This window comes from Vicia villosa, unplaced genomic scaffold, assembly GCF_029867415.1.
Source record: "Vicia villosa cultivar HV-30 ecotype Madison, WI unplaced genomic scaffold, Vvil1.0 ctg.000041F_1_1_1, whole genome shotgun sequence".
Classification (NCBI taxonomy): domain Eukaryota; kingdom Viridiplantae; phylum Streptophyta; class Magnoliopsida; order Fabales; family Fabaceae; genus Vicia; species Vicia villosa.
In genome coordinates this window covers 861,980-927,777 of record NW_026704972.1, presented here as the reverse complement: position 1 = coordinate 927,777, position 65,798 = coordinate 861,980, and the positions used below count along the sequence as shown (strand labels likewise).

At 30.5% G+C, this 65,798-nt stretch overlaps 3 protein-coding genes, 1 long non-coding RNA gene and 1 other non-coding gene across 6 annotated transcripts; 2 read left to right on the top strand and 3 right to left on the bottom strand.

The window, feature by feature from the left end:
* Positions 1-5,267: 5,267 nt before the first annotated feature.
* TRNAA-CGC (transfer RNA alanine (anticodon CGC)) lies at positions 5,268-5,340 on the bottom strand. The gene has a single exon. It is a non-coding gene; the product is annotated as a tRNA-Ala (tRNA).
* A 2,591-nt stretch (positions 5,341-7,931) lies between these two features.
* LOC131622717 (pentatricopeptide repeat-containing protein At3g18970-like) lies at positions 7,932-9,870 on the bottom strand. Its single transcript, XM_058893752.1, has one exon. It carries the CDS (start codon positions 9,664-9,666, stop codon positions 8,230-8,232), a length of 1,437 nt encoding a protein of 478 aa, XP_058749735.1. The 5' UTR covers positions 9,667-9,870; the 3' UTR covers positions 7,932-8,229.
* Positions 9,871-20,375: 10,505 nt separating this feature from the next.
* LOC131622706 (zinc finger protein ZAT9-like) lies at positions 20,376-24,011 on the top strand. The gene is made up of 3 exons (XM_058893745.1): positions 20,376-21,167; positions 23,640-23,723; positions 23,886-24,011. The coding sequence occupies exons 1-3, from the start codon at positions 20,376-20,378 to the stop codon at positions 24,009-24,011; spliced, it is 1,002 nt and encodes a 333-aa protein (XP_058749728.1).
* A 60-nt stretch (positions 24,012-24,071) lies between these two features.
* On the top strand, positions 24,072-25,100 carry LOC131622705 (uncharacterized). The gene has a single exon (XM_058893743.1). It carries the CDS (start codon positions 24,072-24,074, stop codon positions 25,098-25,100), a length of 1,029 nt encoding a protein of 342 aa, XP_058749726.1.
* Positions 25,101-34,054: 8,954 nt separating this feature from the next.
* On the bottom strand, positions 34,055-36,084 carry LOC131622716 (uncharacterized). 2 transcript variants are annotated; one of them, XR_009289984.1, is made up of 6 exons: positions 35,721-36,084; positions 35,571-35,615; positions 35,151-35,215; positions 34,908-34,981; positions 34,668-34,765; positions 34,055-34,377 (listed from the first exon to the last, which is right to left on the bottom strand). It is a non-coding gene; the product is annotated as an uncharacterized LOC131622716 (long non-coding RNA). The 2 variants fall into 2 exon arrangements; XR_009289983.1 differs by having other exon boundaries at positions 35,151-35,615.
* Positions 36,085-65,798: the final 29,714 nt, after the last annotated feature.

Here is a 65,798-nt window from a genome sequence, read left to right as displayed (position 1 = left end):
CAAACTGGTCAAACTTGAAATTCGCGAACTGGTCAAACCGGACATTCTTGCTCTTTTCGGCTTTCTGATTTTTGGCAATCTCAAAATATGTTTTCTTTCTATTCATCAAAAAAGGTTTTAAGGCATACTTCAACAATCTCAACCTTGACTTCAAACCGTGTTGATGTCAATTTAACCATCAACAACCCTGCTGCTTTGTACCATGTTGAAACTCTAATCAATAATCTTGATCAAATTCAAGCAACCCTTGAATCTTGATCTTGCCAATTGTCTCCACTTGTTTCCAATTACCCTTTTCTGCCTAGGTAATTTAACAAGCCCACATGTATGAGTCTTCAACCATCGTTGACTCCATCTGCTTTCGAATGCTTCTTTGAAGGTCATTCTTTCTGAATTTTTCTACCCTTCAACCACATTCAAAGTATAACACCCAAGGCTAGCATAATCGTTCTTTTGAGATGCTACAACCCCCCTTCTTACCTTATCATGAGTCAAATAATAATCAGAGATCTTTGTAACGGTTCCCTCACTACTGCTAGCATCCATAGTAGGAAACTCCACCTCAAACTGAGTTTTCTCCATTATAGTTTTTAACAAATTTATCCCTTGGCTTTCACTATTCTTCCTCTGAAGAAATTCTCTACCAAACAAGTAAGCTTCTTTGACATCAACCCTTCCTCAAAAAATCAATAACAACTCAGCGGTTACATGCATTTTTATCCCTTATTTTATGCAAAATTCATTATACACTTCTGCAACAGCTTCAAGGAATTCATAAAGCCTTGAACTCAATCTTATAGCTCTTCCTTATCATAAAAGCCTCCACTAGTTAATGATGAATGAATAACAACATTTAAACCTTCTAAAATATATAGACCACATATTTTAGACCCATTAACAATAATCAATTCATCACGCCAAATCTTCAATACTCCGCGTTCAACTCTAGTGCAATAGCCTAGAATATCAAACATACTTATATATAACAAATTTTGCTCGAGTTTTGGAACATACTCACATTATGAAGAAGAAACTCTTGATCATCTAACATTTTAAATATGACCGTACCAATACCATGAACTTTGCAACCCTTATTATCACCTAGGTGAACTACTCCACCTCGCCCCAACTTCAAAGTTCAAAGTATTTTATTCTTGGACACATGTGATAAGAGAAACTTAAGTCAATAACCCAACTATCTTCAGTTTCTAAACTCGATACTACTAGTGCACCAACATCCTCATAACCATCCTTATCCAAGGCAACTGCAACTTAAACACAATCTTCATTGACCTTTCTCTCAGGACAATCCTTCTTAAAGTGACCAGTTTTTTGACAATTAAAATTTTTTACCTTTGATTTGTCAAACCCTATTAATTTGGACATCCCTTTACGCTCACTTCCTCCTCTTGACACATTTAAGCCTTCACCACTATCTTCAATCCTCAAATCTCCTGCCATTGAAAATTCTTTGGATTTTACCGCCGTTTGGACTTCATCCAAAGTGATAGTACCTTCCTTACCATAAAGGAGGACATCTATAAAGTGCTCAAAGGATCAGGGTAAAGAACTCGACAAGAGTAAAGCCTTGTCCTCATCATCAATTTTCACTTTAATATTTTTAAGATCATCAATAATCTTGTGAAGTTTTGTAACCTGTTGAACTATGGATTGTTCTCTACCATTCAGAATGAATAAAGTTGTTGTTTCAGACACTACCTGTGAGTCAAAGACTAGGTCATATACAATGATTCAAGTTTTACCCACATAGCAACTGCAGTTTTCTCTCTGACGACTTCTCTAAGAACTTTATCCTCGAGGTACAAGATAATGGCACTCTCGGCCTTCTCCATCATCTCGGTCTTTGCTACTTTAGGTAGGTGTGTAGGAATCGATTACTCGCCCTTCAAAGCATCAATACAATTATCTTGAATTATAATTGCTTGCATCTTAATTTTCCACAACCCAAAATGGTTGTTTCCAGAAAATTTCTCGATCCCTCATTTATCCATGGTGCTCACTTGTAAACAATACCCCTTGGCCCACGGTGGGTGCCACTTGTTGTGGATTACGAAAAGGTTCAATTCAATCAATAATTTATTATGTGAGGCAAAGAACAGTAGCAACCGAAATAAATGGCCTTCGACAATAATAACCAATAAGCAGAAAATATAACAGAATAAAGCGAAAAGAGATGAAAAGTTTGTTTACCCAGTTCGATCAAAAGATCTACTCTAGGAGATATAGCAGCTCTCCAATTCACTATACTAAAAAAGTTGTTACAAGAGATTACATATGAGTTACAGAAAATATCCTTCGCCCTTAAAGTTCTCAAGAACAACGCAAATTGCTCCCAAGAACAAATTCCTATTTTCTACCCAAGTGTTTTACAACCTCTCCAACTCTCAATATATGATTCACTCAAACCCAAAATTTATAAGTAATTGGCAACCACTTAGATAACTCCAAAGATTTCCCAAAACCCTTGTCTTTATAAGTTTTCCAAGAATACCATAAACCCTAAGATTGTTTAACCCTAAACCGTTTTCTCCCTTTTACTCTAAAGCTCTAAATTGTCACACTTTCAAAATACGTATATATATATATATATAAAAGCTAAAATCCAAGCCCAAAAAACACAACTCGTTAATTGTTATAATAAAATATTATAAATATTTTATATTAATTTAGACTATTTCTAAATTAATATGTATCTAATATTCTAACATTAAATACCGGATCCGCAAACTGAACTGGTTAAACCCGAAATCCGCAAATTGTTCAAATCAGACATTCTTGCACATTTTCGACTTTCTGATATTGACAATCTCAAAATATGTTTTCTATCTATTCATCAACAAAGATTTTAAGACATACTTCAACACTTACACTTACGCATAGTAGCTTACGGGTAGAATGTTCAACCGTTCAAAGTTGGTGCTAAGTTTAAGTAATCTATGACTACACATATAATATTAGGTAAAAAATAAATTTCTCTATTTGAGGGAAAATCGAGACGCTATTCAAATTGATCCTCAAAATAATACTTTTCTTCTGAATTGGTTCTAAAATATTATAATTCACGTTTTTTTCTACAACTAAATCATTTAAAAATGGATGTATAATTTAATTTTTAATCATGGATGATATAGGCTGTTTAATGAAACTAATTTGAACTCGGTAAATGGAGAGAAATTATTGATTAGTGTGTAGAGAAGCTATAGAAGGATAAATTGAAATGATAATGATGATGATATTCGTTGCTTTTGCGGTGAAAATATAAATTTTAGAACAACAAATATAAGTATCAATATAAGAAGTTTTACTCTCTAAGTTAATAATGGTTACTTCTCCATCTATAAGGTGACTGACAAAAGAAATTATTCTGGACTGGACTGGCGCCTGACCCAACTGGACTAAGGCCCAAATATTTCTCAGCCCATGGGACATTCCTCCTCGTCGTTAGCTGCCCGTCAGACGGGCGTAAGCACGTGGCCTTCCACTAGCTTTGGCATCGGGCATGACTTGTCCTGAGCCAGGTCACCTACGCGAGTACCTCTCCATTTCTTCTGCCGAGGACTCCCTCCTCGTAGGGTTCCTTCACCTCCAATCCTTAGAATAAAACAGAGTCCACGCTCTCCCTGAAAGACCGCGTCTCCCCTTAAACTTCAGAGCGGTTGACCCAGGATGGAGACCATGTGCTGGTCTCCACTACACACGTAGGATCATGGCAGACTCCGAATTAGGTCTGGGTATCCAGTCCAATTGCGAGACCTTGGCCTAGCGTTGGGGGCTATAAATACCCTCTTTCACTAGAGGGTCAAGTAACATTAATTCATTCTCTCCTTACCTTGTACTTGCACTCTGATTGCTCCCTCTTCTCACTTTGGCATCAGAGTACCTTGCAGGTACACCCCCTAGTTCACTGAAAATCCAGACTGTTGCAGGCCACGAAGATCCATATGATCCGGTAGATCAGAAACTATCTTTAAGAACTAAATAATCCTTTCAAAAAAAATTGTTGATATCAAACTATTGCTAAAAAATTGCATTAAGTCTTTAATATTAATACAATCACATTACGACTATACAGTCCTCTTTTTTAAATTATTGAATATTTTGATAATGTGTATTCAAATTTTACTTTAATAAATTTAATGATTGACCTCAAGTGTTTAATGAATTTTTGTTAAAGACAAATTGTTTATGGCATTAGGAATATGGATTATATCTTCATGAATAACGAGACTTGATCACTCTTTCTTAAACCTGAAAAAAAAATCAAAAAATAAGGACGTCACATACTCATCTAAAATTTTAAAGTATTAGATACATGAATCACATCTTTTATAAATCAAACATTCTATCTATTCATAGACGATGTGAAACTTAACCAATTACACTATGCACATACTGATTTTAATCTTTCTTTATATCTCCCACACACAATATTTTTTTTTTTAAATGATAAATTTGTTATTTCTAATATTTATGTACAATATCATATATGTTTTCTATACAGAAAAATATTTGACAAAAGTTAGTATTATACTATAGATATTAATTATTTTATATATTAGAATTTACTAAAATGTTTGATTAAAATTTAATTATTGAGTTTTTCTTTATATTAGAATTTTATATATTCTTGAATGAATAAATATATTATATATCAACTGATTATGGTTACATTTTTTATAAAATATAAGTAGATATTTGACTAAAGATAGTATTTTTGTTGTATAATGTTTTTTATTTCTAGATTTGACTATAATATAAATTAATTTTTTGTAAGATAAAATATATATATATTTGACAAAATGTTGTATTTCTAGAATAATAATAATAATAAATATTAATTATTTCTAATATTCTTTATATATGACTAAAGATAATTCTTTTGTAATAAAATATTTTTGTAGAATATATATATATATATATATATATATATATATATATATATATATATATATATATATATATATATATATATATATATATATATGTATATATATATATATATATATATATATATATATATATATATAAAATACAAATATATTTTTGAAAAAAGATAGTATTTTTAATATATGATTATTATTCCTAATCTTTCTTTATATATTATAATTTACTAAAACAATTAATTAAAATTCAATCAATGAGTTTTTCTTTATATATTTTTGTAATTAAGCTATTTTTGAATTTTTAAAATCAAACTATCAATTAGAAATACTAAAATAATAGATAAAATCTCAAAATTACTCAATTGGAGGTGCGGGGAATCGAACCCCGTGCCTCTCGCATGCGAAGCGAGCGCTCTACCATATGAGCTACACCCCCCTTTGATGGTAAATGTCTGATTTTATTTAATTTAACTTTTATATGCATTAAAGAAGTTAAAATAAATAAAACAAAAATTAGGAAAACATGAATGAAACTCATGAAATTAAAAAATATCTCTTTTACATTAAACAATTTATATATCTAGTGATGGTAATTACCAATTAAGCTTCCTTCTATATAGATATCACCTCTATAAAAGACTTTCAACCTGTAGTAGAATGATTATTCAAATACTTACACAGATGTTGTTTTCTCTTTTTTATTAGTATCCATGATGAGCAACATTTGAATTTAAACTATTAACAATAACAATTGAATATGTCATATCATAATCTTAAATATAATTCTTCTTTTTCATATTGAATCATTCTACAAACCAACAATACATGTATTAGGAAATTTATAATCATGTTGGTCTCTCCTTGTTTCTTATAACATGTACTAAAACATTTGCAATTAGTATCGGTGGCACAAAAAATCTTCTAGCAAAAATATTAGATAATATCATTTTCTCGTGATTATTAATATCACTACGATTTTATTTATAATGTCTTTAACTTCTAGACTAAGTTGATAAAGGATTCTTTTAAGTCAACTTGAGCGGTATAAAGAGTGACTATAACATGTTTTTTAGAAGTCGGAGATACAAATTTTAATCTAAACATAAACACAAATTAAGAGGTGTTCTTCCTATAATCAATATCTCTTTCATAGCACGAATCTGACAATCCTTGCTGATTTATTTGTATATATATTGATGTATGCATTTAACAAACATGCATGAAAGATGGATTTGAACACATATATGCCTCAGTAAAGGAAACAGATAAAGCCAATTAGGAGGTGACTGCCACTAGTTGTTCAAAATGAAATAAAAAACAAGTGAGCAATAAATGGAATTATCCTCCAAAGTTACTTGATGAGCAACATGTATGAGAGGTTCTTCACACCAAGCATCCCTCCAAAACTTATTTGAGCTTTCATTTCCAAGCAACCAACGAGTCTGAACAAATGGTGGATTTACTTGTGCCAAAAACATGTCATTGTGCTTCAGAGTACTATGTAAAAACTTGAGTGAGAGTAAAATGTTTGCAACCTTGCCTTTACATAAGATGAAAATATCATCATCATATAGAATGTGGGATGACACCTACATAATCCTAGTTCATGTCATCATCTCAGGGTTTACATCATAAACTAACTTTGATATGCTTCTACTTAAAACATCCTCAGCTATAAGTAGGTGCACTCTCTAATGTTTCTACCATGAATGAAAATCTCTTTACTCATTAGAAATAAGAATATGCATGATTTGAGTAAAGCCTATCAGCTAGAATTTTGGATTAATTAGGTTCAGTGAATACATTGTCTCCATCTTTGAGCCAGTTTGAGTTTCATAGATTGTTCACAGTTGTAGTAGCATCTCTAACCAAGCTATGCACATTTTGAAACACTTCAAAGTTTTAATCTTTTAGCTTTTATTTCAAAAGGTAGATGTTTTTATTTAGAAGATACATGAGACAAAATACTACTTGAGTGTTCCAATTTGAAGCTATGAAATCCCTGCAACTCTCATGAATGGTCCACATTTTGATGGATTTAAACTAAGACATAAATTAATGACTGAAAAAGGGATTCAAATAGAATGGGAAAATGGTCTGAATGAAGTTTGATAAGGCTTGAAGCTGTAACTGAGACACGAGAAATAAACCAGCTCTGAGTGCAAATGCACCTGTTCGACCCTCTACGCTCATGAGCCCCTAGATGGATTTAAAGTATCATATATATCACCAAGGAATGAGACGAGTGGCTTTTAAAGAATTAAGATTATCACACATAAGTGACAAGTAGAATCATATATTACATCTAGACCTATCAATTGATAACCCATGTCAGTTTGGTATGAGACAACCTGAACACTGGTAAAACTTATCTGAGGAATCAAAATCATAATGCAGATGCACCATAAGTTAAGTTAGGGACCACACTAACTCTAGTGTTCATGGCAAACAACTTTAAACCTAAGGATTTACAAAATATTGCAAGAAAGATACCAAAGTTCATCCAAGGTTTCGCCAGGAAACAGAAATATGGCTTATGCAGAATCAACACATTTTTTAGGGCTAATCTGGTAGGGGCATTGGCAAGACCCCTAGCATTCCAGAATAAACACTTGATGAGAAACTTCTTAATTGCAATGCACTAATTCAATTCAACCACTACTTCTCTTGTACTATCTCTAAGAAAGTGGTATCTAACATCTATGTGTTTGCATCTTTCACGCGTAGTTGGATTTTTCGACAATTTGATTACAGAGTTGTTGTCAAAGAATATTATAGTCTTCTTCTTTTGATCAAATGCTAAAGAAAGTAATATATGGTCAGAAAATTAAAATAACTAGCAGGTGTGTTTGGGGTTCTTAGCATAAAACGCACAAATATTGCACCTGACACGAGTACCATTCAAAACAAGGATATGTTTATTTAAGAATTATAGGACACATCACAAATATAGCAAAGCACATACTATAAGTATGAAAACACAACTTGAGTCTGAAAAAGACTATTAATATTTTAAAAGTTGAACACAGGTCATTGCAAACAAAACAAAACAAAACAAAAATACAATTGCTTATCTAATTATTGTGGTAGTCTCGTATCTTTATAGCTGTAAAATTTCAAAAAATGAAGTATATAAAATGCAACTGGGATCATTTTGAAATGTCTATGAGTCTATCTTTGCTCAGAGCAGCAACACTGCCCGCTTAAGAAGTGTATGGCACGGTCCAACAACAAATTGCGAATAGCGGAATATAATCGTTTATTCAAAATTATTGTCTTGCTAACATACTTTTCTTCCATAAAATAATCCAATATCAATTGTTAATTACAATGAATCATTGCTCAAAGTTTGAACTGAGCTAAGACCGGATTTATTAAAGACACCCTTAGTCTTCATTTTCTTCCTTACAACTTCAACATCATTCCATCTTTCTGCTGAAGCATAGACATTTGACAAAGCAACATAATCTTCACTCTTATGAGCAAACTCCTCATAACTCTTCTCTTTAAACTTTAGAAGAAACCTCCCCACCTTCTCTCCCATTACAACATCCCCATGAATCTTACAAGCACTGAGCAAGCTCCTCCAAATCACAGTGTCCGGACTAATCGGCATTGCCACAATAAAATCATAAGCCTCGTTCAAGTTTCCATTCCTTCCAAGAAGATCAACAACACAGCCATAATGTTGTATCTGAGGCACCACACCAAATTTCCGTTCCATATCACGAAACAACCGAAGCCCTTCTTCAACGAGCCCTGCGTGACAACAAGCCGACAACAAACTCGCAAAAGTCGTTTCATTCGGCTTCACGCCATCATCTCCCATCTTATACAAAATCCCCAACGCCTCTTCCCCTCTCCCATGAATAGCTAGCCCGGTAGTCATCGCAGTCCAAGTCAAAACGTTCCTCAATTTCATCTGCCAGAAAACATACAAAGCACTCTCAAGACACCCGCATTTTGAATACATATCAACAAGTCCCGTCCCTATAAACACATCATCTTCAACCTTACACAACATTTTCACCGCAAACCCGTGTAAGCAAACACCAATTTCCATCATACCTAACTGAGAAGCCGCAGAAAGCAAACAAACCACGGTAGTATCATTCGGTCTAACATCACTCAACATTTCCTTAAACAAACACAGCCCATCCACAGCATTTTTCTGATTTCCATCTTTTACCGAACAATAACCAGCAATCATAGCATTCCACGTGACGACAGTTCTCTCAGACATTTCATCAAACACCTTACGTGCTGACTTAACATCTCTATTGTTAGCATAAAAATGAATTAAAGTAGTTGGAACTAAAACATTGGAAGTTTCAAAACCTTGTTTTATAATTAAGGAGTGTAGTTCTGTTCCTAATATTAACGTTGTATATGAAGGGGAACGAGCACAAGCTCCAAATATGAAATTGAAAGTGCGGTGATCGAAATGAAACAGTTGTTTAGAGAAGTTGGTTTTGAAAAAGTGAATAGAGTGGTTAAGGGGGGTGCATTTAATGAGAGTGTTGAAGAGGAACAAATGTGGGGTATGTAAGTAGTAAAAGATGGAATTGAGGAAGTTAGGGTTTGTAGAAGTGGAAGAGTAAAGGTTGATTAATTGGGACAAGAGTTTGGGGGAATTGAGGTTGCTGGTGATTAGTTGGGCGTGGATTTGTTTAATGTTGTTGTTGTTGTTTTTTATTGAGGTTTGTTTGGGTAAAGAATTTAAGAGTGAAATACATTTGAGTCTTGGAAGGGTTATTGGCATGAGATGGATTGGAAAAGCTCTTGACAGAATGTGTTTTTGTGAGTGTTAAGGTTGTTTCTGTTTTCACTTGGCTTGTTTGAAAATTGATTCTTACGTTTGAATACACAAAGGTTTGTTTTTTATCATTGTTTAGAAAAGGCTACACTGATAGACTACACGCAGGGGTTACCTTCACCCACTTTTTTCATTGACCTCCGAGTACATTAATTTAGAGAATTTTTTTTAGACCCCTATGGAGAGAACTTCCAGCTAAAAACCCAAAACTATATCTATTTTGGAAATAATTTTTTTTCAAAATTTTTTCAGATTTCGAAAATACACTTTCGAAAATATCACATGGCGGTGTTTTCGAAAATGCATTTCCGAAAACACCCATTTTTAAGAGTTTTGGAAGTACACTTCAAAAATTCATGCTTTCTAAATTGTTGAGACAACACCCAGAGCAACAACTTGCATTTCTATTCTCAATTAAATCTACTTCCTTCTTGACCAATAGAGCTTCAAAAAACCATGCTCCAACAGAGATCCCGCTAATAAAGCACATAAATCCAACTAATTGTAATCTATTCTCTGGAAGTTGGGTGTTTGATAACTCTTCAAATCCTCTTCTCTATGACTCTTCAACTTGCCCCTTCTTAGAACCTCAATTTGATTGTAAAAAGTTTGGAAGACTAGACACTGATTATCTTAAATATTCTTGGAAGCCAGATTCATGGCTTTGGCTAATATGCATAAGGATTTTCCTTATGTACCATGCATAAGCCTATATAAGCCATTGGATCATGTTTTTAATCCAGTATTGAGTATTGAGTATTGAGTGGTGAGTATTGAGTATTGAGTAATAACAATTGATGTCTAGAATTTGATCCAATAATCCAAGGGTCCATAATAATCTATGCACGGTGCATAGATTTTTATCTATGCACGGTAACTGCACCCCAGATTCATGTTCCTTACCAAGGTAGAGGTGTTATAGTGTTTATATTTATTTATGTTTAAGTATCTATGTAAGAGTTAATGTTGTTTTTGTGTGGTGTAGGTTCAATGGAGAAGATTTCTTGAACAAGTGCAGGGTAAGAAGATAATGTTTATGGGTGATTCATTGAGTCAAGAACTGCCCTTCCCTTTCAGTTTGGTCAAGAACTGCTAAAACGAAACAACAACAACAACCAAACCACCTAAATCTATTTGAAAGTATTTTTTCGAAAATGCATTTCCGAAACACTAAAAATGAGTTATTTTGGAAATGTATCTCCGAAAACATCCCCCATTTGATGTTTTCAGAGATGCATTTCCGAATTCTAGAAAAATCTGGAAAAAAATTACTTCGGAAATACATTTTTGAAGTAGGAGTATTTTTGGGTTTTCGCCGCGGGTGACCAAGAAGATATGAAGGTCTATAAAGAAATTCTCTTAATTTATGGAAAAAATAGAGTAATAAATAGGAGTATAGGACGTGGTTGAATAGAAAACAAAGTTATTAATTTTGCAAACTGGTTTATAATTTAGGGTATAGGAAGTATTACTTATTGTTAGTTACTTAGTTCCTTAGTAGGAATTTATTTATCAACAAACATGGGTGCACATTTGAGTTTGTCTTTCCTAGTTAAGGTGAAGGTCGGCCTCAATATCTTTTGAAATTTTGTTTGACCACAAATAAGATCCGAAAAGGATAATGAATAGAGAAATAAAATACAAAGTAAATAACATTGATACTCGTAACTTAGTTCGGTGCAACATTAACTATGCCTAGAGGGTTACAACTCAAATGAAAAATAATTCATTAATTTAAGTAGGAAAAAATATAACCAATCATTTGGGTTCCAGTGGTAAAGGAACTCCTGCAAAGTTCTCACTTTCACTCAAATATTCTCATAAGTGTTTGCAAGAAAATAATCTTCAACATGATTTGGATTAAAATACTTTTTCCAAATGCAATCTTTGCATACTTTTGGATGAACAAAAACATAAATGAATCTTGTAATAAATGCTAGAGCGATCACAAATACATAGAGTAGTGTGCACCCGAGTTAAATAGAGACATGATGTCTCACAACAAGTCAACACATGTTGCATAATAAGTTGCCTACAAAAATTAGTCAATCACTTGTAATAACAAACTCATCATTTTGCTATCTTTTAAGAAAAAGTATTAATGCAAGGATTGACACACCTTCTTCTAGATTAGATCACACAATGGATGCTAAGCACACAGTGAATACTAATTAATATTGACATCATTCAACCAAGTAACAAAAGTATCTATCTTACTAATCTTACCGGTTGATCAGAATCTTAAGTGGACCAGAGACTTCGCGTACAATGCTGGAATCAAGGAGAGGGGGGAGGTGTACCTGCAAGGCACTCAGATGATAAAGTCAATAAGAGCACAGAGATACATTAGAATGTTTAAGATTGGATTTGAATACCTGATCCTCTCAAGTGAGAGGGTATTTATAATGTCCCCACCGCATGGCCATTGGTCCCTATTTTGGGTTGGGCATCCGTGACCCAATTCCAAAATAGGTGACTGCCTGAATTTTCTCCGTGAAAGCAGGGTCAGGCAGGTCATGCTCGACGTCCTGGATGGGCTGTGCATAATGCAAAGTTCTATCTTTTCATGAATCATTGCCATTCTAAACTATTTCAAACCTTCATAGAAATGTCTCAAACTTTTGCATCAATTCATAGAGGGTTCTTAGGATATATTTAAGGCAAAATACATCAAAATTTCAAATGGTCTCTGTAACACCCTGGATTTCCGCTTACCCCGCGGGGCTTCCGGCCTACCAAGCATGTCACCAGCTTAATCAATAATCCCCCCTAGGTCCGCTTATCGGCTGCCCAGGAAATATTGTTTTTGCCTCCCGCAGGAATCGAACCACGTACCTAGGGGTTAAGTACGTATTCATAGCAATTCCTGCTACCACTTGAGCTACTAGCTCAATTGGTAGCAGGAATTGCTATGAATACGTACTTAACCCCTAGGTACGTGGTTCGATTCCCGCGGGAGGCAAAAACAATATTTCCTGGGCAGCCGATAAGCGGACCTAGGGGGGATTATTGATTAAGCTGGTGACATGCTTGGTAGGCCGGAAGCCCCGCGGGGTAAGCGGAAATCCAGGGTGTTACATTAAAAGGCGCCTTTTTAATGTAACACCCCGATATCCGCTGCACGCATCAACCGTGTCGGCCAACCGAGCATGTTACCGGCTTAATCAATAATCCCCCCTAGGTCCGCTTATCGGCTGCCCAGGAAATATTGTTTTTGCCTCCCGCAGGAATCGAACCATGTACCTAGGGGTTAAGTACATATTCATAGCAATTCCTGCTACCACTTGAGCTAATGTAACACCCTGGATTTCCGCTTACCCCGCAGGGCTTCCGGCCTACCAAGCATGTCACCAGCTTAATCAATAATCCCCCCTAGGTCCGCTTATCGGCTGCCCAGGAAATATTATTTTTGCCTCCCGCAGGAATCGAACCATGTACCTAGGGGTTAAGTACATATTCATAGCAATTCCTGCTACCAATTGACCTGTAACACCCTGGATTTCCGCTTACCCCGCAGGGCTTCTGGACTACCAAGCATGTCACCAGCTTAATCAATAATCCCCCCTAGGTCCGCTTATCGGCTGCCCAGGAAATATTGTTTTTGCCTCCCGCAGGAATCGAACCACGTACCTAGGGGTTAAGTACGTATTCATAGCAATTCCTGCTACCAATTGACCACTAGCTCAATTGGTAGCAGGAATTGCTATGAATACGTACTTAACCCCTAGGTACGTGGTTCGATTCCTGCGGGAGGCAAAAACAATATTTCCTGGGCAGCCGATAAGCGGACCTAGGGGGGATTATTGATTAAGCTGGTGACATGCTTGGTAGTCCGGAAGCCCTGCGGGGTAAGCGGAAATCCAGGGTGTTACAGTCTCTTTCATTCAAAATTCACATACAATTCAAACAATTTTCAAAGTGGTCATACATCATAAAATAATGAAACTTTGTGCATAAACTTTCATATCATTGAAAAGTTTAAATCAAATTTCTGAGCACTTAAGGTCATATATTATTGAATTGTACATTTGAAAGAGAAGTTCAATTGTCTATTGAAATTGATTCAAGGACAACCTCATATATTTAAATTTGTTCAAGTATTGTAATTGATCACAAAGTGTTCGGTGACTTAATTTGTAAAGAAAATGTGTGTACTTTCTAAAAGTGTTCTTAAATAGAAAGTGGTATATTTTCTATTTGTGTTGGAAAAAGTTCTTGATTAAGGGAGATTTAAAGTCCACCATATTGATGGTGTTTGTGAAAAGTTCTTTTGAATTTAGTTGATTCAAAGTCTACCATAGGTTTTGTTTTTATGTTAGAAGTGTTAGTTTTCCATGGTTTTTGTATTTGGCATAATTTTGCCAAAACATGGTTCTTATCTGATGTTGAACAAGATGTTGTAACATCTTGTCCTACTGTCATAACAGGTTCAACTATTATGTGTTTTGATAGATGTTCTGTCAGATGTTGTGACATCCTACACCAGAACATCCTGATAGTCACACAGTTTTTTTATCCTCGAAAGATTTGATTGAAAAATGTGAGAATATGGAATATTCAGATATTTATTATAGGTGCAGGCTATCAAGGATTGTTTAGGACAAATATAAATTAGTCTATGTTTTTAGAAAAAAAATCTTTGAGATTTCTTTTAGAAAACTAAGATTTAATTTGATTTGATTTGTTCCTAATTTGTAAAAAGATCTTGCAGTTGTTTTCAGAAAGGAGAAGAATGAATTTTTTTAAAGTCCAAGCCCATACTGCAAGAGTCTATAAAAAGGAACTTGGGAAACCTAGTTTTGCAAGCATTCATAGAAAAGAAACCGTTGATGCAATAAGGGTTGTTGTTTTAGGAGTCTCTCAAGTTTTCATGTGTTCTTTTATTTTGTGTCACTCATGTATCTTTTGATACATTGAGGTGGACGCGTGTTCTCACTCTTGAAGCTTTTAAATAAGAGAGTTGAGTATTGTTCTTGATCAAATTTTTTAAGCAAGATCAAGTATTGTTCTTAGTTAGGGTGCTTAACTAAGTATTTTTATTAGAAAGTGTAAATTTTCTATTTGGGTTCCCTTGATCACAGAGTGTGTGACTATTTATTATTGCGGTGATTAGAGGTGGGATGTCGACTTCCCAAGTCTAGATGTCGACTTCTAAGCAGAAATAACACTAGGTAGTGATTAGTCGAGAAGTTGTAAACTGGGACTGTTTAGACTTTGAACTAATACTGCTAATAGTGGATTTTCTTCCTGACTTGGTAGCCCTCAAAGTAGGTGTTGTTGCACTGAACTGGGTTAACAATGATTCATTGTTTTATTTATCATTCTGCAATTTATTTTTAAGTTCCGATAAGTTTGCTGTAGGTCAGCAGATGCTATAACATATGTCTTGATATTGTGTGCTGTTAAGACATCTATTGTAAGGGCCAAAATTTCAAGAAGATTGTAAGAGAGGTCTTGGTGGGAGGCTTTCGCAAATATCTAACATAGTGACAAATCTTTCAAGGTGTGAATGGACTAGATGTACCCTTAAGTTGTAAAGGGGAACTAAGATAACTCTCTTATGTCTTTTACTTTCTTGTACTTTATTTTTTTCTTCACTTTTAGTTCTAAGTTCATCATCATAGTTTAAAAAAAAAATAAAAAGAAAAGAACATATGCAAAATAATAAGAAAAATTCATAAAACCTAATTCACCCCCACTTAACTTGCACTTTGTAGTTACAATTTGGATCAGAGCAGGTTAATGTAACTTGCTCCTCGATCCAGGAATATATTGTAACACCCTCTAAACTCCACGACAAAAATATTGCATAATCAGAGTAATTTAGCATGCATATCAAAATAGAGCGTCACATGTATTGAAAAACTTAAACAAAATAAACACAAAAGCATTTGGTCATGTTCATAACACGCATTTAAATTCATGTTCCATATGCACATTACAGCGGAATAATTAATCTTTTCAAAACGATACCAATATTAAAGTATCATAATATAAAGTCATGCATAAAAGCATAGGCAACAAAAGCTTGGTACAATACAATTGAGTCATACTTCTTTCATAAAAAATTAAATAAATGTTCTCATGAGCACACATTGTTTGTGAAATAAAAAGACATAAATAAATTCTTATATTTAACCTTTATGTTGATGATCTAATCTGCACTTGAAATGATTAAAGAATATTTGAGACATTCAAGAGCTCAATGCAAAAAAGATTTGTCATGATTTATTTAGGCAATATGAGGTACTTTCTTGGATTAGAAGCCATACAACTTAACTATGGGATATTCATGATTTAGCAAAAATATTATATGGAAATTTTGTTAGTATCAACATGGACTAATGTAACATAGTTTGTCGTCCCATAGCTCATAAAAGTAAACTAATTAGAGATGAAAGAGATATAGTTATTGATTCAACAAAGCATAAGAAAATGATGGGATTTTATTACGCTTAATCTTACCTTATAAGTTTGTCTAATTATAAGATACATGGAACCATTAATTGAGATTCACATGGCTATAGTAAAAAGGAACACATAAGTAAATCAGAGGGACAATGGGCTTTGGCATATTATACAAAAGGAACACATAAGAAAATCCGTAAGAATTGTCAAATTCATGCTATGAAAGAGATATTGATGATAGGAAGAACACCTCTTATTTTGTGTTCATGTTTAGATTAAAATTTGTATCCCGGTCATCTAAAAAGCATGTTATATCCACTCTTTACACCATAAAAGTTGAATATGTTACAATTACTTCATGTGCTTACCATGACATTTGGCTTAGACAAATTCTTGACCAACATGGTCTAGAAGTTAAATACATTATAAATAAAGTCATATTAATATTAATAATCATGATAAAATGATATTATCAAATATTTTTGCTAGAAGAGTTATTGTAACGCGATACAAGTTGCAAAATTTTTAGTATATGTTATAAATTTGGTTGAGAAACAAAGAGCCGAACATCATGATTATAAAATTATTAATACATTCATTATTGGTTTGTAGAATGGTACAATGACAAATAATGATTATATTTAATATCATCATATTGGAGTGATATGACATATTCGTTACTATTATTAATGATAGTTTAAATTTCATGTTGTTCACAACAAGGATACTAATGATAAAGAGAAAACAACGTCAATTAAGTATTTAGACAATCATTCTATTAAAAATGAAATTCTTTTATAGAGGTGAACGTCTATCACATGGTAGAGCGCTCGCTTCGCATGCGAGAGGCACGTGGTTCTATTCTCTGCACCTCCAATTAATTTTTATAAGAGTTTTAATTTTATTATATTTTAATACTTCTAATTGATATTTAGTTTGATTTTAACCAAAGTCTAAGTTCAAATGTCAAAATAGTCATTAGTGTAGTTTTAATTAATAATGAAATTTTATTTTTCAAATTTTAAAATGTTTAAATTTTTAATATAGTAAATATTATTTATTAAATTTAACAAATGACAATAATAATTGCCATGTGATGTCTTAATTTTGTTTATAAAATACAATACATATTTTAAATTTAAAATAAAATATCTATCATAACTTTTTGAAAATAATATAATCTCTTTGTCAAAATTTACTTAGTCTTTATTGGAAAGGTTCATTGAATATATCAATTTGATAAACTAATATGTCATATATATATATATATATATATATATATATATATATATATATATATATATATATATATATATATATATATATATATATATGTTTTTTTTATCAAATTACTTAATGTTATAACAAATATTACAAATAAGAAATATTATAATGTAAAAGTACAATCTTTGGTTAAATATATATTTATATTTTATAAAAAAAGTATTTTTGCCTACTTAGTTGATATATACTATGTATATCCAATTTTAAAGGAATTTCCCAAAAATTCAAAAATAGCTTAATTACAAAAATATATAAAGTAAAACTCATTGATTAAATTTTAATTAATTTTTTTAGTAAATTATAATATATAAAGAAAGTTTACAAATAATTATCTTTATATAAAAATATAATCTTTTTTCAAAAATGTATTTTATTATATATTTAATTATATATATATATATATATATATATTTATTTATTTATTCTACATAAATATTAGAAATATTTTATTATATATTTAATTATATATATATTTTTATTCTACATAAATATTTTAAATATTTTATTATAAACGCATTATTCTAAGTCATATATAAATAAATTTTAAAAATAATTAATATTTATTATTATTATTATTATTATTATTATTATTATTATAGGAATACATACTTTTGTCAAATATATAAGCAAAATTATCATTTATTATTAATATTTATCATCTTATAAAAAATAATTTATTTTATTAGCAAATTTATAAATAAAAAACTCTATTTAATAAAAACAATTATTTAATAAAAATACTATCTATAGTCAAATATCTATTTATATTTTTTTTAAAAGTTTTCTTTGCCTTAATCAGTTGATATATACTATATTTATTCATCCAAGAATGTATATACAATTTTTATGGACTTTTCTTTGAAAATACAAAGTTTAATAGCTATTAAAATATATAAAGAAAAATTGAATAATTGGAATTTTTATAAACATTTTAATATATAAATATAATAAATAATTATATTATAAAAATAATAACTTTTATCAAATAGGTAGTATTTTTCTTTATAGAAAACATATATGATATTCTACATAAATATTAGAAATAACAAATTTATCATTTATATAAAAATTGTGTATGGGTGATATAAAGAAAGATTAAAGTGCAAACAAGTCATTCGAATAAAATCCACCAAAGAATTTTTAAAGTCTTGTATTGAGATACAAACGAGGGCACATGGTAATTCAAATTAGGTGTGCAAAGAGTTAAAAAATAATATAAAAACCTATTATTGATGCAATATAAGTTTCAAAGTAACATGCAAAATCATTTTCAAATACTTTGCAATTGAGACATAATTGGGGACACAAGTTACAACATACACTATGTCTAAATCTATATTATTGACACTCTGTTTAAACAGTAAAACTTTTTATTCTATATAATTACAACCTCGACTATAATATTGAATTCAAGTGTGAATTGTTAAGTTCCACACAATCTATAAAAAGATAGAATGTTTGATTTATAAAATATGTGATCTATAAATCTAATGTCTTCAAATTTTGGATGAAGATATGACGTCCCTTTCGAATGATTCCAAACCCTATTATAGGATGTGAGAATTCACACTTGTGAAAAATAATTTTGCTTTTAGGAATGAGTGATAAGTCTCATTATTTATAAAAGATATGATCCATATACCTAAAGTCATAAACAATTTATCTTTAATTAAATTTTATTAAACACTTGAGGTCAATCATTAAATTTATTAAAGTCAAATTTGAATACATATTATCAAAATATTCAATAATTTAAAAAAGAGGACTATAGTCATATTATAATTGTATTAATATTAATGACTTAATGCAATGTTTTTAGCAACAGTTTGATCATCAACAATCATTTCGAAAGGATTACTTGGTTCTTGAAGATAATTTCTTTTGTCAACCATCATATAGATTGAGTAGTATCCATTGTTAACTTAGATAATAGAACTTGTTTCATTGACACACATTTATTGCTCTAAACTTTATATTTTCACCGAAAAATCAATGAACATCATCATCATCATCATCATCATTGTCATCTCTCTGTTACCTTTATCCTTCTCCAGATACTCTACACACTGATCAATAACTCAATTTGTCGAGTTCAAATCAATTTCATTGAACGACCTATCATCCATGATTAAAATTTGAATTTTACATCAATTTTTAAATGGTACAGTGTTAGAAGAAATGTAAATTATAATATCTTAGAACCAATTTAGAAGCAAAGTGTTATTTTGAGGATCAATTTGACTAACGTTCCAGTTTTCTCTTAAAGTAGAGTATTTTATTTTTCACCTCACATTATGTATGTAGTTGTAGATTACTTAAACTTATCACAACCTTGAACCTTCTACCCCTAAGCTACTATGTATCAAGTATGCATGGTATTTGGGTAGGGATGTAGTGGGTTTTATTTTTATTTTTTAAGTATTACAATCAAACATAATCTCGTGATCAAATCATCCACTTCACAATAAACATGAGTTGAGTCAATATGAAGGAGATAATCTAAAATATATGGTGATAATAAAAAATATTTTACAATGTAATAATATTAAACTTTTACACTATCACTTGATATATCTATTATAAACAAAAATTTAATATACAATTAATAAAAAATAATAATAACTAAAACATAAATTATTTTGATTATTTCAAGTTAAAAACTACATGAATTTTTTTTTCATATAACTATCGTCAATTGGTAAATTTTAAATTATTTTATAGTGAAGGAAATATTCAAATGCTAAAGTAATAATATGATACCATTTTTTATTTTTTGTGCAACTTTATTTTTTTCCCTAATTGTTAGGAAGGTACATTGTTTAGTCTAAGGGCCTACATCCAACCGCACTGATAAGCTAGATGCATAGAATTAATTTGTTCTATTTAAAGGTCCAAACTCTTATGAGGACTTCTCAAAATAAAGAGGGAGCAAAGGGATAAGGAGTGTATAATTTTCTCCAACTATGGAGAATAATGGTCGAGTATGCACCATTTGTAATAGGTTCTTTTCTAATGGGAAGGCTTTGGGAGGCCACATAAAATCCCACTATTCCAAATTACCAATCCCTCCAAAACCTCCATTAAGTAGGCAAGTACCTGAATATTCAGTAGAGTCAACCCAACCTCCAAATCACTTTATCACCACATCTTCCTTATCAACTACAAATACAAGAAATAACTCCATACACAATCTTAGATCTTTGAAAAGAAACTGCTATTATAACCTAGAAAACTTTGGTAGGAAAATTGTGTTCGAGTTTTATCCAAAAAAACCAACTGGAAAAAGATCGAAACGCAGTCGTAGACAATTCAATGTGATTGAAGAAAAAGAAAAGAATACCCAAATTAGCGTGGCTGGAGAAAAAGAAGAGAATGCACAATTTAATGTCGCTGAAGAAAATGAAGAGAGCATACAATTTCAATTAGTGTATGATGATCATGATATGGAAGCTGCTAAAACACTGGTTATTATTTCTGCGAAAGAATGGCAACATATCGAGGAGAAATACTATCAAAAGAAGGCAAAAGTTTGTGAAAGTGATCCCGTTGGATTTAAGTGTGATATTTGTCATGAAGTGTTTCAATCTCATCAAGATTTTGTTGGACATGATAAAATGCATAAGGAAAGTAATAATCTATATGAAGAAGTCAGCGTAAGTGGAAACGAAGATGATATTGTATATGCAGAAGTGCATAAGTGTATGTATTGCTTCGAAATCTTTGAATGTGATGAATTACTTGAGAAACACAGGAAGGTACACTTATCTTATTCTTCTTATTCTAAGCCATAGAAACATGGTTTTAAATTGCGGTCGTGGTCGTTGGTTTAGGTTTTAATGTCATTGCATTTTCTTTGTTTGAATAATGTTAAACCTTTGGGTTTATTTTATTTTGATTATTATGTAAAAGTCTTGCTGGTAATTTTTACCTATTTTCTCTGTTACTTATTGTTTTTGCCTACAATAAATTTCTATTGAAATGGACATCTCTATTTTAGATCTTAATTTTCTGCAATAAAAATTATCACGTAGTTACAAGCAGTAATCAATCTTTTTCATTGATTTGATATCAAATGGTACAAATTACACTCTCATTAATTAAATGTTAAATAGCCTCGATTATTAACCAAAGATCAAACGAGCGAAAATTATAACTTTTTGACGTTGTTACAATAGACAAAATAAATTCCTCAATTCCTAAAAAATTGTTATTATTATATACAATGAATTAAATTTAATGATTAGTAAATTAGTGTCGCGACGTAAAAAATATTCGAGCATAACGAGCGCTCGAAATACAACAGAGTCGCCACTGGAGTTTATTTATTCTAAAAGAAAAGGAAAAATATCGATAAAACCCTTAAAAGAATGACAATATGTTAGAGGCAACCAAGTTATGGTCCGGAGTCGGTTATGCGAGGAGGAAGGTATTAGCACCCATCACATATGTTGTACTCAACGAGAAGCAATTAGTTAGTATTGCAAAAGAATGTTAGCGTACACTTGTTGTAGCTTATTCTAATTATTGCGAGTTATTTACAAAAGGAAACTCAAGACTACATAGTTCCGGTAGAAAAATACATATATGTTGATTGATTTTAATTGTAAAAAATGAGTTTAGTCGCACTTGGGTAGCAAAAAGACTCGATGGTTGAAAAACGCTCGCGCTTGGGCAAAGAAAGACTTGTTGATAAAAAAATCGCGCTTGGGCGATAAATGAATTTGATTTGTCGAGATTGATTTTAAGTGGATGACGAGTATTTGAATAACAAGCTAAGTACGGCTAGCATTCAAAATACACGAGAAAAAGACAGGATAAATACGTCCAAACCAATCCTTTTTCATCCAAATTGATTATGAAATTTGTGAGACGAATTAAGTCAAAAATATTTAATGGAAGACAAGCATTTGAACAATTAACTAAGTATGAGTAGCATCCAAAATACTCAGGGAAAAGAGAGGATAAATCCATCCAAACCATTCCTTTTTTATCTAATAAAGACCAAACTAAATTCGATTAGTTAACATGTTTTGAACGGAAAACAAGTATTTTAATGGGAAGCTAGATATGACTATCATTGAACACTCGGGAAACAGAGAGGATAAATATGTTCAAACCATTCATTTTTCAACCGGTTTTTATTATGAAAATATTTTGAAATATTTTCATTGAGTTTGAAAAATGACTTGATGTTGATCAAGCGTTTTGTTCGCATTTGTTTTGAAAATTTGATTGTTAAACGATCTTATTTTGATGATGAAAATGGTTTTGAAGTTTGATGAAGGTTAATTAAATATTTTTTAATTATTTTTGGAATGATTTGAGGTTGATTAAAAAATTTTGATTATTGATCTTGATGTGGAAGATAAGCTTGACGACAATGTAAAAGTATCGAAAAGTAACGCAATGCACAAAATGAATTAACGTGAAAGCATGAATATGTAGGAGAGTTAATGCACAACGAACATGCATTCATCGCAATCGAATCGAAAAGCAAACAATACATAACATGCATATGTTGAGTTGGCATAATATGATGACACTAATTGAGTTCACGTAACACGAGGAGTTAACGCGCAAAATCACTTAACGCGCAAATTGAGTTAATGTGACGCAAAGACGCGAATTGAGTTCACGTAACGCGAAGAGTTAATGTGCGGGAACTATAACGCAAGGACACGAATCATAATGCAAATTCATGAATTATAACACAAAGTCACAGATTATAACGCAAAGTCACTGATTGTAACGCAAGGAATAATGTAACTCAACAAAAATAAAGTAAACAAAATGAGAGTTAACGTGTCACAACAAATCGTGCGAGACGTCTTGTAGGTAGTGAAAAATCAACATATGGAGTTTTGATGACAAAAATGCGTATTGATAGTTTGCTGCAAACACTAAATAGATCATCTTAGAAAGACTCAAGACCAAAGTAATTTTACAATCAGACAATATTTAGCAAAAGCCTTGAAGCTTCCCTGATGCAAAGTGTGAAAGCTCTCCGAGTCATGTCTGTCAGTCATGTTTGAGTGAACTGAGTATTGTAAAGATAAATGTGGTAGCTTAAGAGTACTAAGGAAACTCACACACAAACACACACACACACACAAGCACTAAAAAACCTTTTCTATCAAAATAAAATGTTTCTAAAATATCCCAATTATGAGATTGGGGTGCTTAATAGCCATATTTATGACTATGCTCCCCTATTGGTTAAGCTGCAGGGCATTCATGTAATGAGGAAAATAGTTGCTCAACCTAGATTTAGGTTTTTAAACAATGTGGTGGAACAAGCAGATTATGCAAAGGTGATACAAAATAGCGGGAATAAAGTGGTACATGGTACTCCTACGTATAGGTTGTGGAGAAAATTGGAGAGCCTTCAACAACACCTTAGATCTTTAAATATAAGGGTTACTAACGAGGTTAAAAAGGTCCAAGAATATAGGAATTAACTTGATCAAGCTCAGGAGAAGCTTAGCAGGAACTTGTTTAATACTGAGTTGATGCAAGAAGTGGAGAGGATAACGGGTAAATTTATACAGGCTACTGAAGAAGAGGAAAAACTTCTCAGACAAAGATCTAAAGTTGATTAGATAAAGCTGGGTGATGCTAACAATGAATATTTCCATGTGATTGTTAGAGGAAAAAACAAGATGAATGGCATACATAGGCTTATTGATAATAATGGTAAAAGTATTACGAATCTTAAGCACTTGGAACAGGAAGTGCTGAAGTTTTATAAAGGCTTAATTGGTACTGCTACTCCTCATTTGAGACATGTTGACATAGAGGTGTTGAGAAAAGGAAAGCATATCAAAGAGAGTATTAAACATGACTTGATCAGGACCATAACTGAGAAAGAAGTGAGGGAGGCTATTAACAGCATTGGTGACAACAAGGGTTCAGGCCTTGATGGTTATAATACAAAGTTTTTCAAAAGTGCTTGGAATATCATCAAAGGAGATCTTATGGAAGCCCTTCAAGATTTCTTTGTTAGAAACCAAATGTTTGCTGCTATAGAATGTGCTCTTGTAACTCTTATTCCAAAAACATCTGATGCCAAGAGTATAAAGGAGCTTTGGCCTATAGCCTGTTGTATTATGGTCTACAAGATTATTTCAAATACTTTGGCCAAAAGGCTTAGTAAAGTCATTAATGAAGTTGTTGAAAGTAGCCAATATGCTTTCCTCCCAAGAAGAGTTATCCACGATAATATTTTCATGGCGCACGAATTATTGAAAGGGTATAGCCGCAAGCACGTGTCGCCTAGATGTGCCATTCAAATGGATATTCAAAAGGCGTACGACACGGTGGAAGTTCCAGCTTTGAATTGTATCTTATGGGAATTAAACTTCCCTAAAAAAATTTTTGATTGGATTATGATATGTGTCTCGACTGTTTCCTTTAGGTATTTGATCAATGGCCAGATTACTGAATATATCAATGCACGTTGTGGACTCAGACAGAGGTATCTTGTCTCTCCACTTCTGTTTATGATTGTGATGGATTATCTCCACAAGTGTCTGCAAAAACTAAATCACCAGCCCAACTTCAACTACCACCCTCGGTGTGAGAAACTGAAGAAAATTAAGATTAGCTTTGTGGATGATATGATTGTATTCTACAGAGGAGATTATGGATCTGTTAAGTTGCTTATGAAGGAGTTTCATGGTTTCTCTTAGGCGAGTGGTTTGGTGGCCCACCCTGCAAAGTGTAAGTTGTTCTTTGGGGGAGTCCAATTCAAAGAGAGGCAGATGATCATGAGAGAAACTGGTTCTTCCAAAGGAGATATCCCATTCAAATATTTGGGTATTCCTTTGTCTAGCAAGAAAATCACCATTAAAAAATGTAGGCCACTGATATAGCACACTAGTAACTAAGATCAAGCATTGGACCTCGAGACTTTTGATTTATGTTGGCCGATGCCAATTGATTAGAAGTGTACTCTTCGCAGTCACAACATATTGGATGCAAATTCTCCAATTACCTCAAAAAGTCATAAAAAAACATTGAAGATACTTGTATGAGTTATTTGTGGAGTGGTAAGGAGGAAATTGGTAGGAAGGCTCCCATTTCCTGGGAGAAAATATGTAGTCCTAAATCGGCTGGGGCTTGAACATTGTCTCTACAGGTTTGGAATAAAGCTACAATTAGCAATTTGCTATGGATCATCCAGAATAAATCTGACAAGCTATGAATTTGATGGCTAGATACCTATTACTTTAAAGGTGGAAATGTGTTACAGTGGAAAATTCCCAACTTTTGCGCGTGGATTTTGAAGAAGATCATCAAGAGTAGAGAGTTTGTTTGCTCGGCGAATAATTGGGATGAGGCGGCTAACAAAGGTAAGTATAAGACGAGTCTGATGTATAAGGCTTTACGTAGGGAATGTGTGCAGGTGGATTGGGACAAAATCCTTCTCAATAATCATCCTAAGCCTTAGCCAAATTCACACTATGGATGGGTTTATGGAAAAACCTTCCCCCAATGGACAGGTTGGCTAAATTTGGTGTCAATGTTGATCTCAAATGCTATTTTTGTGACTGTATGGAAACTATGGAACACTCATTTTTTTAGTGTGATATCACTAACAGTATATGGCAAAAGGTAATGTTGTGGTTGAACTTGATTAGAAAGCCCACGGGCTGGACCTCAGAGATGGAATGGCTCATTAAAGAATCTAAGAGGAAAGGCTTGAAGCGACAAGTGTTCAAACTAGTATTGGCGGAAACCATGTACGAGCTTTGGAGGGGGAGAATGATTTGATTTTCTCCTAGAAAGAGTTAGATAATAAAATCATAGATAGTATTATCCATAATATTAAAATTAAATGTAGCTTGTATAGAAAGTTAAGTGTACATATGACACAATATACCTAACTTAGTTTGTTTTGCGTCCTAGATCCTTGTGATCGGATTGTACTTTAATGTTTTTGGTGAGTAAGATTTAATGCTTTAATTAAAAAAACATTAAAAAGTGCCTTGAAATTATGCTAGATGACTTAGGAGTTGTGGAAATGACTAGAGGGAAATTTTGTATTATCTAATTGATTTGAACTTTGATCTAATTGATTAGATCTTCTCAAATTTATGCCCTAAGTCATTCAAACATCGCCTTAAAGATATGTAACGGCTCTATATCACAATCTTCCTTGTTGGGCATCTAAGCGGTGATATTTAGAGCATCTAATCGATTAGGCTAATTGATTACATAATCAATTTGGCATATGGACATTTTTATTTTTGGGTGATCCCAACTACTATATAAAGAGAGGTTTCCTTCACTTGAAATCACGCGACTTTCCAACGGTTTTTTATTTCTTTGGAGTTTATTATTTTTCTCTCCTAATTTTTCTATTTCACTGTTAGTTATCTAAGGGCTATTGAGTGAATCTCTATTTACGAGGAGAATATTTTTGAAAGGGGTCATGTTGGTCGTTTATAGTTGTCATACCCCAAAATTTACCCTCGTACATTTGCAAACGTCATTTTATTTCGAATAATTGACGTAGCTCAGGTGGTAATGATTTGAGGTTAAAAGGTACATGAGTGAGAGGTCCTGGGCTTGAATCTCACTTCTAACATTTCTCCTTTTTTATTTGTTTTCTAATTTTAATTCTAACTTTATTTCCATTATTCAAAAATCATAAAAATTGCATTTTTTTTATTATTTGAATTTAATTTTCGCACTAATTAAATAGGCATTTTTTAAAATTGTCAATTTTCACTTTTATGTATTTTTTAGTCAAAAAATCACCAAAAATCATAAAATATTCAAAAAATCCAAAAAAGGAAGTTTTTAATTTTATTTGTTCTATTTTTAACATTTTTCACAACTTGGGTAACAAGTAAAGATCTTTTTAAGAAAATATTAGTTAATCATTTAAAAGATCACAATCAAATTATTTTTGATTTAAGCTTTTAATGAATAGTTAATATTTGATTTTTTGTTCCATATTTGTTGACCTAAGTTACACTATAAATATCACTAATTTTTACACATTAGTCACACAACAATTCTAACCCTTACTCCCACTCTCTCTCACAAACACAAAAAATATTTTCTCCTCCTTCTCTCTAAGATCAAACTTCACTTTCTCTCATGAATATCATAACAACTTCATAGCTTATTGAAGAACATCAAGAACACTTTAAAAAAAACTCAATAACTTATATTTTCCTCTCACCGTAGAACCGAGCGATTCAACCTCCGCCGAAGACTCCACCGTAGAATCGTGCGGTTAAATGCGCATCTTTCCTCCACAAACCGCCATCGAAGCCCTCAGGTGTTGTTGTTTTATTATTATTAGTTTTGCTAGCTTTTTATTGGTTCAATTGATGGCCATGATTATTGTTTTGAAAGTCTTATTTTTCTTTTGATTTGATTTTGTTTGTGTGAATGGAGAAGAAAGAATACATATGGGGAAGAAGATGAAATCACATGGAAAATAATCTACCAAAGACGTAGAAGAGGAAAACAAAAGAGAAGTGGAACTCAGTCAGAACCACTGAATCAACTGGATCCGCATCACTCCTTCACGCCTCAACCGCCGGCAATCCCTCCAACGGCACCGCAAAACGCAGCAGCCCAACAACCGTCATGCCGGTTGTAATAGTGTAACTCAGTTTTTCGAACTGACTCCTTACTCTTTTTTTTTGATTTCCACATACTAAAAAAATGTTTGGTTGCAGATTTTGTTTTGTGCAAGAGTCGCCACCGACTTTTATTTTATCCAATATTTAGAAAAGGCATAAAAGAACAGGAAAGACCTTTTGACAGATTTTGGGTTCGGGGGGTTGGTTATACAAAGGGAAGGTTTTAAGCACCCTTTGTATCCATAGTTATCCATGGGCTCTTAATTGCTTAGCTCACTTTTGTTTGAATGCTTATTGATTTGAAAATAGAAGAAGTGAAGATGGACACTAGGTCACATAGGTTTCTAAAGAGTTTCACCGGGAATAATGCCCTTCAAATACCAAATACCAGAAGAAAGTTTTTGAAAATGGATGAGAAGTTTTGAAAACAAGTTGTTTGAAAACGAAAGGTGTTTGAGCAAGCAATTAGGAGTTACCTACTCTAAATTTATAAGATCTTTCATTTTCTTAAATGATGGTATGATAAAAAAAAGTAACAAGAGGGGAAACCTTAGAGGTGCAAGTGTGCAAAGTGTTTTCTTTTTTTAATTTTATCTTGATTATTAAAGTTTTAGCTCACAGGTAAAAATATGGTCCAAGTGGACAAAAAGAAGATGGCGGAAACATAAACAATGCGTCCAAATGGACAAAGAGAAAATAGGGGAAACATAAATAATATGTCCAAATGGACAAAGAGAAAATAACAGAAATATAAATAATATGTCCAAATGGACAAAGAGAAAATAACATAAACATAAATAAAACGTCCAAATGGACAAAGAGAAAATAACATAAACATAAATAATACGTCCAAATGGAAAAAGAGAAAATAACATAAACATAAATAAAATGTCCAAATGGAAAAAGAGAAAATAACATAAACATAAATAAAACGTCCAAATGGACAAAGAGAAAATAACATAAACATAAATAATACGTCCAAATGGAGAAAGAGAAAATAACAGAAACATAAATAATACGTCCAAATGGAAAAAGAGAAAATAACATAAACATAAATATGATGAATGATAAAATAAAGCATAAACAAGAAATATAAAGAACAATATAATAAAATGCGGAAATTAAAGTCAATTGTTAGTACGTTAGCACGCGAATCATCTTGAAGCTAGTCAAGTATATCCACGATGTTAGTGAAGATCGATGGTGAATGAATGATGATCTCGGATTTAGAGTTAATGAGAATTTATCAGAAGCTTGATAGAATCATAGCGACTACACGATAAATTTCCAAAAGTCTTAAATCAACTGCATACAATCTCTGCCATATTTGATCTTTTATTCCGATTCGGGACAAAGAAAAAGATAAGAAATAATATCAAATAATATACAAAAATAAATATAAAACAAATTAAACCAAATTCATTTTCTTGGTGATTTTTTGGAATTGATTTTAAGTTAATTAACAAGCTAATTAAACAAATAATTATACAAATAATTAAACTTAACAAGAAAAATATTCTTTTTTATGTCAAAAATTAGATTATAAAAATATAAACCTAAATCTAAAAGGAACATATTTTTGGAGTTTTTTGATTGGTTAAAAAGAATTAAAAAACAATATTTATATAATTACTAATTAATTAAGCAAAATAAATAAATTATAAAAAAAATAAAGTATTTTTATGTTAAAAATTAGTTAAACATTTTATCAACTTAAAACTAAAATTAAATTTTTTTTTTTTAGAAATTAAAAATATGCATAAATATGGAGTTTTTAATTCATGAACTCCTAACACTACTACATGTTACAAACTACATTGTATTTACTCTATAATATCCCAAGAGTGGAATAGAGTGATTGGAATTGATGGAAAGTGACTATTTGAATGAGCATTGATTTTTACAAGTTTATTGAAACTTTTGGAAAATATAAAGTTCTTAAGCTATGGCTTTATGGTATTTGTTGTTGTTGTTCTTGTTGGTCCCCCCTTGATGATTTTTGTATCTCTTTGTGGCTCTCCCTTGAATGAAGAAAATGAAGCTCTATTTATAGGCCAAGCAAGTGGAAAAAACCATGATTGATTTTGTGGAAAAAGAATGGAATATTCTTTTATGCTAGGTTAAAAGCTTAACCATGGTTTAATCACTCAAGTATTATTCTCTTCAATCTTGCAATCTTATCTTTAAGCATCTCGAATGATCATTGCTTGCATCACATGAGCATCTTGGATAATACCTTGAATTATCTCACTTTAATTAAACTTTAAATGAATAAAATTTAATTAAAAATGGAATAAAAATGTCATGAATCATGGATATGTTGTGAATGCCCTTGAACATATGAGAACCAAGATTGAATCACAAAAGAATTGCCCTTTTTGAAAAAGAATCAAATTTTGGTCATTACTTGTTCCATGCATTCTTCCAAAAAAGGTCAACTTCATCAATGCATATCTCCCTCAATTTTGATCCTATGAAAGTGTTCTTTAACTTTTTGGAAAGCCCAAGATGTCCTCTACAAGCCACTCTGGAAGCTTTTTTTGCATTTGGAGAAGTTATCTTGATGATATGGGCTTTGACAAAAAACTGCTTTTTGTTGACTTTCAAAATGACCTGTAATGTTTTGACTTATATCTCTTATGCGGAAGCATTTCTTGACCTTGGACCCAACATCAAAGTTGTAGAGAATTGAATTTCCTTAAGAATGATCTTTGGTTGGAATTTTTCGGATGAATCAGGAGAGAGTTATGGCTGGTCAAAGTTCAGTTGACTTTTAGGTCAAAAACCCTAATTTTGCAAATTTTGAGTCTTGTTGATTTCTGAACTTTTCTTGATGAATTATGATCAATACTTGATCAAATGATAAATATTAATTCAAATGATTGATGTTGACCAAAAATCTTGATTTTTGACTACAATTGACTTTTTTTCAAATGAACTGCAGTTTTGCGATCTTTCAATGAATCAAGGTCTTCTCCTCCGTTGAATGACATGAATGGTCTATAATGTTGATTTGAAGGCTTTTGAATCATATTTTGAGTCTTGGAATCATCTCCTGATTAAAAGTCAATCCTCTGGTGAAATTAGGTCAAAACCCAAATTTGGCGCTTCGGGCGATCTGGAGAGCTGTCTGCCTTAAACTGAGCCATCCTTGGACTTGAATATTGATTGAAGGAACCTTTGAATCTTGAGAGAATGTTGAACCTCTTGTGGGCCTCAAAACCCTAATTTCTTCCACTTTCTCTTGATCATTATCCTGTTTTTGACACACAAGCAACAAACTTTTTTTTCTTTTTATTTTTTGTTAGTAAATAAAATATGCATGATGATAAATGATAATGATAATGCACTACAAAAAACGCGCTTATCTGCGGCAGTTATTTTGAGGGGGTGTTTCAAAACCCCTCCAAAATAGAATAAAAATTGATATTTTCCAATTTTTACTCTTGTATACTTTTTTTAATTAAGATTTATTAAATTAAATATTTTAACGCAATATATTTATTTACAAAGATTTAACTTATTTTAATTATTAATTATAATAATATTATTATAATAATATATATAATATAATTATAAATTATAAATAATATTAATTACATAACATTTGTAGATATATGTATGAAATTAAAAAAAAAAAGAGTCAAAAAAACCCTTCAGTTCCATCGCTTCTCACAATAAACGATCTGCTTCTCAGAACTTGCTTCACACAAGACGGCCATCGATTCTGCTCACCACCGTCGACATTCCACCCTTGTCTGCTACTAACAACAATCGTCGATTACTTTCCGGTCGTCTTCCTCATTAAGGTAAGCTTATCTTTTTTTTTTTTATCTTTTCTCTGTTATATTTAGGATTTCTTTCGATCTTTAAAATCTTGTTTGCAAAACCCTCATACAAATCTGGTCTTCTCTCTCCCCTATTTCAATTAAAGCATTACAGAATAGTAAGAGGGTTCAATTTTAATGAGAAATAGATTAGAGGTTTGATTTAGGAATTTAGGGTTTATGGTGACATATGAGGTGATTCTAACTAAAACTTAGTTTACCTAGTAGTATAGGATTCAGAACAAACGTTTCTTCTTAGTTTTCATCATTGATACGAATAATACAATCGATTTTCCATCTTTGTCTCAACATTCATTTTCCAAGGTTCATCTTCATGTTTATTTTTCTTTTGTTGTTGTTTTGGTTTTTTTACTTGAATTTCACATAAATGATTTTGGTTGTTTTGGTTTTGATTTTTTTTTTTACTTGAATTTCACATAAATGTGTTTCTGTTTTTCTTTTTTAGATTATTTTTAAGAAATACTAGTAAGAGACCCGTGCTGCCGCACGGATATTCGAATATTTGATGTAGTTTATTTTGAATAATATGCGTAAATGTTACTTTGAGCAATTTTATTAATGATTATGTAAATTATTTATACATGGAAAAAAATCAATTTCATTAATGTTTATTAATGATTATATAAATTAATATAAGGATTGTATTGATACTGACCCGTGAAATAAATAAATTATTAATTTTATTTAAATTTAAGCTTAAATACACTTTTGTGTAAATGATAAATTATTTGTTAGATTGAAGCACTAAATTACATTGTTCGTTAAAAATTAAATGATGGCAAGCAATGCAAGCAATGCATGCGAGTAGGACCATGTTATGTTTCACTTCATTGCTTGAATTTTATTTTTAAGTATTTCTTGTTAGTAATTTTAGTTCTGCTTTAGTGTCCACATGGACTGTTTATTTGACATTGGATATCGAGAATCTTGATTTTGACTTCATTGTGGTAAGTGGTTTTAACTTTTTTGTTTAGTGAATCAGATTATTGGAATGGATACATTGGATAAAATAAAATGGTTAGAGTAAATTATTTAGCTTACTTTTAAAAGCTTATAATTAATTTTATCATACTTCCAAGAGTTCGTGATAAGAAATCATCAAACATGTGCAATAATAACTCTAGTACAGGTTATTCATTACATATATTTCTGAAGTAACTAAAACATTAGATGAGCAGGGTGACAGAATACCCGTGCGTCCGCACAGGTAAATTTATTAATATTTTAGAATTTTCGATGGATAAGTTCATTAATATCTTAAAATATTCGATAAATATGTAGTAAATCACCAACATAATAAATTTAGTGTCTATTTACAAATATTACTAATAACAATAAATATGTATAATATTTTATTGATTAAAATAAAAAAGGTATTGAGGTGATAGTGTCCCGTGAATATTATATATTTATATTAATTATAAGTATTTATAATATTTTGTTGATTAAAATAATAAAAATATTATGGTGACTGTGTCCCGTGAAAAATAATAGTAAGTTTCCGTGAAATATAATAGTAAGTTGGGAGATTCTATATAGTTAGTAAGAAAATTAAGTTTTCAATTTGTATTCATATATAAATATTGGTTAGGATATAAGCCTAAATGACATAGACTTTGAAATAATTAGAAATACAAAGTTATAGAAATAAAAGATATAGCCAATAAATTTCCACTTTTTAACTGCAAACCGTTATAAATCATGATTTTGAAGTGGTTAGCTATGTGGAGATAGCGACAACATGAACTTTTGAGGTTTGCTGCTTGAAAAGGTTTGAAGAGGCTTGGAAATTAAATTCAACAGTAATATGATTAATATAAAGTTGATCAACATAAACATATTTTTATTAAACTAAAAAAAAAGTTTTTTAGAATTCAATTTTTAAAAACTTACTCTTACACAAATTAATAGGTGTAGAAATTTACGTGTTTGGGTATTAAGGATTTAATGTATTAACATTTGTCATAAATATTCATCAATAACTTTAAAAACACATAATTTTAGTTTTAAAATAAATTAACTAATAATTAAAATGTATTTATTTATATTTATTCATACATAAAAATGGTCTCTTGTAGAGTATTATTTTATAAGAATTGTGTGGTCCAATGAAATTCTTTTATGTTCAAATAATAAGCTATAGAAAACTTCACTAAAAACATAAAATGGCCGACTAAATAAAACTGTGTAGAAAAAAAATACTAAAATATAAGCTATAGAAACTTTAACAAAAATATAGGATCCAATAACTGTAAACACCTTAGCAACAGCTTTTGCAGGATGTTCTCCTCCTAATCTTATATAATAAAATAATCTTTAAGATTTTATGATATACATGATTGAGCTATAGTCATTCATGTGTATTTGCAAATATTCTTTAAGTATATCATTGTCCATCACTAAATTAACCCCTGCTAGCACCCTTTTGTTAGGGATGAGAATGCAGTTCCGATAATACTCTTTTACTTGCAGAAGGCTCTAAGTTTCTCTTGTTACCATCCAAGATTGACTTCCACCTATAATTAGGATTTTAATAATAAATGATTAGTATAGTGACTCACAATTAAACCACTAATTCAGATGCAAGTATAGTAAAATCATGTATGAAATACAGAAAAACAATAATAGAAAAGCAGTTATGATTCTACTAAAATGGACAAAGTGAAGTGTATATTTTTAAAACTTGGAGACTATTTTGAAAACTTGGAGAGGCTTCTGACAAAGCTCAATCTTCTACTAATCCCTTTCACAGCAGTTGTCACTACTTAGCCTTGCTCCAACCCAGCCTAAGTCTCGGCATTCTCACCTCTCAACGCAAAATCCAGCTTCAATGTTGCCTAAGCCGGAGCGAACATACTCCACTTCAAATACCAAGACAGTATCCAACAGCTGCAACATTATGGTCTAGTGATGCGAAACCAAAACCAGTTCAGAATTATAAGTTTATGCGAAACCGTAATAATGTCGAAACGGAAAAAACATCATAAAACTCCAAATCTCTAAGAACAAACATGGTTACAGTTGAAAAAAAGAGCTAACTACTTACTCCATTCCAGATTATGGTTGCATTTGAAGATTATGGTTGCAAATTGATATGCTGAATGACTTAAAAGATTGGTCCTGTAAGCAAAAATTAGAGAAATATTTTATCAATTAAATTGGACTCATATGATTCAACATACATATTTTTTTCAGCAACCTTGTCAAAGGTAAAAAAGTGGACTCAAGTAAAAAAGGGCACTTCCACCTCTAGATTTTGAAATGAAGAACTGTGTTGTTATGCACAAACCTGGATCTCAGGTAACCCTAGAGCTTTCCAAGTTGTTGTAGCTGCCAAATAACTTCCACCTCTACCTAGGGTTGTCACTGCAAATTATTTTTAAGCCTTCTGAAGAAAAAGAAATGCTATTTATTTTCATCAGCAGCAGTTCATCAACAAAAAATGTTAAGAACTTCGAACATTCATTTCTCCATGTTCAAGATTCAAAGGAAAAGATCCAATATACAAAATCAAAATAAAAATGTTGAAGCTTCAAAGGAAAAAGTTCAATATACGACATGTGCAAGATGGTGTTTTTAAACAGGGTAAAGAAACAACTTCAGAATAGAAAATGAACGTGGAGGTTAAACTTCAAACATAAAATAGAAGCTGTAAATCGATGAAAACTATAAGTAAAAAAGTTGTGTGATAACCAATGAACCAACTCACCAATGTGTTTCTCCTGCTGGCAGAATTTAAACGAATGGCTTCCATCTGAAATATCAATTTCAAAATCAGTATTTATCGGATAGTTGCAATACCAAAACTGTAGATTGAAAACAATTGAAAGGTACAGCCAAAACTCCTAATTTATCATACCCTTCAGTCAGTTATGATTGGCTGCCTCAGCCTGTTTTGCTCCAATGGAGAAGAACTCAATGATCACTTCCAGTGGCATGCCTTTGATTTATGGAACTTTCAAGAATTTGGTGTTCTTAAAAAAGAGCTCGAATTTGTTAGGAAACACCGAAAGCAGTGTCGTAGTATGCGTGTCTCAGTACCTGTGCTAGTGATATCTTTGGTTAGTTTTCTAACATTTATATTGAGGCTATTTTTTGGGACTGATATTGCATATGCATTATTGTAATGTATTCCATGGATGACCTAAGCATAAAATCAAGTTATAATCTAGAAAGTTCATCGAATTATAAGATGAAAAATTTCAATACCACGACAATCAACAGAAAAGAGAACACATTTTAACTAAGATGCAGTTAATCTCTTACGAAAATCTCTATTCAGCAGCCTTTTTACAGAAAAAAATCATTTTTGCATCGGCTGATAAAGAAGGCTAAGTAGCTTTGTCAAATCTTAGACCTGCATTAAGTACAGTCCAAAATATAACCAAAACTTGACTATCAAACAAACTCAAAGATGGTATGTTAGTTACCTAGGATTATCATAAATCATAATGTATAGTATTTTTATAAAATCATAATGTAAGTATATGAGTTCATAGGTTAAGAAATATCATACATGTCCAAAATAGACAGGAAGGATCTATTCATTCTCGGTTATGAAGAGCGAAGGATCGATTCCTTCTAAGTGATGAAGGGGGAAGGATAGATCTAAGTCTAACTCAATTTTAATGATTCAATAAATCAATAGCAGAATTTCTCACATAGATTCCAAGAGAATCATGAACAAAGCTCATTTGAAGTCATTAGGTCAAGGTTGTGAGCAAAGCTCACTTTCATCACTATCTTGTTAACCCCATGAATCACGTCAGATTCACAATAATAACAGGTAAAGTTTGTTGAACAAAAGAAGAAAATGGAAGAATGAATAAAAGACACGTGAGTATTCAATATTTCATCTAAAGAAAATCATATGATTTATACCTTCTCATTGAGATTAAGTTCAGTCCAACAATGAAAAACATAATAAAGCTTGCCAAGAAACTCAAAATTGGTTGAAATACATACATGTCATTCCTTCAGTAGAGTTGAGCTTTTGAAAAATCATTGATTTATGATGGCTTTGTCTAGGAAGACACGTGCGATGAGTTTTTGCTTTTCACTTTTTCAAACAAAAAAACGCATAATCAAATCTTTCTCGTGAGACAAACAATAACCAGCAACAATAACCAAACCAATCGCTCAAATTTTCCTTTTAATTTTGAAATTAAAACTGAAACCATAACGAATCAAGAAAAAAAGCAAAGGATAGGGACATATGAGGTGATTCTAACTAAAACTTAGTTTAGTAAGAGGGTTCAATTAAAACCCTCATACAAATCTGGTCTTCTCTCTCCCCTATTTCAATTAAAGCATTACAGAATAGTAAGAGGGTTCAATTTTAATGAGAAATAGATTAGAGGTTTGATTTAGGAATTTAGGGTTTATGGTGACATATGAGGTGATTCTAACTAAAACTTAGTTTACCTAGTAGTATAGGATTCAGAACAAATGTTTCTTCTTAGTTTTCATCATTGATACGAATAATACAATCGATTTTCCATCTTTGTCTCAACATTCATTTTCCAAGGTTCATCTTCATGTTTATTTTTCTTTTGTTGTTGTTTTGGTTTTTTTACTTGAATTTCACATAAATGATTTTGGTTGTTTTGGTTTTGATTTTTTTTTTTACTTGAATTTCACATAAATGTGTTTCTGTTTTTCTTTTTTAGATTATTTTTAAGAAATATTTGTGAGCAACATTCAAGAGGTTAGTGTTCTCTCTCATATTTATCCTATTTGATTTTATTATTACATACTCATGCAAGTTTTGATCCAAATTTACTTATATACTTGTAATTTTATGTGTAGTACAAACAATGTTGAGATTGTGTGGTTGATCTATATGTCAAAGGTACTTTTTGGTTTTTTTTAATCTCTGTTAAATATAATTTGAGAGTCGGGATCCGGTTGTTAACACAGGTTGTCAAGCTTAACATACTTGCACTTTCAATATCTTGTTGAAGATTGCAAATTAACTATATTTGTTTTCTTGTGGTGGCAGGTGTCAGTCCAGTTGAGAGGCTTTTGGAATTGTATCATGGAAAGTGAGAGTAATCTATAGATCATATGTATTTGAAGAAATGCTTTACTAAGGTTCTTTTTCTTAGAGGTTAATTGTGTAAACAATCTTTCTTGGGTAGAATCATGTGTAAACCATCTCTTGGGATCTGCTTTTAGATATAAGGAGATAACGTGATGTAATTTTATGCCTTGTGAGGCAGACAATAGTGGGAGGTATTGTTGGATTTAATAAATTTTCATACTATTTCTTAAATGGATGGTTCTTGTGCAGGTTTATCACACAATTATCTCAATCGTTGACGAAATAAATTGAACATTTTCATTAATTTTTTTTTTAATAATTTGAAAGCTTTTGCGGGGGTTTTAAACCGCCCAAGTTTATATGGCAGGATACCAGCGGTCAACCAGAACCCCCGCAAATAAATTGTGGGAATCGTATAAGCAACAGTTTTCATAACTCCCGCAAAACAATTTGCGGGGGTCAAAACCCCCCGCAAAATGGCTTAAAAACCCCCGCAACTCTAGCGCATTTTTTGTAGTGATGATCATAACACTTAGAAAATGATGGGATCTCAGAGGTCAAAAATTGGGGTATAACAAATAGTAATTAGGATTTTTATTTCCGTATTTTATTTCTTCATAGTTTTTCATATTATGTAACTGCTAAGGATTGTAATAGTAATTAGGCTTTTATTTTCTGCATATTTTTATTAATTATTATGTAACTACCCCAAAGCCTTGTAATAACGTCGGATTTACTTTTCCGCACCTATAAACTGCTATAAACTGTTTAGATGTATGTTAATAGGACTGTATGGCAAGATAAAATCAAACTAGAATAACCCTAATTTTCAGGATTAAATAAATCAACCACTTTTGTGCACACACCCAACTTTAGGGTAATTCCTCTTATTGCTGCCTTTCGATTATAATAGTCAAGTCCCTTCGAGCGTAGGGATACCTTAGCACTTGCTGCCTTCAATTCAAATCATCATAGTCCCTCGGAATAAAGATCATAGTCCCTTCGAGTTGCCTACGATTAAAATGACCTCGTCCCTCGATGTCGCCTCGATAAATGATGATAGTCCCTTCGAATGCTAAGGTGTCCCTCGGAATAAAGATCATAGTCCCTTCGAGTTGCCTACGATTAAAATGATCTCGTCCCTCGATGTCGCCTCGATAAATGATGATAGCCCTTTCAAACGAAAGACTTAAAGAACAAGAAAAACAAACTTAGGATAGGTAGCTCTTAACTGCTTGCTCGCAATCAAATCAAAATTCAAATTACTTTTCACACCTCTTTTCAAAATAATTTTCAAAAGGCTACGCTTATTTACAAGCTACAGTCCTTATTCAAATCTTTTCAATTCACACACGACACTTTTCAAATATTTCAAACAAACAAGTGAGCTAAGCAATTAAGAGCCCATGGATAACCATGGATGCAAAAGGTACTTACACCTTCCCTTTGTATAACCTACCCCCCGAACTCAAAATCTTTAAAAAGGTCTTTCCTGTTCTTTTTGCCTTTTCAATTGGATAAAATAAAAGTCGGTGGCGACTCTTGCTATCCGCAACATTTTCAAAAGGTCAGTTCTCCCACTGTATTACAATAGTCTTAAGGGTGTGATACCTTTAAGAGATTGAGTATTGGTTCTTGAGATCAACCATAAATCTCTGTTATTGGTTTATTATGTCGACTCTTGAACCTGACATCTTACTAGTTCAAATATATGTCGATGACATCATATTCAGTGCTGCTAATGAATCTGTGTGCAATGAATTTTATGAAATAATGCAAAATGAATTTGAAATGTCTATGATGGGAGATATGAAATACTTTCTAGGAATTCATATATATCAAACTAAAGGAGGAGCATTTATAAATCAAGATATTGTAAAGAGCTACTTAAAAGAATTGATATGGAAAATTAAAAAGTATTAGAAACACCAATGTCAATATCATGCTCCTTAGACAAAGACAAAAATGGAAAACTGGTCAATGAAGGAAAATATCGAGGTTTGATCGGATCATTGTTATATCTAACTGCATCACGTCCTGATATAATTTTTTATGTATGTATGTGTGCATGTTTTGAAGCAAATCCTAAAGAATCACATCTCCGCAACGTCAAGCACATAACACGATATCTCAAAGGCACTCAACAAATGGGTCTATGGTACCCCAAAGGATCAAACTATGATTTAGTGGGGTATTTTGACTCCGACTTTGCTGGATGTAGATTAGATAGAAAATTACCAGTGGCACTTGTCACCTGGTCAAAAACTCATTAGTATCATGGCACAACAAGAAACAAGCAAGTGTAGAATTATCCACAGTTGAGGCTGAATATGTTGCTGCAGGAAGTTGTTGTGCTCAAATTATATGGATGAAACAATAACTAAAAGACTATGGTGTCAAAATTGGAGTTGTACCAGTAAATTATGATAACATAGGTGCCATAAACCTTCCCAAAAATCTCATACTTCACTCTCGTGCCAAACATATCAACATTAGGCACCACTTTATTAGAGATCACGTGGAAAAAGGAGAATGCATGCTTAATTTTATAGATTTATACAATCAACTTGCAAACATATTTACTAAACCTCTTCCTAAAGAAAACTTATTTTTTTTATAAGAATAGAACTAGAAATATTAAATCAATCATGCATAAGTGAATACATGTGAATTTATGTGCTTATTTACCTTTATGATTTTGGGAAAGGCAGATAAGTATACTCTCATGGGGAGGGTATATTTTTATCTAACTCTGGGGGAGCTAAATCACTCCAAATATATTATTTCCTTTACCACTTCCCCTGAGAGGTGTGTTGTCATCATCAAAAATGGGGAGAATATAAATCAATGTGCCTGCATGTAGTGAAAAATCAACATTTGGAGTTTTGATGATGACAACTCGTAATGATAGTCTGCTGCAAACACTAAATAAATCATCTTAGAAAGAATCAATACCAAAGTACTTTTACAATCAGACAATATTTAGTAAAAGCCTTGAAGTTTCCCTAATGCAAAGTGTGAAAGTTCGCCGAGTCATGTCAGTCAGTATGAATAAGCTGAGTATTGTAAGGATAAAGGTAGTAGCTTAAGAGTACTAACGAAACACACACACACACACACAAAAAAACCTTTTCTATCAAAATAAAACATTTAAAAAAGCGCTGTCTTTAGCAAATTTGACGTTAGGGACCAATAGTTTAGATGAAAAATTTTGAAGGGACGATTTCTTAAAGGAAAATTTTAGAGGGACTAAAAACGAAATCTGCAATATTTAGAGGGACCAAAAAGTTCATTAACCCTTTAAAAAATGCCTTGAAATTATGCTAGATAATTTAGGAGTTGTGGAAATGACTAGAGGGAAATTTTTGTATTATCTAATTGATTAAAACTTTGATCTAATCGATTAGATCTTCTCAAACTTATGCCCCAAGTGATTCAAACAGCGCCTTAAAAATATGTAACAACTCTATATCAAAACCGTCCTTTGTGGGCATCTCAGCGCTCATATTTAGAGTATCTAATCGATTAAGCTAATTGATTAGATAATCAATTTGGCCTATGGATCTTTTTCTTTTTGGGTGATCCCAACTATTATATAAAAAGAGGTTTCCCTCACTTGAAATCATGTCACTTTCCAACGATTTTCTATTTTCTTTGGAGTTTATTCTTTTTCTATCCTAAGTTTTCTATTTCAATGTTGGTTATCTAAGTGCTACTGAGAGAATCTCTATTTATGAGGAGAATATTTTAGTAAGTAGTCGTGCTGGTCGTTTATAGTCTTAAGAGTGCGATACCTTTAAGAGATTGAGTATTGGTTCTTGAGATCAACCATAACTCTTTGTTATTGGTTTATTAAGCTTTGCTAGACAAAGCTTTGTTTCGGTTAAAGAGATCATCCATAAATCTCTGATTGTATCGATAAAATAAGTTGGGGTAAAATCCATCTTTAGGTTGGGGATAAGCATGTTCAAAATCTCAAGATCATATTGTATTAAGGTTCGTGAGCATTACCTTTAAAAGCTCAAAAGTCTATAATGAAGAATCTTAAGAAGACCTCTTGGGGACAAGACTAGGCCAACATTTGGCCAAACTTGAATAACTCTCTAGTGCAATCTTTCTATCCTTATCCTTTTTATTTTCAGCAATTTACTTTCATGTACTTTACTTCCACATCGTTTATTCACTCATTAACTTATTAGCACTATCTTAATCAAAAAAGGTTAAAATTAATCACGTTTTAAATACCACAATTAACCCTTCTTATGCTTGAGGTAACTTGTTCATCACAATGTTATGACAACGAATTGCAAAATGTCATAACGCAAAGCTGCGGACCATGCAAGACCAAATTAAATAGCACCGTGAAATGTACGAATAACATTACAACACGAGTTCAATTTTCATACCTGATTTTGACATTTTGACGCGCAAATAACAAATATTTTCACAACATTATTACAAAACCATTAGAACATAAAAAATACAACATAGCTACCGCTAACATAAACGCACACAACTAAAATTTTGAGTCTAAACACACAAAAAACATATCGACAATAAGCATAAAAGAAAATTGTTTGAGCGTCGACGACTGTGTTGTTGGGTTTTGATTGAGCTCTACTAGTCTTAATTTCTATCTTCCAAATTAAGGTTTTCAAATTTACTTAAATGCCTAAAGTATCTTTGAGTTTTGTAGGTGATGGATTGGACTTTGTTACACACAAATAAAGACTAAAAAGTAACACCTAAATTTTAATAAGCCACTATTTTATTTTATCATTACCTTATTTATTTATTTCTTTTTTTATATTAATTAAACAAAAATGAAGCTAATAATTTTTTTATGAGATTTTAGAAATAAGCGGAATAAAAGTGACGATAATTTTGAAAAATAAACTAAAATCCGGACAAAATTGAGTGTTACAATGAGTGCAATCTAAATCTTGATTTTTTTTTTTTATTTAACTTATTTTCTCACAGTCAATGAGTTAAATTGTTAATTTTAAAATTTATTCGCTTAAACTATTAACATAATAAAAAGTAACGTCAAATTTTAGAGATCATTGTTCACCTTCCAACTTCAATTGATCATATGGTTAGATATCTTGATAAAGGCTAGTGTTGAATATTATGAGAAACATAGGATACTAAAGAGAAGCAACGAACTGCAATGAAATTATAAACATATTTTTATCCCTAAATTATTTTTTCACTTACCACTTTATCTATGAATTATTCCCTCCGTTCCAAAATATTTGCCATACTTAAAACTTTTACACAGATTAAAAAAATATAATAAATGAAAGATAGAGATTAACAATTTTACGGAACTATTTTGTTTGGTTATTGGTGTATTCAAATTATCATTAAAGCAAGGTGAGAGAAATAGTAAATTAGAAGTATTAATTAGATATAAAAAGTAAAATTGCATTTAAAATTAAAAACTACACTTATTTTAATTTTTTTTTTACAAATTCAACAATTATTTTGAGACCGAGGGAATATTAATTTTATTAAACTGTCCTAGAATATTATTTTCACTTTGTTCTTATTATGTAGAATTGCTCTTTGATAAAATATTGTTTGATATTATTTAAATCAGTCGCTCATAATTGTAGAGACGAGAATTTTGGAGCATTAGTGAGGTCTATTGACCTTTTAATTAAATTTGAAATCACGGTGGAATAGAAATGTATCATATAGTGACTTGTATCTAATAAGTGTTTGATTTTATCTTGTAACTTGAAACGAGAATTAAAAAATGTTCTCATTAAATTTGGTTGTTGGTTTTAATTTGGGTTAAATATGTTTTTCGTTCTCATAAATAACTCAATATTTAATTTTAATCTCTAATAAAAATTTCTTTAAAAAATGATCATCATAAAGTTTTTCATCCACACTTTTGATCCTGCCGTCTATCTTGTCTAACGAAAGCTGACGTCAGTGACGGAGCTAGAAAATTCCTGAAGCCTGGGCAAAAATTTAAAGAAGAAAAAAAATGTTACTAACAAACATGTTGCTAATTCTTCTAAAGGTCACATGATAAAGAAGAAGAAAATTACTTGCTCTAACATCAATGTTATGATGTACCCAACTTATGTTGTCTTTTGTCCACTCACAAGCTAGACTTCTTGTAAGTTGATTAACTGCACCTACGAACCATAAAAGCAAACAATCTTAATAATTCAATTAACTCATCAGCATCAATTTATCGAATATTGTAGTATAGATTATTTTTTGTTGCTTGAACAAAGATTGACTTTAGTGGGGAAAAACCAGTATCAGAAGAGATAAAAACAACACCACAAGCATCCTGCGAATGCTCTCAACTCGGCGGCGTATTCTTCCACTCATAATTTATAGTCGAAAGTGCAAGGTCTGCAATCAAAGACAAATTTTAATCACTAATTGATAGGGCTAAGAGTAAATACTTAAGGTCTATTTTTCAACAAAAAAACAAGTCGAATATTTCTAATTTCATGATGTTATTATAGACTGAATTTTGCAGATGAATGATTCAAAAAACATAAAACATAGGCATAACTTTGAGAGAGAAAAACTTACAATTTTCATTTGATGTTTTTTTACCACAACAACAAAGAAATAATAGAAAAGGAAGAGTAGGAACACTAGAGTTCTTTCACCCATGATCAACCTAAAAGAATGACACAAAACTTGGCTACTCATAACAAAACTTTACAATGCTGAACAGAAAGATTACAATTCCCTTTTAAATCCATTCCATCACTTCATTACATCAAAGAAAAAACAAGTACACATAATCAAAAGATCTTTTATTTATCCAATTGATGAGAATCACAACTAGAAAATAATGATGTTGATTCCAACATTTGAACAATAATATAAAATAAGGAATCAATTGGATTATATGTAAAGTCAACAATCACATTAATATAAAAGTTATGCAAATTTTAATATGAGTTGAAATGACTTTGCCATGGGAGGCTAATGGGATTATATTATATGGAAAAATGGAAATTTATGCCAGGTATGAAGGGTTTTTTAAATCATGACAATAAATAGTTAATGGTGCATCACTACATGGAACTTGGTTACTTGAGTTTATCAAGTTTTGAATGTTTCTGTGTTAACATAACTAGCTTACACCTGCAGCAGCAAAACCTATATTGACTATAAAAATAAAATAACTTACAAGGATGTTGAGTTTCCCAGGAAAGACAGAGGAAACATCCTCCATGAGAATCTCCCTCTCTTGTGGAACAGACACATCACAAATTGAGCCAGTAACATGAAAACTCAAACGACTCCATTCCTTCGGACACTTATTGAGATCATTTACCGAACACTTAGTGTGCAAGTTGCAAAACGATGGTAACGACGACAATTTGATACCAATTCATAAACCACAACCTGCAATAACAACAATCATCTACAAGAATAATAATTCAACATCATTAAGTGAAAGAATTAAAGCGAAAAGAGGCGAGAAATTGGTTAAAGCATTCTATCGAACACCTTGCGGGAAAGACTAAAAGCTGTATTTTTCTGCATTTTTAACAGGTAAACATTCATCTATTTAGCTTCATAATGTTGTATGCTAGTATTTAGAATCAATATCGAAATCGAAAAACCAGAACTAACTCGAAATTGTATCGAAAAATAAACTCGGAACTATAAAAACATAACCGTAAAAAGCAGTTTACCCTAAAAAAGAAGGCAAAGTCCAAACAGCAAAGAAATAGATAGAAGATTCAGGTTCTGAAGTCGCAAATTTAGGTTTCGAAATCGTAAAAATTTGGGCCAGAGCCTGGGCATGTGCCCAGCCTGACCGGGCCTTAAAACCGCCCCTGGCTGACGTGGTACGTCATGTTCCACCACACGTCATTTAAAGTTTTGACTATAAAAAAATGATTTAGATTGCGGGGGTTTCAAACCTCCCTTAAATGCTTTAGATTTTTTTAACTCTTCTTCTCCTTCACCATATTGCTCAAACCCAAGTTCTTTCGTCTTCTTCTAGCTCCTAATGATTTTTCAGACAACCTTAAACTTTCATTTGCATCATCACTATAAATTCTGAATCAAACACTCTTTCCTCTTAAGCCAGACTTATAGGACCTGAAACTTCCCTCTTTTTAGGATGCACTCAACTTGTTCGACGAAATGCCTCAATGGAATGTATATATAAGAAACCGACCTTGACGATTCGAATATAGGCGTTTGAGTTATGTTACCTTAGATCAAAATGAAAATAATAGAACAATTTAAGGTTGAGTTAAGAAGAAAGATAATAATGTTCCTACTTTAAACTATGAATATGATGGAACTTGAATAAAACCTGAAAAATGAAGTATAATAGTTGTAATTAGGTAAAACTACGGTATTTTAAAACAGTAACATTATAATTTCATATGGTGTTTTGATCTTATAAATAGTGTTTAATTTAATTTTTATAGTATTTTGTGCAATATTCATATAATATTGATGGTTAAATTAGTTTTTATAATAGTGGATAAACTCCCAATATGATTAGTATCTTTTTATAATGGTATACAATTAGTATTCAATCAGTGTTTATATTATTTTGTATAATTGCCATTTAATATAGACAATATTAATAGCTCTTTTTTAAGTTTTAATATTGCTTGATCATATCACTATAACAAGACATTTGTAAAGACCGTTAAATTTCATCATTTTAGAATATCAGTAAAAAAGGTCTATACAAATACAATAATAGTTCTGCATTATTCACACTATTGCACACTTAAATCATTCATACACTCCAATCACGGGATAATTAACCTTCCAAACCTGTTATTGAATCCATCAATTATCTAAATTAACCCAGCACCATAGTCTAGTAGTTAGTGGTGGTGGATCGTGTTTCCTATGTCTTGATTGCAGAGCTTCATAAACACAAGAAGAAAAGGGAGGAGAATAAGAGAAAAAACACATTTTGACATCATGGATGAACCAAGTATCAGATAACAAATTCATTAACCTCTCTAAATTTGAAGGGATTCTACGATAAACTCTACCACTTAAGGTTTGTTGCAAGCCAAGAATGTCCTTCTCTTCTTGACAAAATTTTATAACCTTTTACTACACATCTTGTCCATTTCAGAATTTTATTTATTTGTTTGAGTTTGTCGTTCACAGTAAGTTCTTAAACGATATGTAATGCATTAAATTTGTGTATTTTCAACTTTGCATCCCAGAGGATTGTAGCCTTTCTGGTTAAGACATTTCTTCGAACAAGTTGAGTGCGTCTTCAATTGCAGGCTCCCATGGAGAAATTACTCCTCAAGCTTTTTTCGTTTCAGGAGCAGAAAACTGAGACCCATTTAAATATGATAATGACAACCACTTAGTTAAAGGTAAAGAAGGGGAACATATGATTCATGACTTTTGTAGGTAAAGAAAAATTAGAATGTAACAATGGTGGAAAAAAAATCCTTAAATTTAATTAGGGAGGTTTCAAACCCCCATAATCTAACATGTTTTATTTATAGTTTGACTTTGAGTGACGTGACCATCAATGTGGCATGTCTCGTCACTTTCCGTTAGACCAAATAGACGGTAAGAATCAAAATTGTTAATGGAAAATTTTAGGAGGACCATTCTTTAAAGAAATTATTTTGAAGAACTAAAACTGCATGTTACAATATTTATGAGGACCTCAAACATATTTAACCCTTTTAATTTTATTGCCCAATTTTATTTTTACATGAATGTGTCCGACATAAGTCTATTTATTTTTAACTTTTTGCAATCAAATAACTAAAACTTACATTAAAGATAGTCTTATTTTCATTATTTAATTTCACAAATATACCAATTTTGCACACATGCTTAAGAGGTTAAATAACCTGCACAAGGATGACATTTAAAAACTATTAGGAATGATGGGAACCAACACTACTATTTTACTCACAACACACCTTTTCACTTGAGATATATTTAGAACACTTATATTATAAATTAAAAATTATGATTATTATATTTAATAATTTAAATATTATTTCTTTAGTGATAGAGACTATAAAATTGAATCAAATGGATAAAAAGTTTTAACAAATTCATAAAAACCTACATCAATTATTTAAAATGTTGTTACCATGTCCTATTTTAGTTGCTTAAAATAGTATAATATTACTAACACTATATTGGGAGAGTCGGTAACATGGCTCTCCAGCATGAACTAATATCGACTTCAAATCTTTGAGTCACAAATTTAGGAGGTAGTTCAAAGATGTAGTATAACATCACGTCTAAACATAGGCTTTTTGTTGCCGACTCTAGAATTAGTGTCATAATAGGTCTAAAGTGTCTAAGTTGTGACACTTTAAAACCCAAAACACTTTTTAAATATTTACTAATAATGTAGTACTCACTTTTTAATAAAAATGGTAACTTTTCAATTTTTTTGAAACACTTTCATGTAAGGCTTAAGAAGCCTTTAACACATCACTTACCTAACTTATTTCATCAAAAACGTATAAATTAGTATGCATATAAAATTTAAAGTAAAAAAATTAAGTAGAAAATAAAAAAGATAAGAGAATAGAAAACGACATCAGAAAATTATTGAGGTTAGGTATAATGAAGTGATCCTACTCATCTTATCAAGAATTGATCTTGAGAGAATCTACTATTTCTTGAGTGGTTTTAGAAAGTTAAACCCAAGAATCCCCTTATACAAGGAAATAAAGTTCCAGTCTAGCTTCCAACTAGACAATGAACTGAGACTTGAAGCGGTTAGTCTCTATTTTGTTCGGGAACCATAAATAAGAGGAGGAACAACAATGATGGAGGATTGCATCGCCCAATGCGGTAGAGTGGGAGGACCTGCAAGTTTAACACTCCAACGTTCAAGTTTGCACGTGAGGAAAAAAAGTGAAATGAAATTGAGTTTGAAACCTGTTACCTTAATTTGGCACCTTTTCTCTATATATAGAGAGGGGAATTACAAACTAGCTATTTGTTAGCCGTGAAATTTGAAGAATCGTTGGATCCGCTTACACATGAGATCTCTTGTGATCATTAGGATGATAATTTTTGTGTATTGAGAAGATTCTCGAAGGAATGGAACCCCTTCCTAGTGGTTGGTCGGGGTTGACGTGGTGGGTTCTGAAAATTTTCCCCAAGCCCTTGCCGATGTATAGGTAGGCGGGGGCTTGTTGCTGCATCATCGAATACTGACCACCTCTTGATCACTTTAAGACAGATGAAGGAGAATCATTTTAGTTTCTTTAGGGAATCGTGCAGTTAATGCACCATACTTTAACGTCTCTTTGGAGGTATCATCATTTGGGCTCTTGGGAACCGAAAATCTTAAGTGTTGCGTGTGAGTGATTAGACGTGTTTGATGAAGTCTCTTTGCATGCTACAATATAGTTCTTTTAGAAGGATAAATGTCATTTTCTTCTGAGTCACTCTTTTCAAGTCTAGTAGTTACATTTTTATTTAGCGTTTCATTTTCCTTTAACTATAAAGTTAGTTCAATATGGACAAGAAATCATAAAAATGTGTTTACAAGTCCCAAAATGATACTCCATCTTCTTCGATGGACCATGTATAATCTTCCATTGTTTATGATTTTGCTAAAACAGATGGTCTCGACGACAATTTTACGGAATTTGGTTTGTCTTCTGACTGAAGAGTCTTGAGTCTTTAAGAGGACAAAATAATACGTGAAAAGTATGGCTCTTCCACCATTCCTTTATACGAATGCGTTTTTTCCATGATTCATCCCCCCTTCACTGTCTTTGAGGTAGAGGTTATGAAACATATGGCCATGGATCCTTCGCAACTCTATCCTACATGATGGGAATACCTAAAAGTATACCATTATTTTAATGGAGTGCCTTATGTGGTCCTTTTCTTTCATATTTTTAGATGCCACTGTGACCTGACTACTCGGATGAGGGGTAGAGGATTAATCTACTTGGAGTCGATTATTCATCACTTTGGACCTCTTTCGAACCTACATCCTTTTGAGGATATGTTGTTTTTGGTAACCCCCGTCATCCCTAAAGCTCATTTTTCATTTTAGTACATCGTCGGCGGAATGGATGGCAGATGTGCTGATCTATTCTCCAAGTATTGGATCGTATTAGATCATATTCAAATATTATAAAGACTTCATAATATTACACTTAATATAAATCAACACTTTACGTACCATCACATATCTCATTAGTGTTACCTTTGAAAATTTCAATTTCAAAAACTAATAAAAGATATTTTGTTGCCTAAAACCAACTAAAACATCAATCTTCATATTTTCACAAAGCATTAAATATTGACTTTTCAACTCAAAATTATAAAGAAAACATCATAACATCTTGATTTCTTATTACAAAATAACAAAATAATTGAAAGGTTAACATGATGATTTCTTATGGGTAGAAGATGAATGAAATCTTTGAATGTTGAGAAAATATTGAGATTTATGATCGCATGATATGACTATATTGTATTCAACAATTACATGATTGGAGCTAATGAATGAATATTTGATTTTGATGAATCTTTTATAAAATTTATCAAACTTGGTGATGATTCCAAGATCCCAGTCGTGGGAAGAGGAAATTTATAGTTTTATAGAAGATGAAGAACTCAGGTCATTTATTACCTATCATGCATGAGAAAAAAATATTTTGGGCATATGAAAACTACTAAAAAATAAGTTGGGCATTAAGTTCCACTCTAATACTTGCAAGGCGTTTCATGAAGATAAAAGTTTGATCATGTCCACACAAGTTTCCTCAAATAAGATGTTTGTAATTTTTTCACATGTGATGATAACCAAAGAAGACAATAACTATTTTTCTGCATATGTGGTCATTTGACTTTCAAAAGGCTCAAAACTTTAGTAAAGAAAGACACGGTGAATGGTTTTCGTTTAAGTTCAAGGAGAACAAACAATGAAAGCAACAATGAAACCATTGATTCAAATGATTAAGATACTAACATTGATGACAATAAGCTACCTCCAAGATAAATAATACAACCTATATACGTTAACGACTATGTCACGGGTCAAGAAGTTTCTGAAGGTAGTAAATTACACATTTTAACCTTTTTTTAGCACATGTGGTGATCCAAGTACACGTGAAGAAGCTACTTAGCTTGCAGTTTTGAAGAATTCTATGAATCAATAGATAAAATCAATGGAAAAGAACAACACATGATAACTAACACATTTTCCACCAAGATGCAATAAAATTGATTAAAAATGGATATTCAAAATAGATTACAATGAAAATGGATAAATTGAAAAGCATAAGGCAAAATTAGTATAAAAAAAGCTTATTCTCTTCAGCATGAAATAAACTATATTGGTGTTTTTTCTCTAGCTTCTAGATAGAACACAATCAAAACATTATTGGTTTTAGTATCATGCAAGAACCATAATGCATACAGGCTTGATGTAAAGAATGCCTTCCTTAATGGAAAATTGATTGAATATATTTGAGTAGAATAACGACTTGAAAATCAGAAGAAGAAATGAAAAGTGTACAAGCTGAAAAAGGAATTGCATGGACTGAAACAAGAAGAAAAAGCTTGGTATAATACAATTGAGTCATACTTCCATAAATAATTAAATAAATGTTCTCATGAACATACATTGTTTGTAAAATAAGAAGACATATGTAAGTTCTTATAGTTAACCTTTATGTTGATGATCTAATCTACACTGGAAATGATGAACGAATATTTGAGATATTCAAGAGCTCAATGCAAAGAAAACTTTCCATGATTTATTTAGGAAATATGAGGTACTTTCTTGGATTAAAAGTCATACAACTTGACTATGAGATATTCATCAATTAGAAAAAATATTTTAAGGAGATTTTCTTAGTATCAACATAGAGCAGTGTAACATAGTTTGTCGCCCCATAGCTCATAAAAGTAAACTAACTAGAAATGAAGGAGAAATAATTATTGATACAACGAAGTATAGAAAAATGATGGAATTTTATTAGGCTTAATCTTACCTTATCAATTTGTCTAACTACAAGATACATAGAAGACCAGTTGAGATTCACATAGCTACAGTCAAAAGGGTAATGATATAACTCAAAGGAACATTGAGCCTTTGGTTATCATACAAAAGGAACACATAAGTAAATTTGCAAGGATTGTCAGATTCATGCTATGAAAGAGATATTGATGATAGGAATAACACTTCTTAATTTTTTTTCATGTTTAGATTAAAATTTGTATCTCAATAATCTAAAAAGTATGTTATAATCACTCTTTACACCACATAAGCTGAATATGTTACAATAACTTCATATGCTTACCATGACATTTGTCTTGGAAGAATCCTTGATCGACTTGGTCTAGAAGTTAAACACATTATAAATAAAATCATAGTAATATTAATAAGGGTTATTTGACTTTTGCCCCCTACCATATAGGCGTGTTTTGGTTTACCCCCCCTTTAAAAAAAAAATTTGACGCTGACCATAAAAATAAAAGATTCCATCATTAAAGCCCCTGTTCCATTTTTTTGACCAAGATTCTCAGAATCTTGCCTACGTAGTGTTCTGACTGTGTATTTGTTGTACACATGACATTATTTTTATTTTTATTTTTTTAAACTTCCACGTCGAATTTCGTTTTTTTTTAAAATTTTTTTTAACTTGGCACTTGTCAGTTAAAATGGGATACTCCCACCAAGTGAGCTACATGTTTTGGGTTAATGTTTTTTTAACTTGGTACTTGTAGGTTAAAATGGGATACTCCCACCAAGTGAGCTATATTAATAATTAGTTACAATATGATTATACAGTATATATTATACATAGTTATAATTAGTTACATAGTTACAATATAATTGGTTACAATATATACTATACATATTTACATATAACTAGTTACAATATAATTATTTAAATAAGTTTATAATAAAAAATTAATTTAATAACGTTAATATATAATTAAAAAAATAACGTTAATATATTAATTGCACTTTTATATAATTAAAAAACTATCGTTAATATATAAAATTAATATTAAATGAAAAAAATTATTAACTATAAGTATTACTTCATATTCAAATAAATTTTAAAAATAAATAATTTATGAAGTAGCAGTAAACAAATAAGTATATTATAAAATAGCAGTAAACAAATAAATAATTTATGAAATAATGTATATATAAAAATAACAGTAAACAAATAAAATATTATAAGATAGTTTATGAAATATAGAATGCATTATATAGTTTATACTTATAGTTCAAATAATAAATAGCAAAAGTTGTTTGTTCTAGTAGTAGCGCCTCTCCTCTTTAATGTAGAGGACATGGGTTCAAGTCCCATTATTTGCAAAATTTTATAATTTTATTGAAAATAAATAGTGTGATATAATATAAATAATTAAAATTACAATGACTAACTTTTATCCGTCTGTGCACATTGATATTCACTTTATTGAAAAATGATTTTCTTAAATATAGGGATCTTTTGAGTTTTTTCTTTATCATTTTGTATAAAACTATTGTTAAATAAGTAGGTTAAATTATCATTTCACTTGGAGATAAACTTGTAAAATTATATTTTAAACAAATTTTTTTATTCTAGTTATTCTAGAAGATTATGTTAGGAAATAATTACTGCATGTTTGATTCCAATTCTAAATGGGATAAAAGCATTTTTACAAAAAACATTAAAAAAACGAAATTCCACGTGGAAATTAAAAAATAAAAAATGCCACGTGTGCAACAAATACACAGTCAGCACGCCACGTAGGCAAGATTCTAAGAATCTTGGCCAAAAAAATGGGACAGGGGCTTTAAGGTCTGCGCTATTTTTTTTTTAAGGGGGGTAAACCAAAACACGCCTATATGACAGCGGGGCAAAAGTCATTTAACCCTATTAATAATCATGAGAAAATGATATTATCAAGTATTTCGGCTAGAAGAGTTATTGTATCGTCGTACAAGTTGCAAATGTTTTAGTACATGTTATAAATTTGGTTGAGAAACAAAGAGAGGTACAACATGATTATAAATGTCCTAATACATGTATTCTTGGTTTGTAGAATGATACAATGACAAAGAAAGATTATATTTAAGATCATTGTTGTAAAAGTGATAAAGTTCAATTCACATCAAGAAATTTGATGTGTGAGGATAAAGAACAATAACAACCAAAATAAGTGGCCTCCAACAATAATAACCAATAAATAATGAATTTAGCAAAATAAGATAAAATAAGGCGAGAAACACGAAATGTTTGTTTATTCAGTTCGATCAAAAGATCTATGTCTGAGGGAGAGAGCAACTCTTCAATTTACTATACTCTAAAAGTTTACTCCAAAATTTTTTACAAGAGATTACAAATGAGTTACAAAAAATAGCATTATGAGTTCCCAAGAACAAACCTTATTTTCTTCGCAAGTGTTTCTCAATATCTCCAAATCTCAGTATAGTAATCACATAAACTCAAGGATTTTAGAAGTATTTCTCAATCCCCTTAGATAACTCCAAAGCTTTGCTAAAACACTAAACTCTTATTTCTCGCTTTAGCTCTAAAGTTCTAAAATTGTCACTTTTACAATAACAGAAGAGATACATATTTATAATCGCTAAAATCCAACATATCCATAACAAATTTCAAAACATATCTCATTAGTTGTTAGAATAAAAGATATTATTAATATCTTATAATATCTCTTAAAATATTATAAATATATATCGTATAATATCTTTCAAAATATTTAATAATATATTTTTATATTTATTTATAGTATCTCTAAATTTATATAAAAATTATATATCCAATATTCTAACATTAATGAATGGATCTGCAAAGCGAATCGATCAAACCTGATATCTGCAAATCCTGAATTAGATATTCTTGTTGTTTTTCAACTTTCTAATTTCTAGTATTCTCAAAACATGTTTATTTCTCTTCATTACTTAAGGTTTTAAGGGATACTTCAACAATCATCATATTGGAGTGATATGACATGGATATGACATAGTTGTTATTGTTACTATCATTAATAATAGTTCAAATTTTAATATTGTTCACGACATGGATACTTATGAGAAATAGAAAAACAACATATGTTAAGAATTTGAACAATCATTCTACTACAAATGAAACTCTTTTATAGAGGCGATCTTTATACAGAAGGAAGCCTAATCACTAAATACTCGATCGAGAGGTATACAAATTGTTTAATTTAAAGAGGCGTTTTTTTTATTTCATGAGTTATATTTATGTCTCCCCAATTTTTGTTTTATTTATTTTAGCTTTTTTAATATAAAGTTAAATTAAGTTAAACAAAGTTCAATTTTAAAGGGGGTGTAGCTCATATGGTAGAGCGCTTGCTTCGCATGTGAGAGGCATGTGGTTCAATTTTAATTTTATTATATTTTAATACTTCTAAATGATATTTAGTTTGATAAAATAGTCATTAGTGTAATTTCAGTTAATAATGAAATCTTATTTTTCAAATTTTAAAAATGTTTAAATTTTTAGCAAAATAAATATCATTTAATAAATTTAACTAATGACAATAATAACTATCGTGTAATTTCTAATTTTTGTTTATAAAAGACAATACATATTTTTAATTTAAAAGAAAAAATATATCATAATTTTTTGAAAATAATATATACTCTTTGTCAAAATTTACTTATTCTTTATTGGATAGTATATCAATTTGATAAAATAATTTGTAAAATATATATTTATATTTTTTTCTAATTACTTTATGTTATAATAAATATTATACTATAAAAATACAATCCTTGGTCGAATATATATTTATATTTTATAAAAAAGTATTTTGTTAGCTGATATATACTGTGTACATCGAATATATATATATATATATATATATATATATATATATATATATATATATATATATATATATATATATATATATATATATATATATATATATATATATATATATATATATATATATATATATATATATATATATATTATATATATATATATATATATATATTATATAAAAAAAGTATTTTGTTAGCTGATATATACTGTGTACATCCAATTTTAAGGAAATCCAAATGTTTTAAAAATCGAACCGGAGAAAAAACTGTTAAAACATGCTGGTCATGGTTTAATCGGTTCAACCGTAGTTGAATCGTATATTAAATTTAAACAAAAAATTATTAAATATCCTAATAAAATTAATTTATATTATAATTTGTAAAATAACATTCTCAAATAAATACGATATTGATAAACAAGTTTACAAAATAAAAAGAATACAATGTAAGACTCAATAACAAATCATAAAATTAGTTAAGGACCAATATGTATATATTTATCCTAAATGATTAACTCAAAGCTATAACTTCTTCATCAGTATAATTTTTCACATCTCTTTAAAGACCAACATCGTTATCCCGTGTCCACAAACATTACATTATTTATTCTCTTTCTATTAAATTTACATTGTCATGTGTCTTTCAATTTTATGCTTTATTTTTCATCTATACAATTTTAAATGTTTGCTATAATTAATTTTTTAGATTTAAACAAAGAAATAAAATAAAGTAAAACATAAAAAATTATCTTTGATTTTTTTTAACCGTCTGGTTCGTCAAAACCGATCTCAATTTTATGGTTATTTTGATTTTTTGTGCTTGAAGCAATTTTATCCTAATTTTATAAACCTAACTGTTTATTAGTCCAAACCGAACCGAGTTAGACAACAGCTCAAGGTTCAACCGGTTCAATCAGGATTTTAAAACATTGAATTCCCTAAAAATTCAAAGATAGCATAACTAAAAAGTATTAAAAAAACTCATTGATTAAGTTTTAATTGATTATTTTAGTAAATTATAATATATAAAGAAATATTTTAGGAATAATAATATTTATATTAAAATACTATCTTTTTAAAAAAATATGTGTATTATATATATTTTTATTCTACATAAATATTAGAAATTGCAAATATTTTATTACAAAATCACTATCTTTAATCATATATAAAGAAACATTATAAATAATTAATATTTATTATTATTATTATTATTATTATTATTATTATAGGAATACAACTTTTTGTCAAATATATATTTTATCTAATAAAAACTTAATTTATATTATAAGTAAATTTATAAACAAAAATTATATAAAAAAAATATCTTTAATGAAATATCTATTTATATTTTTATATTTTTTTTTACCATAGTCAGGTGATATATACTATATTTATGCATTCTAGAATGTATATATAATTTGTATGGACTTCTTCAAATATACAAAGATAAATATTCATTAAAAATGCATAAAGAAAAACTCGATAAATAAATTTTAATTAAACATTTTAGTAAATTTAAAATATAAAATAATAAATATTTATAATATAAAAATATTAATTTTTGACAAATAGGTAGGATTTTTCTTTATAGAAAACATATCAAATGATCAATAAGTTCTTTCTATTTGTCGAGTTCAAATCAATTTCATTGAACAACCTATCATCTGCGATTAAAACTTGAATTGTACATCAACTTTTAAATGATACAATTATTGAAAAAATTTAAATTATAATATCTTAAAACCAATTCAGAAAAAGTGTTATTTTAAGGATCAATTTGACTAGCGTCTTGGTTTCCCCTAAAAGTATAACAATTTATTTTTCACCTAACAATATATGTGTAGTTGTAGAATAGTTAAACCCAGTATGTATGGTATTTGGGTAGGGATATAGTGGATCAGATTTTTTTAAGTATTACAATCAAACATATTCTTGGGACCAAATCATCCACATTACAATCAACATGAGTTGGATTTATACGTAGGAGGTAGTCTAAAATAAATATTGATAATCACAAATATTTTACAGTCATCAAATCATATTTCACAATTATAATGAGATATGATTGAACAATAGTATTAAACTTTTACACTATCACTTAATATATTATCGTAAATTAAGATTAAATATACAATGAATAAAAAATATTAATAATTAAAAAATAAATTACTTAAGATTTTTTTTTTAAAGGCAAGAGAAAGATGTATATTAATAAGAGGGAGAACTAAGGGTTCTCCAACCTATTTACAAAAGGGCCATAAAGCCAAAACCCCACAAAAAGAAAATTACAAACCAATTAAAATTATGAGAGAAATAGTATGGGATCTCTACTAAACTCATAAAAAGAATAATTGGCATGGGTAATTTTCCCACAAAAAGACCACTTCCAAACTAAAGTCTTAATATTCCAAACTATATCATTGAAATTCCATTCCTCCTCCCGAAAGCAAACACCATTCCTAACACCCCATAAAGACCAATTAGTCACTAGCCACACAACATCAAGTTTGCCTTCCTTCACCTTATGAGATCGAAAAAAATGATGCCAATCCATAAAGTTAGGAAGACACTCTTCTTCCTTTCCATCCACTTTACCCAACCAAAGAGCTATTTCATTCCAAATCTCTTTAACCACTTTACAACCAAAAAAGAAATGGTTACTATTTTCAACCTCAATATCACACAAAGTACAACGGGAATTCTCAAAAGATAAAGGAATACCTCTACGGACCAAAGACTCTTTAGTAGGAAGCCTATCAAGGAGAAGTCTCCATCCAAAGGCTTTTATATTGTAAGGAACATCCGCTTTCCACACAAAGCGAAAAGCCTCATCATGCTTGCCATAAGGACCGAAAGGTATTAAACACCTTTCATAGAAATCGTAGCAAGATGCCACCGAGAACTCCTCTTCTACATCCCCCTTCCACCATACTTCATCCGACTCCAAAGAGTCCTTCGGACCTACGGAATGCAACAAAGACTCCCGAAGTCTCGAAAAATTCCTCTCCAAGCCCCTTTCCACCAAAAGATTTTCGGGAAGACCGAGGTCACCCCACACCCAATACTTAAGATTATTTTCAAGTTAAAAAACTACATCAATGCATTATCTAATGCCTTAAAATTGTAATCAAATTTTCATAGAACTATAATTGGTAAATTTTAAATTATTTTGTTGTGAAGGAAATATTAAAATGTTAAATTAATAATATGATAACATTTTTTATTTTTTATGCAACTATGATTTTTTCCCTTGTTTGTTAGAAAGGTGCGTTGTCTAATATAATGGCCTACATCTAACTCCACTGATAAGTTAGATGCATAGAATTTATTTGATATTTTTTAAGGTCCAAAATCTTACGAGAGCTTCTCAAAAGAAAGAGAATGCAATAAGGAGTAAGGAGTGTAGAATTTTCTTCAGCTATGGAGAATAATGGTTGAGTATGCACCATTTGTAATAGGTTCTTTTCTAATGGGAAGGCTTTGGGAGGCCACATAAAGTCCCACTATTCCAGATTACCCATCCCTCCAAAACCTCCATTAAATAACCAATTACCTGAATATTCAATAGGGTCAACCAAACGTCCAAATCACTTTACCACACATCTTCCTTATCACATGTCAATACAAGAAATAACTCTATACACAATATTAGATATTTGAAAAGAAACTTCAATTATAACCTAGAAAATTTTGGTAGGAAAACTAGGTTTGAGTTTTATCCTGAAAATCCAACTGGAAAAAGATCGAAATGCAATCGTAGACAATTCAAAGTGTCTGGAGAAAGAGAAAAGAATATCCAATCTTAACTATCATGTAATTTCTAATTTTTGTTTATAAAAAACAATACATATTTTAAATTTAAAAGAAAAAATATATCATAATTTTTTGAAAATAATATATACTCTTTGTCAAAATTTACTTACTCTTTATTGGATAGTATATCAATTTGATAAAATAATTTGTAAATATATATATATATATATATTTTTTCTAATTACTTTATGTTATAATAATTATTATAAATAATAAATATTATATTATAAAAATACAATCCTTGGTCGAATATATATATATATATATATATATATATATATATATATATATATATATATTATAAAAAAAGTATTTTGTTAGCTGATATATACTGTGTACATCGAATATATACTGTGTACATCCAATTTTAAGGAAATCCAAATGATTTAAAAATCGAACCGGAGAAAAAACTGTTAAAACATGCTGGTCATGGTTCAATCGATTCAACCGTAGTTGAACCGTATATTAAATTTAAACAAAAAAAATTAAATATCCTAAAAAAAATAATTTATATTATAATTTGTAAAATAACATTCTCAAATAAATACGATATTGATAAACAAGTTTACAAAATAAAAAGAATGCAATGTAAGACCCAATAACAAATCATAAAATTAGTTAAGGACCAATACGTATATATTTATCCTAAATGATTAACTCAAAGCTATAACTTCTTGATCAGTATAATTTTTCACATCTCTTTAAAGACCAACATCGTTATCCCGTGTTCACAAATATTACATTATTTATTCTCTTTCTATTAAATTTACATTGTCATGTGTCTTTCAATTTTATTCTTTATTTTCCATCTATACAATTTTAAATGTTTGCTATAATTAATTTTTTAGATTTAAACAAAGAAATAAAATAAAGTAAAACATAAAAAATTATCTTTGATTTTTTTAACTGTCTGGTTCGTCAAAACCGATCTCAATTTTATGGTTATTTTGATTTTTTGCGCTTGAAGCAATTTTATCCTAATTTTATAAACCTAACTGTTTATTGGTCCAAACCGAACCGGGTTAGACAACGGTTAAAGGTTCAACCGGTTCAATCAGGATTTTAAAACATTGAATTCCCTAAAAATTCAATGATAGCATAATTAAAAAGTATTAAAAAAACTCATTGATTAAGTTTTAATTGATTATTTAAGTAAATGATAATATATAAAGAAATATTAGGAATAATAATATTTATATAAAAATAATATCTTTTTAAAAAAATATGTGTATTATATATATTTTTATTCTACATAAATATTAGAAATTGCAAATATTTTATTACAAAAGCACTATCTTTAATCATATATAAAGAAATATTATAAATAATTAATATTTATTATTATTATTATTATTATTATTATTATTATTATTATTATTATAGGAATACAACCTTTTGTCAAATATATATTTTATCTAATAAAAAATTTATTTATATTATAAGTAAATTTATAAATAAAAAATATCTTTAATGAAATATCTATTTATATTTTTAATTTTTTTTTACCATAGTCCGGTGATATATACTATATTTATGCATTTTAGAATGTATATATAATTTCTATGGACTTTTCTTAAAATATACAAAGATAAATATTCATTAAAAATGCATAAAGAAAAACTCGATAAATAAATTTTAATTTAACATTTTAGTAATTTTAAAATGTAAAATAATAAATATTTATATTATAAAAATATTAACTTTTGTCAAATAGGTAGGATTTTTTTTTATAGAAAACATATCAAATGATCAATAAGTTCTCTCTATTTGTCGAGTTCAAATCAATTTCATTGAACAACCTATCATCTGCGATTAAAACTTGAATTGTACATCAACTTTTAAATGATACAATTGTTGAAAAAATATAAATTATAATATCTTAAAACCAATTCAGAAGAAGTGTTATTTTAAGGATCAATTTGACTAACGTCCTTCCCCTAAAGTAGAACAATTTATTTTTCACCTAACAATATGCATCCAGTATGTATGGTATTTGGGTAGGGATATAGCGGATCAGATTTTTTTTAAGTATTACAATCAAACATATTCTTGGGACCAAATAATCCACATTACAATCAACATGAGTTGGATTTATATGTAGGAGGTAGTCTAAAATAAATAGTGATAATCACAAATATTTTACAGTCATCAAATCATATTTCACAATTATAATGAGATATGATTGAACAATAATATTAAACTTTTACACTATCACTTAATATATTATTGTAAATTAAAATTAAATATACAATGAATAAAAAATATTAATAATTAAAAAATAAATTACTTAAGATTATTTTCAAGTTAAAAAACTACATCAATGCATTATCTAATGCCTTAAAATTGTAATCAAATTTTCATATAACTATAATTGGTAAATTTTAAATTATTTTGTTGTGAAGGAAATATTAAAATGCTAAATTAATAATATGATAACATTTTTTATTTTTTATGCAACTATGATTTTTTTCCTTGTTTGTTAGGAAGGTGCGTTGTCTAATATAATGGTCTACATCTAACTCCACTGATAAGTTAGATGCATAGAATTTATTTGATATTTTTTAAGGTCCAAAATCTTACGAGAACTTCTCAAAAGAAAGAGAATGCAATAAGGAGTAAGGAATGTAGAATTTTCTTCAGCTATGGAGAATAATGGTCGAGTATGCACCATTTGTAATAGGTTCTTTTTTAATGGGAAGGCTTTGGGAGGCCACATAAAGTCCCACTATTCCAGATTACCCATCCCTCCAAAACCTCCATTAAATAGCCAAGTACCTGAATATTCAATAGAGTCAACCCTACGTCCAAATCACTTTACCACAACATCTTCCTTATCAGATGTCAATACAAGAAATAACTCTATACACAATATTAGATATTTGAAAAGAAACTTCAATTATAACCTAGAAAACTTTGGTGGGAAAACTAGGTTTGAGTTTTATCCTAAAAATTCAACTGGAAAAAGATCGAAACGCAATCGTAGACAATTCAAAGTGTCTGGAGAAAGAGAAAAGAATATCCATTTTAATATGGCTGGAGAAAGAGAAGAGAATGCACAATTTAATGTGGCTGAAGAAAATGAAGATAGTACACAATTTCAATTAGTGTATGATATTTTTGATATAGAAGCTGCTACAACACTGATTGGTATTTGTGCGAAAGAATGGCAACAAATCAAGGAAAAATACTATCAAAAGAAGGAAAAAAATTGTGAAAATGGATCCATTGGATTTAAGTGAGCTATTTGTCATGAAGTGTTTCAATCTTATGAAGATATTGTTGGACAAGATAAAACGCATAAGAAAATTAATAATCTATCCGGAAAAAATCGGTGTAAGTGAAAACAAAGATGATATTGTAGAAGTGCATACGTGTATGAGTTGCTTCGAAATCTTTGAATCTAATATATTACTTCAGGAACATAAGAAGGTACACTTATCTTATTCGTCTCATTTTAAACCATAGAACTATGATTTTAAATTATGGTCGTCGTCGTTGGTTTAGATTTTAATGTCATTGCATTTTCTTTGTTTGAATAATATTAAACATTTGGGTTTATTTTAGATTATTATGTAAAGATCTTGTTGGTAATTTTTATCTATTTTCAATGTTACTTATTTTTTTGGATACAACAAATTTCTATTGAAATAGACATCTCCATTTTAGATCTAAATTTTCTCAACAAAATTATCATGCAGTTACAAGTGGTAATCAATTTGTCATTGATATGATATCAAATGATACAAATTACACTCTCAGTAATTTAATGTTAAATATTCCAGACTTTTAATCTAAGATCAAACGAGTTACAATAGACAAACTAAATTCCTCTGTTCCTAACAAATTATTATTATTATTATATACAATAAATTATTATTATTGTACATACTAACTATATTTTATTTAACTTATATGCAGTCTAAATCTTAATTTTTTATTTAACTTATTTTCTCATAATCAATGAGTTAAAATGTTGATTTTAAAATATATTGGTTTAAAATATTAACATAATAAAAAGTAAAATCAAAATTTATGGATCATTATTCGCCTTCCAACTTCAATTGATCATATGGTTAATTATTTTGATAAAGGCTAGTGTTGAATATTACGAGAAACATGTAATACAAAAGAGAATCCATGAACTGAAATAAAATTATAATTATATTTCTTTCCCTAAATTAACTTTCCACTTACTACTTTGTCTATGTATTATTGATTTTATTAAATTGTCCTAGAATTTTGTTTTCACCTTGTTCTTATTATGTAGTATCGCTGTTTGATAAAATATTGTTTGATATTATCTAAATTATTCACTCACAATTGTAGATGTTAGTGCGTAAGACATTTTTAGTAAGGACATAAGAGAGATAATAAAGGAAATAAGGATTATATTATTGAAGTGAATGGTATACAGACTATAACTATTTATATACAACCTAATTGGGCTTGGGCTTACACAAGTTGGATTATATTTGATATTATTATATTAGATTATATTTGATATTATATTAATAATATCAATCTCAATAGTATCTCAACATACCCCCTATAATTCGAGCTGTCAAACAATTCTAAAAATAGTCAATCTAAATTATTCCTAATTTCTTTCTCAAATTTAGGAATCTGTCTATCTTCAATTCTTTGGTGAAAATGTTGGCCAACTGTGCTTCACTAGAGCAATTCCTAACTTCAAGTTCACCTCGATTTATCTTTTCCCTCAGAAAGTGAAATCTAGTTTCGATATGGTTACTCCTTCCATGTAGAACTGGATTCTTCGTCAGATTTATGGCTGACTTGTTGTTTATTTACAACACAAGAGGTTTCTTCACTTCGACCTCCATTTCTTCAAGTACTGATTTGATCCAAATTTCTTGACATGCATCATAGGATCCTGCTATATATTAAGCTAACACGATGATAATGCCACCACAGGTTGTTTCTTTGAACACCATGAAATCGGGGCACCAAATAGTTGAAACAAATATCCAGTTGTGCTTCTTCGATCTTCCTTATTTCCACACCAATCAGCATCTAAAAAGCAAGTAACCGTTGCTTCTTTGCCTTCAGAGTCTCTTCGAAATAGAACTCCATAGTCTATCAATCCTTTTAGGTATCTTAGAATTCTTCTTGCATCCTTCATGTGTGACACTCTTGGTTCACTCATGTATCTGCTCATTAATACGACTCCGAAACCTATACCAAGTCGATTGTTGCACACATATCTCAGAAATCCAATAATTTGCTTGAACAAAGTGAAGGATAGAAAAACACTTAGAAAGGGGGGGTTTGAATAAGTGTAGCTTTAAAAACTTGACAGATAAAAATAAATTGCACAGTTATTTTTATCCTGGTTCGTTGTTAACTAAACTACTCCAGTCCACCCCCGCAGAGATGATTTACCTCAACTGAGGATTTAATCCACTAATCGCACGGATTACAATGGTTCTCCACTTAGTCAGCAACTAAGTCTTCCAGAGTCTTCTGATCACACACTGATCACTCCAGGAACAACTGCTTAGATACCCTCTAAGACTTTTCTAGAGTCTACTGATCCACACGATCACTCTAGTTACAATCTGCTTAGATAACCTCTAAGACTTCCTAGAGTATTCTGATCCACACGATCACTCTAGTTCCTTACAACTTAATGTAATCAATTCTAAGAGTATTACAAATGCTTCTTGAAAGCGATAATCACAACTGTGATATTTCTCTTAACGTTTAAGCTTAATCTCACTAATATATTACAACAGCAATGTAGTGAGCTTTGATGAAGATGAAGATTCTGAGTTTTGATTTGAACAGAGTTTCAGCAAGTTAATTTGAATTGTATTTGATGTAGAATCGTTAACCTTGCTTCTCATCAGAACTTCATATTTATAGGCGTTGGAGAAGATGACCGTTGAATGCATTTAATGCTTTGCGTGTTCCGTACAGCATCGCATTTAATGTTGTACGCTTTTGTCAACTACCTCGAGCCTTGTTCACGCTGTGTCTACTGACGTAGCCTAGAATAGCTTTTAACGTTCCTTTTGTCAGTCAGCGTAGCTTGCCACTTGTACTTTCTTCTGATCTGATGTTTGTGAATACAACGTTTGAATATCATCAGAGTCAAACAGCTTGGTGCATAGCATCTTCTGATCTTCTGACCTTGAAGTGCTTCTGAGCGTGATACCATCAGAACTTCAGTGCTTCTGTTCTCTTGTTCTTCTGATGCTTCCATAGACCCATGTTCTGATTCTGCTTCGACCATCTTCTGATGTCTTG

Bases quoted from the DNA above. Each gene is read 5' to 3' on its own strand.
- LOC131622717 (XM_058893752.1), bottom strand. From the start codon at position 9,666: ATGCCAATAACCCTTCCAAGACTCAAATGTATTTCACTCTTAAATTCT.
- LOC131622706 (XM_058893745.1), top strand. From the start codon at position 20,376: ATGGAGAATAATGGTCGAGTATGCACCATTTGTAATAGGTTCTTTTCT. The intron at 21,168-23,639 runs GTACACTTATCT...GTTAAGCTGCAG, and splicing joins TACTTGAGAAACACAGGAAG to GGCATTCATGTAATGAGGAA. The intron at 23,724-23,885 runs GTGATACAAAAT...GATCAAGCTCAG, and splicing joins AACAAGCAGATTATGCAAAG to GAGAAGCTTAGCAGGAACTT.
- LOC131622705 (XM_058893743.1), top strand. From the start codon at position 24,072: ATGAATGGCATACATAGGCTTATTGATAATAATGGTAAAAGTATTACG.